Here is a 72,089-nt window from a genome sequence, read left to right as displayed (position 1 = left end):
GGGCCCTAAAACCCCTAATGGGCCCTACAGTGTCCACTAGCAATTTAAGCCCATTTAATTAAAGTTTTATGACCAGTTTACCGGTTTAAGAAGTTTCGATTTCACAGTCTAACAGAAGATACTTATTGCCTATTTTTTTATTATTTTACCCGTATGGGCCCGTAAGCCCATTAGGCCCAGTTTTAGCCTATCGAGGCCCAATTACCGAAGTGCACGAAATTTCACACACGACTAACTTACCGCTTTGCGATTTTAGATCTAATGATTTCTAAATGTCTTGTGAGCACTCGCACACTCACAAGCCCACGAAATGCCAGATTTTTGGCATTTCGGCTTTTACCGATTTGAACTATAGAAGGGTGTTCGGTACACACTTGTTTCGCGACGACTGCTACTAAGATCCCTTACGATGTCCTTTTTGCCGAAAACTGATGACTACATCTAAGTCTAGTTGTTCCAAAGATCCAAGCCTTCAATCAAACCTCTAGAAGACACTAATCACCAAAAGAAATCATCGGTTAAAGACCCTTAAAGCCTTATGCCCAAATTGACAGCCTTCCTAGATTTTAGGGACTTCAGCTTTTCTAAATTGTAAAATAAGACTAGATCTGAGGTGATGAGCACTTACCACTTATTCCTCTTTGATTTCTACGCATATCTGATGCAGATCTATCCTTTAAACGATAGTAGAACTCGAATCTAGGAGATCTAAAGTTTTAGCTATGAGTCCTTAAATCTATGGTATTTCGGCTTTTTAAGTGATGAAGAAGATGACGATTTGAGGCTATAACTTTGAAGTAATGTTGCCGACAGATACTAAGGGTTTAGAGAAGATGAAAGTTTATCAAAAGGAACAAAAATAACTGAATGATTTTGGCTTGGAGAAATCGGCACAAGAAGTGAGTTTTTGGGATTTTGGCTTTTATGGCGATCGGCTATGAAGGTTTTTTGGAGGATGGGATCGATAGAGGAGGTGAGTAAGGTGTTCAGAAGGTTTCGGCTAGAAGAAAAAGCAAAAAGGAAGAAAGAAAATGGAGGAAAAAGAGAGGAAGAAGAACTCGGCACCAAGGAGAAGAAATTTGCGTTTTCGGCTTTTGTGAGAACTCAAAAAGGATGAATGGCAGTGAAAGCTTTCAGGTGGCTAACCCTAATTCTCCAAGACAGAAAAAGAAAAGAACCTAACCCTAATATCAACTAAAACAATCAACCCAACCTCCCTAAGGCCCTTGCCGAAATTCACTTAAGTGATCACTAGCCCGGCACATGCCTAAAATTAAAAAGTAACAATATGCCTACCTTGCAACTTGAACCCTGGACCTTTAATTCCTTACCAGGTGCCATTTTTCTTTAGGAACTTAGTAGCGCCACCTTGCCACTTTACCAAGGCCTTATTTGTGTCATAATTTACGAAGTTCTTCTTAAAAGCCCACTTAACCAAGTCTCCTATTCACTTAAAATCCAACCTTGATATTTTACAGCATTTAACTTAGGATTGGGCCTTCTAAAGGCCCACTAACACATTTAAACACAATTCCAATATTCAGAACACCAAAATTTCAAAATTTACCAAAAATCACAGAAACCCGAAAAATCCCGAAAATCAGGGCGTTACAGATTTGAATAAATGTGAGATTGAATAAGTCAAATTTGAATGTGTTTAGATCAAGAACCAAAGAAAATAGAATTAGATTAGGGAAAGTCGAAAGTCATTGAATAGTCGTTCGTTTTTGTTCATTCCCATACAAGGTAAGTCTATATACAAATAAATGTGTTTGAGTTGATTTATTCATGTTTATATGATATTGAATTGTGATGAATGGTTATAGAAACTGAATATGTGATATTGACAAAGTTTAGATAATGTGATGACGTCCGAAAGCCCCGTACGAACCATAGGAGTAGTTAGGATACATATGTCATGACATAGGATTCCGATATGTGTTTTCATGTAAGACCACGTCTGGGACATTGGCATCGATTTGTAATTTACATATAAGACCATGTATGGGACATCAACATCATATTTGATTTCGTGTGAGACCCTGTCTAGGACAGTGGCATCGATATTTGATTACATGTAAGACCGCGTCTGGGACGTTGGCATTTTAAAAGCTTTTCGAGCTACCCGCGTATCTTATGTGATTCTGTACGGTTCAACGGGCATTCTGATAAATGAATGAATATATGAAATGTGTATCCGATTTATGTACGTTTGAAATGTATATAAAGCTGAGAATGAAAAGTGAGTATATGTTAATTGTGATTAAAAGATGATATGTGATGTTCAGAAAAGTGAAATATGCTATATATAAAAGTGAATTGAATTGGGATCATATGATTTGTATATGAACAAATGAGTATGATATGTTTCATACAATGCATATATGAAATAGTCATGAATTTTAAATGAATGAATTGAATTATATTTGATTCATGAGTTGAATTTATTTGTATATGGCTTACTAATCTTTCAAAAGCTTATTTTGTGTATGTTTTCAATTGTTTTTAGTTATTGAAGTTATTAGAAGCTCGGGGATCGTCGAGGATCATCACCACACTATCGATCTCTACTTTGGTACCTTTTGAAAGTGTAAATATTTAAGTATGGCATGTATAGTCTAGTTAAATTGATATATGTTTTTGAGTTGTAAATATATAGCCATGTGATATGGCTTGGTTTTGGTTGTGTTTATGAATGACTTTTGAGTATAAACTATGTGATACAAATTTGTCATTATAATGTGTTTATGGATGGCCAAGAGAATTGGTCAATCTGGTAAGATTTTGGTTTGTGTTTAATAGGGAATTTGGTAAGATTTTGGCATCAAATTGAATGAGTAAATGGAAGTTGTGAAACATATGTTTTGGTATGATTTGGTATGGATTTAAGCATGAAAATGGTTGATAATGGCATGAAATGTATGCTTTGGTTATGAAATGTTTAAAAATTTGGTATAAAATGATTTGGTTTTGATGCTTGTAGGGAAGACCCATAATGGGTGGCATATTGGCCATGTAAATGGCCTATTTTTGCCCACATGTGCGTGTGTCTCTGCATGTTGCTTGAGGGCCATTTCGAAATGAGCCTGGGCAAACCACAAAGTCGCACACACAAGCGTGTGCCAGGCCGTGTAGCCAAGTCAGTTTTGAGCACGAGCTAGACACACGGGTGTGTGACTGGCCGTATGACCCAAGTCAGTAGCCTCCCTATTTTTCACACGGCCTGGCACACTTGTGTGTCTTGAGGCCATGTGGACAAGTCAGAATGTATGCCCTGTTTTGCCATGGTTTAGACCAACGGGCGTGTTTAAAGCCGCGTGAGGCACCTGGCTTATTCACACGGGCGTGTGACCTTTGTAACTTAGAAAAATTATTAAGTTTTGAAAAAAATTTGTACGTGTTCGGTTTAGTCCCAACCTTTTCTTAATGCATGTTTAAGGTCTCGTTGACCTATGAAAGGGACGTCATGTTGATATTTAACTATGATATGACGATGTATGACTTTTGATTGTGAAATGATTGTGAAAAGTTACAATATGTCCGGTAATGCCTCATGACCCTAGTCCGACGATGGATACGGGTTAGGGGGTTACATTAATTAGGTCTATTTATGTTTGAATTTTAATTAATTTTAGTGCTCACCTCCCTTGGGTACAATCCTTGATTGTAACTATATTACAACTTGACCTGAATACTTGAAGATATTCTTTGCTCAGATCTTTTGTGCAGGATTTCTACTTTGGATGTTGGTACGACCTATAACAGCCCGATTTTAGCTAAATTAGAACAGTGGTTTCAAGAACACAAATCTGAGGTTAAAAAATTATTTTAATATTATTTTATCTGTTTACAGCATGTGATTACATGTGTGAAAATTTCGTGAGCTAATTTTATCGTTTACTAGCTCAATTTGAGAAAAACGACTAAATCGCGTAAAATGTAAAAGTGGCATTCTATATGTTCAAAGTGTTTATTGACTATGAAATTTAAATGTGGAAGTCCTTATGATGGAATTAGACCATTGATAGTGGAATCTGACATAAATGGGCTTAATAACATGAAATTTGGTGGCTTTTAATTAAGGTTAAATTAGTAAAAATGTAAATATAGATATAATAACTAAAACAAAAGCCATATCAACTTTATTTCTTCATCCCTAACCGAATAAAAAAAATAGAGCTTTGGAAGCCATTAGGGTTCGGCACACATTGATCTTCATTAAGGTATGTTCTTTGCTTGATTTTTGATGACTTTTACTTTTTTGTGATCGTTGCTTTGTGTTCTAGCTAGCCCGTGTCATAATTTTTGAGTTTGTTGGTGATTTTGTGAATTTCAATTGATGAATGCTTGAGCTTTTGAATGATTGATGATGAAATATGAAAGCTTGATGATAGATATTAAAGTTTTGTTAAGTGATTTTATCTAAAAATGCATTTTAAGGATTAAATTGTGAAAATTGTAAATTGAGGGGTTGAAATGTGAAATAAATAAATTTTTTGGGCTGCTAGGGGCCTATGTGAAATTCGGCTATCGTGAAATTGGATTAAATTGTGTGAATTTTGTGTATTTGTGAAATAGAGACTAAATTGTAAAAATGTGAAACTTTAGGGGCTAAAGTGTAAAAATGCACAAATATGTGTTTGTGGACTAAATTGAATGATGTGATGAATAAATGAGTTAATTTTGAATGTATATAGATCAAGAACGAAAGAAAGCAGATTTAGATCGGTGAAAATCAAAGATTATTGAATAATTGATCCAGTCCCTCTATTTCGACTACGAGGTAAGTTCATATGCAAATAAATGTCTTTAAATTGATTAATAAATGTTTATTTATCATTGAATTGCTATGAATGTTGAACGGGAAAATACGAGCAAGAATCAACAAAGTAATGATATTCGAAAGTCCCGTACGAACCTTAGGAATAGTATAGGATACAAATGTCATGACATTAGGATTACCGAGATGTAGATACATGTAAGACCATGTTTGAGACATTGGTATTGATATGTGATAACATGTAAGACCATATCTGGGATATGGCATTGTATTAGCTATGTGTGATTTCTGAGTGTCCTTAATGATTCTGAAAAGTTCAACAGGTAAAGTCAAGTCGAGTAAGAATGTGTGAATGAGTTAAGTGACTCAGGTACATACGAGATTCATACGAGTATTGAAAAGGGAAGTATTTGATTAATTCACATGTGATATTGAATATGTATAAATTGGGAAAGATTTTTGAACTTATATGTGCTTATTCAAAGTTTGCCTATTTGATGGAAATGGTGCTGAATCATGTGGTAAATTTATTTGTTTATAGCTTACTAAGTTTTTAAAGCTTACTTTGTGTGTTCTTTCCCTGCTTTATAGATTATTGAAGCTAGCTTGGACATCGGGGATCATCAGGACCCATCATCACACTATCGACTACATGTTGATTTTTTGGATGCTTTGTAAATATGGTATATGGCATGTATAGGCTAGTGATATGATGATATGTTTTGAGTTATGATTTTAGCCATGAGATTTGGCTTGTAAACGTTGGTGTGTATTTGGCCATATAAGTAGGCTTAATTCATAATTTTGATAAGTGATATATGATGCATACATTGCCTTATGTTTTGGTAAGTTTAATATGGTTCATGTGTTGGTTAGATGGATAATTGATTTGGCTAATTATCAATGATGTATCATGGTTGAGAAATGGCATGTTGTGGCTTAGTTTTAACATGATGAATTGGTATATTTTGTGGCATGAATTAGTTGATAAAATGATGAGAATAATGCATAAGTAAGATAGTTGAAATTGTTGATAATGACATATTATTGTGGTATATTTATGGTTATGATTTGAGTAGTGAAATGGTTGAAGATGAGATAGCATGAAATGTGCATGAAATAGTCATTTTTGGTTACATATTGTATGTGAAAATAATGCAAAATGAATGCTTTTAGGTACATGAATGATAGATGGGAATAATGGCTTAAATCAAGCCTATTTTTGTGCCATACGGATGAGCACACGGGCGTGTGACTCGACCGTGTGACCCCTAAATCCTAGTTAAAACAAGTCAGAGAGTTACATGGCTTAGACACACTGTAACACCCCTAACCCATGTCCGTCTTCGAAATCAGGTTCCAAGGTATTACCGTTCAACCACAATATAATTCATACATTTATGCAATCATAATTAAAAATTCATTTATCCCAATCATTTTGTCCCTTATAAGGTCCTATGAGACCTTAAAACATGCTTAATAGTGGTTTGGGACTAAACCGATAACATTTACAAATTTAATAAACGTATAAAATTTTTAAATATTTTAGGGACACACGCTCGTGTGAACAGGCCGTGTGCCTCACATGGTTACCAGACACGCCTATGACATAGGCCGTGTGAAAATAGGGTATACATACTGACTTGTGCCACATAGCCAAGGACACGCTCATGTGCCAGGCCGTGTGAAATCTAAGGGGATTACTGACTTGGGTCACGCGGCCGACCACACGCCCATGTGCCAGCCCGTGTGCCACACACAGCCAATAGATACACCCGTGTGTCTAGGCTGTGTCAAAACTGTAGGGTATATTGACTTTAATTCGAAGGGTACCCCAGGGGACACACGGCCATGTAACATGACCGTGTGTCGCACACAGCTGAGACACACGCCTATGTCTCTGCCCGTGTGGACAAACTAGGCCATTTACAAGGCCAATTTGCCACCCTTTTCTCATGCTCACCTAGCCATCAAAATGGTATCATTTCATCACAAAAATGGGCAGCCAAAACATGCCAATTGACAAACATTTCATGCCATTTCATAATCATCCATTTCACTACTTAAATTCTCAACCAAATTCATAACAAAACAATATACCAAAATCATTAAACTTGCATAACTTCTAAATGCAACTTCTAAATGCATTTCATCATCACCTTATCACCTATTTCATGCCACAAAACTTAACATTTCAACATCACATAATCAAGCCATAACATATCATCATTCCAATCTTAATATTCCAATTTACAACTAACCAAAATAGCAACCACATATCGTACCAAAATAGGCCAACACTTAAGGCATTATAATCATATCATGTATCACATTTTAAACCTATAATTCAAGCCAATTTAAATAGCCATATCCACACCAACAATTACAACATTTGTAAGCCAAAATTTAATGGCTACTTTCATAACTCAAAACATATCAAAATGACACTAGCCTATACATTCCATATACCATATATACAAAGCTTCAAAAGTACCAATAAGTAGTCGATAGTGTGATGATGGTTCCCGATGATCCATGATTTCTGAGCTAGCATCGAAAGTCTATAAAACAAAAAAAGAACACACAAAGTAAGCTTTAAAAGCTTAGTAAGCCATATACAAATAAAACCATCATATGAACATTTGCATATCAATTCAAATGTGTTAAGCATAATTAATCACATATATGATCACAAACCTTTCTCATGGTACGCATATTCAATTTCATAATTGAATTTATCATTTACTTATTTTTTCAATACTCGTATGAATCTCATACATACCTGAGTCACTTAGCACATTCACATATTCTTGCTTGACTTGACTTTGCCCGTTGAACCATTCAGAATCGTTAAGGATACTCAGAAATCACATAAGCTCATACAATGCCATATCCCAGATATGGTCTTACATGTTATCACATATCTATGCCTCTATCCCAAACAGGGTCTTATACAAAATTGATTAATGATGCCAATGTCCTAAGCATGGTCTTACATGTAATCACATCTCGATAACCTAATGTCATGGCATTTGTATCCTATACTATTCCTAAGATTCGTACGAGACTTTCGGATATTGTAACTTCGTCAATTCTTGCTCGTATTTGCTCATTCAACATTCATAGCATTTTAATGATAATAAAACATATATAATTCAATTTAAAGACATTTATTTGCATATGAACTTACCTCGTAGTTAGAATAAACGAACTGGATCGACTATTCGATAAATTTGGATTTCCCTTGATCTAAATCTGTTTTCTTTCGTTCTTGATCTATATACATTCAAAATTAACTCTTTTATTTATCAACACATTCAAATTAGTCCACAAACACATATTTGGGCATTTTTGCACTTTAGCCCCTAAAGTTACACATTTATTCAATTTAGACCCTATTTCATAAATACACAAAATTCACAAAATTCAATATGACCCATGCCTAGCCAAATTTTGTATAGGTCCTTAACAGCCCATATTTCACATTTATTTCACAATTTAACCCCTCAATTTACACTTTTTCTCAATTTAATCTTTAATTGACATTTTTGTCATAAATCACTTAACAAAACTTTAATATCTATCATCAAGCTTTCATAATTTATCAAAAATAATTTAAAAGCTCAAGAATTAATCAATGGAAACTCACAAATTCATCAAAAAATTTAGAAATTAGAGTACGGGCTAGCTAGTACTCAAAGCAACGATCACAAAAACATAGAAATCATTAAAAACCGAGCTCAAATCATGCCTTAATCAAGCCAATTACTTTTTTTAACCCTAAATACATTCAAGCTTCTTTTTTTTCTTCCAATTGGGCAAAGACGATGATATTAAAGCTAATTTTTAACTTTGTTTTACTTTATTAACATTAATAACCAATTTACAAATTTAACCTTAGTTAATAAACAAGAAAACTAATTAATACATGTCTATAATGGTCCAATCAAGCTATTACTGGTATAATAACATCATAAGGACCTTTGATTTAATAAACCATAGCAAATAGACACTTTTAACTTATTGCATGCTACTTTTGCATTTTACGCAATTAAGTCATTTTTCTCAAATTGAGCTATTAAACGATAAAATTAGTTCACGAAATTTTTACACATTCATATTTACATGCTGTAAACACCAAAAATAATATTAAAATAATTTTTTACCTCAAATTTGTGGTCTCAAAACTACTATTCTGATTTAGCTAAAACTGGGCTGTTACACACACGGGCACTTTTACCGACCGTGTGTCACACACGGGCTGGCACATGGGCGTATGGCTGGCCGTGTGTCCCAAGTCAGTATACCCTCCAGTTTTTTCATGGCCATGGCACACGGGCGTGTCTCCGGCCGTGTGATGGAAGTAAGTATGTATGCCCTGTTTTTACATGGCCTGTGACATGGGTGTGTCTAGTGGCCGTGTGAGGCACACGGCTTGTTCACACGGGCGTATGAACCCTGTATGCATGAAAATTTTATAAGTTTTCCAAAGTTTTCAAATGTTATCAGTTTTGTCCCAAACCTCTTCCAAGCATGTTTTAATGTCCCGTAGAGACTTATAAGGGACAATATGGTTATATTTGATTAATGTTTATGTGATAATGGATTCATGTATGAGAAACTTATGTTGTATGTTGTATTTGATCTGTAATGCCTCATAGCCCTATTCTGACAACGGATACGGGTTAAGGGTGTTACACTTATTGGTATAAAAGCCACGGTTTAGTCGATTCTAGGACTAACATAGTGTGAGAGTTTAGCTATACATGCCATATATATATACTGGGATAGTGTGATGATTCCTGACAGCTTAAAGTGTGTTTTCATATAGTAAATGCAGCCCGAATGAAACGATGTGGAAAGTAATGCACCCGCACCCACTCAAGGGGTTGCGCCGGCTGATTCTAGGCTGATTTCAAGTAGTCACGAAGGAAAGACTAAACAAGCCTTTTTCCATATGATGAGTGAGTGGTTCATGGAGTTCATTCGAATGAATTCGGTTGCTCAACAACCTCCATCCCGACCTATTCCTCAACAAAACCTTGCTATTCATCAAGTTATAGTTTCGACACAGTTGAACAAGCCGTCAGTGGATAAGATTCGAAAACATGGGGATGAGATGTTTTGGGCTACCGTTGATGATGATGCTGAAAGAGCTGAGTTCTAGCTCAAAAATACGATACAAGTATTCAATGAATTGTCTTGTACTCCTGATGAGTGTATCAAGTGTGTTGTATCCTTACTGAGAGACAATGCGTATCATTGGTGGAAAATGTTGATATCCGTGGTTCCAAGAGAACGGGTTACCTGGGAGTTCTTTCAATTTGAGTTTCTAAAAAAGTACTTGAGTCAATGCTTTCTCGATCAAAAGCATAAAGAGTTTCTAGAATTGAAACAAGGTCGAATGACTATCATTGAGTACAAAAAAGAATTCGTACATTTAAGCATGTATGCTCGAGAAAATGTGTTTACTGAGGAGATCCTGTGTAAACGGTTCCTTGATGGACTGAATGAAGATATAAAAATACTAGTCGAAATTCTAGAGTTGAAAAAATTTGTGGTACTCATTGAACAAGCCTGTAAAGCTAAAGATCTTAGTAAAGAAAAGAGAAAAACTAATTTTGAAGCAAGAGATTTGAGAAAGAGATCAACTAGTAAATCTTAACAGTCTGCATCAAAGAAATTTCAAGACTCGTTTAATCATTCGAATGAATCTGTGGGACATTCAAATAGAGATCGTAAAAGACAACATCCGAGGTTTAAATCTCCAACTATCTCTATAGCTAGTGTCGGGAGTGTGAAACTAAATTGACTTAAATGTAGACAATGTGGAAAACAACATATCGGTGATTGTAGATTGAATGATTGGGCCAGTTTTAAATGTGGATCATTAGATCATTTTATTCGTAACTATTACGAGTTGGCTGAGCAAGATACAGTACAAAACAAAGGTCGAGAAACACTGCAATTAGAGGTAGACCACCCAAAAACACGGGAAATGTGAGTGATAGCCAGAGAGCGACTAAAGATTCTGCTGCAAGGTCAGAGGCTAGAGCACCTGCACTAGCCTACGCTATTCGAGCTCGTGAAGAAGCATCATCTTTAGATGTTATCATCAGTATCTTTACTCTCTATGATACTAATGTGATTACATCGATAGATACAGGATCAACTTATTCGTATATATGTTTGAATTTAGTATCCAATAAGACTGTACCTGTAAGGTCTACTGAATTTGTGATTAGAGAATTGAGCCCCTTAGGAAAATGTGTTTTGGTTGATAACGTGTGCAAGAACTGTCCATTGATGATTTGGGATTTCTGTTTTTCAGCTGATTTGATGTTGTTGCCATTTGATGAGTTTGATATAATTTTGGGTATGTATTGGCTAACACTACATGATGCTATAGTAAACTGTAAATGAAAGACGATTGATGTGAGATGTCAGAATAATGAGATTATCCAGATTGAGTTAGATGATTTGAATGGTTAACCAGCAGTGATTTCATCGATGTTAGCTCAAAAATATGTGAGAAAGGGTTGCGAAGCTTATTTTACTTATGTGCTTGATACAAAAGTGATTGAAAAGAAGAGTGAAACAATGCCAATTGTGTGTGAGTATGCAGCTGGGTTTCCCAAAGAATTACAGGGTTTACCACTGATCCGAGAGGTTGAGTTTGGCATTGAGTTAGTGTCGGGAGCTATGCCGATATCGACAGCTCCGTACAAAATGGCTCCAACGGAGTTAAAAGAATTAAAGGCCCAGTTGTAAGAATTGACTGATAGAGGTTTTGCTAGATTGAGTTTTTCACCCTGGGGTGCTCCTGTATTGTTTGTGAAAAAGAAAGATGGCACGATGAGAATGTGTATAGACTACCAACAGCTCAACAAGTGACAATCAAGAATAAATACCCTCTACCATGGATTGATGTTTTGTTTGATCAATTGAAAGGGGCTACAATGTTTTCGAAAACTGATTTGGGATCAAGCTATTACCAGTTGTGAGTTAAAGACTCTAATGTACCAAAGACTACTTTTAGAACGAGGTACACACACTACGAATTTCTTGTTATGCCCTTCGGATTAACAAATGCACCTGTTGTCTTTATGGGCTTAATGAACTGAATTTTCATACCGTACCTGGATCGATTTGTCATTGTATTTATTGATGACATTTTAATTTACTCTCGTGATGAATCTAAACATGACGAGCATTTGAGAATTGTACTAAAAACTTTGAGAGATAAGCAGTTGTATGCACAATTCAACAAATGTGAGTTTTGGCTACTACAGGTTGGTTTTTTAGGACATATTATTTCAGCTGATTAGGACATATTATTTCAGCTGATGGTATCCGGGTTGATTCAAGCAAAATTTCTGTGATTATAGATTGGAAGCCTCCCAGAAATGTTTCTGAGGTCCATAGTTTTCTGGGACTAGCAGGATATTATAGACGATTTGTGAAAGGCTTTTCGATGATTGCGACTCCGATGACACGATTGCTTTAAAAAGATATTAAGTTTGAGTGGTCAAAATAAATGCCAAAAAAGTTTGGAGAAGTTAAAAGCTTTATTGACTGAAGCTCCAGTGTTAGTTCAACTTGAGTCGGGTAAAGAATTCATAATTTTCAGTGATGTATCTTTAAATGGCTTGGGTTGTGTTCTGATGCAGGAAGGCAAAGTTGTAGCTTATGCCTTGAGACAGTTGAAGCCACATGAAAAGAATTATCCGGCGCACGATCTTGAATTGGCAGCAATAGTGTTTACGTTGAAAATTTGGCGTCATTATTTTTTTGGTGAGAAATGCCATATTTATATCAATCACAAAAGCTTGAAATATTTGATGACTTAGAAAGATTTGAATTTGCGACAGTGGAGATGGGTAGAATTGTTAAAAGACTATGACTTGATAATTGACTATTATCCGTGAAAAGCGAACGTAGTTGCTGATGCTTTAAGTCGAAAGTGCTTATTTGCTTTACGTGCTTTGAATACACATTTGGCTTTGTCTAACGATGGTTCATTAGTGGTCGAGTTGAAAGCGAGACCATTGTTCATATAGCAGATTTATGAGGCTCAAAAGTTTGATAATGAACTGCAATCAAAACGGGTTCAGTGTGAGTTGAATCCCGATTCAGAGTTTCAAGTTGATTCCGATGATTGTTTGAGATTGAAGGATCAAATATGTGTTCCAAGAACTTCAAAGTTGATTCAAATGATTTTGAATGAAGCACATAGTAGTTGTTTATCAGTGCATCCGGGAAACACGAAAATGTATAATTATTTGAAACAGCATTATTGTTGGCATGGTATGAAACAGGATATCTCAGAATTTGTTTCAAAATGTTTGATTTGTCAGAAAGTCAAAGATGAGCATCAAGTGCCGTCAGGTTTATTACAGCCTAACATGATTCCCAAGTGGAAATGGGATAGAGTGACTATGGATTTTGTATTGGGTTTGCCCTTATCTATGAGAAAGAAAGATGTGATTTGGGTCGTTGTAGATAGATTGACGAAATTATCTCATTTTATTCCGGTACGTACAGATTTCTCACTTGATAAATTGGCTAAGTTGTATATCTCAGAAATTGTTTGATTACACCGTGTGCCATTATCTATTGTGTCAGATAGGGATCCGAGATTCACTTCGTGATTTTGAAAGAAACTACAAGAGGCATTAGGTACAAAGCTACATTTCAGTACTTCGTTTCACCCACAAACGGATGGTCAATTCGAACGAGTTATTTAAATACTCGAGGATATGTTACGTTGTTGCATTCTTGAGTTCGAAGGCACGTGGGAAAAGTATTTACCACTGGTTGAATTTTCTTATAACAATAGCTTTCAATTGAGTATTAAAATGGCACCATATGAGGCTCTATATGGACATAAATGTCGAACACCATTGCACTGGACTGAGCTCAGTGAGAGTAAGATTCACGAAGTTGATCTGATTAGAGAGACTGAAGAAAAAGTGAAAGTGATTTATGATAGTTTGAAAGCAGCGTCGGATCGACAAAAATCTTACGCAGATTTGAAACGAAAAGATATTGAGTTTTAGATTGGGAATAAGGTTTTTCTTAAAGTGTCGCCGTGGAAAAAGATATTATGATTTGGTCAGAAAGGAAAATTGGGCCCGAGGTTCATCAGATCGTATGAGATTATCGAGCGAGTCGGGCCAGTTGCTTATCGACTATCTTTACCGTCTACGCTAGAGAAAATACGTAATGTATTTCATGTATCGGTGCTTCGACGATACCGATCCGGCCTTTCACATTTCATTTCCCCGACAGAGGTTGAAATTCAGTCTGATATGTCATCTGATGAAGAACCGATTCGAATTTTAGCTCGTGATATCAAAGAGCTAAGAAATAAGATAATTGCATTAGTGAAAGTATTGTGGCATCGGCACGGGGTTGAAGAAGCTACCTGGGAACCCAAGGATGTTATCAGTAAGCAATATCCAAACCTATTCATTGGTAAGATTTTTTGGGACGAAAATCCCCAATGAGGGAGAGTTGTAATAGCCCGGTTTTAGCTAAAACAAAACAGTGGTTTTGGGACCACAAATCTGAGGTAAAAAAATTATTTTAATATTATTTTATCTGTTTACAACATGTGATTATATGTGTGAAAATTTCGTGAGCTAATTTTATCGTTTAATAGCTCAATTTGAGAAAAAGGACTAAATCGCGTAAAATGCCAAAGTGGCATTCTATATGTTAAAAGTGTTTATTGACTATGAAATTTAAATGTGGAAGTCCTTATGATGAAATTAGACCATTGATAGTGGAATCTGACATAAATGGGCTTAATAACATGAAATTTGGTGGCTTTTAATTAAGGTTAAATTAGTAAAAATGTAAATATAAATATAATAACTAAAACAAAAGCCATATCAACTTTATTTCTTCATCCCTAACAAAAAAAAATAGAGCTTTGGAAGCCATTAGGGTTTGGCACATATTGATCTTCATTAAGGTGTGTTCTTTGCTCGATTTTTGATGATTTTTACTTTTTTGTGATCGTTGCTTTGTGTTCTAGCTAGCCCGTGTCATATTTTTTGAGTTTGTTGGTGATTTTGTGAATTTATATTGATGAATGCTTAAGCTTTTGAATGATTGATGATGAAATATGAAAGCTTGATGATAGATATTAAAGTTTTGTTAAGTGATTTTAGCTAAAAATGCATTTTTAAGGATTAAATTGTGAAAATTATAAATTGAGGGGTTGAAATGTGAAATAAATAAAATTTTTGGGCTGCTAGGGGCCTATGTGAAATTCGGCTATCGTGAAATTGGATTAAATTATGTAACTTTTGTGTATTTGTGAAATAGAGACTAAATTGTAAAAATGAGAAACTTTAGGGGCTAAAGTGTAAAAATGCACAAATATGTGTTTGTGGACTAAATTGAATGATTTGATGAATAAATGAGTTAATTTTGAATGTATATAGATCAAGAGCGGAAGAAAGCAGATTTAGATCGGTGAAAATCAAAGATTATTGAATAATCGATCCAATCCCTCTGTTTCGACTACGAGGTAAGTTCATATGCAAATAAATGTATTTAAATTGATTAATAAATGTTTATTTATCATTGAATTGCTATGAATGTTGAATGGGCAAATACGAGCAAGAATCAATAAAGTAATGATATTCGAAAGACCTGTACGATGATGAGAATAATGTATAAGTAAGATAGTTGAAATTGTTGATATTGACATATTGTTGTGGTATGTTTATAGTTATGATTTGAGTAGTGAAATGGTTGAAGATGAGATAGCATCAACTGTGTATTAAATAGTCATTTTTGGTTGCTTATTGTATGTGAAAATGATGCCAAATGAATACTTTTAGGTACATGAATGATAGGTGGGAATAATGGCTTAAATCAAGCCTATTTTCGTGCCACACAGATGAGCACATGAGAGTGTGACTCGACTGTGTGACCCCTTAAAACAAGTCAAAGAGTTACACGGCATAAACACACGGCCGTGTCTATTGGTCGTGTATGGCACACGGGCTGGCACATCAGCGTATGGCCGGCCGTGTAACCCAAGTCAGTATACCCTCCAGTTTTCTCGCGGCCGACTGTATGGTGCAAGTCAGTATGTATGCCTTGTTTTCACACGACCTGTGACACGGGGGTGTCTGGTGGTCGTGTGCCACACGGGCATGTCTCTCACGGGCGTGTCTGGTGGCCGTGTGAGGCACACCCATCTATAGTAATGCATGCAAACCCATCTGGGAAGACTACTCAACCCACCAACCGCTACACTGCCCCCGTACCAGCCCTACACTCCATGTGGGGAATATCTCAACCCACCCAGCCCTACACTCCACAGTTGCAGCCACGCTGCTCAAATATCAATAAGTTGAGGCAAAGCCTCTAGTACGTGGATGAACCACTTTCAATACTTCCTCCATCAATACCCCAATCCCATGCAACAGATATTAATAAAAGCATATCATGTAAAATACAGTATTAATCAATCTTGCAGTTTAGCCAATTTAAACCCTAGGGGTATATCGATAATTTTACTCCTTAGGGGTAATTCTCGTAACTTAGCAACTACACAAGCTACTTCAGCAATTTTCAACAGTTTTCTGCAGTTTGGTTCCACCATCTAACTAACAGGCTAATTTGCCCATCTCTTACCCATATTGGTCCGCAAGCCCATTGGGCCCAGTTTTGGCCCATCGAGGCCCTCTTTGTCTGAAGTACGTTAAGACGTCACACAAACTTACTTACCACATTGTGGTGCGAGATCTAACATTTAATCTACGTCTTGAGAGCATTCGTATACTCACAAGCCCATGAAATGCCAGAATTTCGGCATTTCGGCTTTTGCCGAATTGAACTAAGAAAGGGTGTTCGGTACACACCTGATTCGCGACGACTGCTACTGAGATCTCTTCCGATGTCCTACAATTGATTAGCACAGTTCTTATTTACAAAACATAATCACTAAACCCCAAAACTTACTCATCCATGCTCAAACCATGTCCCTAAAAGCCTTTGAAACCTTACCTTTTTGCCAAAATCGATAGCTAGCTCCGAATCCGATTGCTCCAACAACCCACGCCTTCAATCCAACACTTAAGTAGACACTAATCATTGACAGAAATCGTCAGTTAAAAACCCTTAGAGCCACATGCCCAAATCGACAGCCTCCCTAGATTTTAGGGACTTCAGCTTTTCCTAACTTTGTAAAATAGGACCAGATCTGAGATGATGAACACTTACCCCTTACTCCTTTTTGATCTCTACGCAATCTGGTGTAGATTTCTCTATCAAACGACGGTAGAACTCGACTCCCGGAGTTTTGAAGTTTCGGCTATAAGCCCCCAAATCTATGGTTTTTCGACTTTTGGGTGATGAAGGAGATGACAATGTGGAACTATAACCTGGATGTAGAATTGCCGACAGGTCTCTAGAGTTTAGAAAGAATAATCGTTGATTAATGGAAACACAATGTTATAGTGTTTGGCTTTGAAGAAATCAGTACCAGTAATGTGTGTTCAAAGATTTCGGCTTTTATGGATTCGGCAAAAGTATTGATGAACAGCAGAATTGATGAATGGTTTTGAAGAAGAAAAATAGAAAAAGAAGAATAGGGAAAGTGGTAGTTTCGGCTAGAGAGGAAAAAGAGAGAAAAGAAAAACCTTGTGATGTCAGAGCAGAAGAGAACGGCACCACCCAATACCCTAGGTGCCGAAATACTAACCTCAAACCCCCTGCCGATTTTTCCCTCTTCAATTCCCTAAATTCGGCCAACTCCTAGCCTGTCTCCCAATCCCTTAAATCTCTCCCCTTATCCCTCCTTAATCCAAACATTTGAACTGATTCAAACTCTCCTCTAGCAGAATCCACCTGGGCTCCAACACTTACCCCTCCAGCACTTAAAAATAAATGCATCTATTTGTCAACACAGGGAATCGATCCCATGCCTTCCCCAATGCTCCACACGCCACCTTTTTAGGAGCCTAGTGGAGTCACCCTTGCCACTTTACTAAGGCTCTTTTTGTGATGCAATTGCCCATATCTCTATACAAGGGCCATCTAGCCAGAACCCCTAACTCCTAAGTCGAAAAATTCAAAAATTCAACCGGGTTTCGGCCAACACATGGGCCTTCTATAAGCCCATTTACCTACTCAAAATATTAATTTCACATCCAAATACAAAATTTTAAAATCTTTACAAAATATTGAGAACCGCGAATAAATCTGAAAATCAGGATGTTACAACTCTACCCTCCTTAAAGAAATTTCGACCTCGAAATTTTACCTTATTAGAACAGTTGAGGGTACTGTTGACGCATAGCCTCCTCAGTCTCTCAAGTAGCTTCTTCTTTGCCATGGTTCCTCCAAAGTACTTTCACTAGTGGAACTGATTTCCTTCTCAACACCTTGACGTCACGATCAAGTATTTGTACAGGTTCCTCTTCGAAAGTCAAATCTGACTGTACCTCGATTTCTGCAACTGGTATGATATGAGTTGGGTCAGATCGATACCGCCTTAGCATGGATACATGAAAAACGTCGTGGATACGATGCAGTTCTGGTGGTAACTCTAGCTGATAAGCCACTGGTCCAACCCGCTTAACAATTCGGTAAGGCCCAATAAACCGTGGGCTCAACTTACCCTTCTTACCAAATCTCAAAATTTTCTTCCAAGGGGAAACCTTCAAGAAAACCATATCCCCAACAGCGAACTCAATCTCTTTGCACTTCAGATCCGCATACGACTTCTGTCTATCGGATGCCTCCTTTAACCAATCCCTTATCAGCCTAACCTTGCTTTCAGTGTCTGCCACCAATTCCGGTCCAAGCACTCGTCGTTCACCCAACTCTGTCCAACACGTCGGCGTACGACACCTTTGCCCATAGAACGCTTCATATGGTGCCATCTGAATACTTGCTTGATAGCTGTTATTGTAAGCAAACTTCGCCAATGGCAAGTAGTCCTCCCAACTTCCACGAAAATCAATGATACAACCTCTCAACATATCCTCCAGAACCTGAATAACCCTTTCTGACTGTCCATCTGTCTGTGGGTGAAAAGCGGTGCTAAAATCCAATCGTGTACCCAACGCTTCCTGCAACTTCCACCAAAACCGAGATGTAAACCTAGGGACTCGATTAGAAATTATCGACACTGGCACCCCATGCAGTCGCACTACCTCCGCCACATATAACTTGGCTAACTTTTGCAGTGAGTAGTCGGTACGAACAGGTATGAAATGAGCAGATTTTGTTAACCTATCCACAACCACCCACACCGAATCTTTCTTGGTGGGTGTCAAAGGTAACCTACTCACAAAGTCCATTGTTACTCTTTCCCACTTCCATAGCGGAATTTTCACAGGTTGTAGTAATCCCGAAGGCAATTGCTGCTCAGCCTTAACCTGCTGGCACGTCAGACATTTCCCAACAAATTCAGTCACCTCTCGTTTTAATCCGGGCCACCAGTACACCTCTCGCAAGTCTCGATATAACTTATTCCCCCCAGGATGCATGGCACAGAGTCCACCATGAGTCTCTTTTAGAATTAACTGCCTCAATTCAGGGTCCTTTGGAAAACAAACCCTTCCACGAAAGCACTTAACTCCTTCAGTGTTCAACCCAAAATCCTCGTTCTCACCACTCTTAACTTGCTGGAACCGAAGAGCTAATGAATCATCCTTCAACTGTTTTTCCTTAATCTGCTCAGTCCAAGTAGGCCTTACTTGCAGTTCTGCCAACAAGCTTCCATCGTCGTACAGACTTAAACGTGCGAAAAAGGCCCTCAAATCAGTAACAACCCTTCAACTCAACACATCTGCCACCACATTAGCTTCTCCTGGGTGGTACTCTATCGATCAGTCGTAATCCTTAAGCAACTCCACCCGTCTACGTTGCCTAAGGTTCAACTCCTTCTGAGTCAACAGATACTTTAGGCTTTTATGATCTGTGTATATGATGCACTTTTCCCCATATAAGTAGTGTCTCCAAATTTTTAACGCAAAAATCACCGCTGCTAGCTCCAAATCATGCGTAGGGTAATTCACCTCATGAGCCTTAAGCTGTCGCGATGCATAAGCGACCACCTTGCCCTCTTGCATAAGTACGCAACCTAACCCCACATGCGATGCATCACTGTATACAGTAAAGTCCTTTCCAGACACCGGTTGAATCAACACTGGCACTTCGGTCAATACCTTTTTCAACCGATCAAAAGCTTTTTGCTGTTTCTCGGTCCAGACAAATGGTACTCCTTTCCTTATGAGTTTTGTCAAGGGTGCCGCCATCACCGAGAAACCCTCCACAAACCTTCTGTAGTAACCTGCCAACCCTAGGAAACTCTGAATTTCCGATACTGACCTAGGTGGCTTCCATTCCAGATTTGCTTCAATTTTACGAGGATCCACCTTAATCCCCTCGGCAGAGACCACATGCCTTACGAAGGTTACCTCCTTCAACCAGAATTCAAACTTGCTGAATTTTGCATAGAGCTCATTTTCCCTTAACACTTGCAGCACAATACGGAGATGCTCATCATGCTTCACCTCTGTTTCAGAGTATACCAGGATATCGTCGATAAAGATGACTACGAACCGATCCAAGTAAGGTTGGAATACTCGATTCATCAGATCCATAAAAGCTGCAGGTACGTTCGTCAGCCCAAACGGCATGACTACAACTCATAATGTCCATATCGAGTTCGGAATGCTGTCTTATGAATATCCCCTTCTTTCACCCTTAGCTGATGGTATCCAAAACGAAGATCGATTTTGGAGAATATCGAAGCTCCCCTCAGTTGATCGAACAGATCGTCAATCTTTGGTAGTGGATACCTATTCTTACTCGTCAGTTTGTTCAGCTGGCGATAATCAATGCACATGCGCATCGTTCCGTCCTTTTTCTTCACAAACAGGACCGGTGCTCCCCAAGGAGACACACTAGGCCTAATGAAGCCTCTATCTAACAACTCTTGAATTTGAGCCTTCAGTTCCACTAACTCCTTCGGTGCCATCCTATAGGGTGCAATAGATACTGGAGCTGTTCCAGGCAACAAATCGATTCCAAACTCAACTTCCCGATTCGAAGGTAATCCAGGAAGGTCTTCCAGAAAAACAGCCTTGAATTCCCTAACAGTTCTGATGGTCTCCACAGTTAGATCCTCAGTTTCAGCTTGGCTTACCAAAGCCAGATATGCCTCGCACCCCTTGCGCATCAGTTTCTCGGCCCTCAACGTCGATACTACATTGGATAAGTAATCCCTCCGTTCTCCAATAATCATTACCTCTTCATCATTGACAGTCCTTAATACCATCCTCTTAGCTGCACAATCCAAAGTTGCCTTATGCTTGGTCAACCAATCCATCCCTAGTATCAAATCTTATTCTTCAAGCGGTAACTCCATCAAATCCCCACAGAAAACCCCGCCTTGAATCTCCAGAGGCACCTCCTTGAAGAGTTTCTCTACCTTAACCGAATGACCTAAAGGACTTATCACAGACACCCCACATACAGTCTCCTCGAACTGCACACCCAGTGCCCCAGAAATGTTATATGCCACATGTGAATGGGTTGATCCCACATCAATCAGAGTAGTATAAGGTACACCATAGATAAAAATGTACCAGTTATGAAATCAGGTGTGTCACCCTCCTCGCGGCGACGAGCAGCATAGACCAAAGCTGGCTGACGAGCATCCGCGTTACCAATACCCCTACCGGGTGCCCCACGTCCACGGCCATTACCACCGCGACCTTGTCCACGACCTCTTGGCAGCGGCGGTCTATCCCTCACAGGTTGAGCCGGTCGCACCGCCCCTTGTTCGGCCACCTAAGCCTGAGTGGCCCTCCTAGGACAATCCTTAATCCAATGCTCCTTAGACCCACAACGAAGACAAGCCCCAGAACGCTTCCAGCACTCTCCTTATGCATTCTGCCACAATCCCACAAGCTTGCAGTCTACCTGTGTTCATCAGAACTTCTCGAACCGGTTCCTCCATCCTAGCTCTCTTAACATTTCGATTTGCAGCACCCGCTGGTCCAGCATCCCTCCTGAACCGATTCCGATCCCTATCACGATTCTTCCGTTCGGTTTGCTTTACCTCATCGGCTGTCTTAGCTTCTATACCAGTGCAGCGAAATCTCGCTCTCTCTGCGGAGCTATGAGCACCCTTAACTCATCTCTGAGGCCATCCTCAAAATGAATGCTGCGCTCGTATTCGGTGGAAACGATGCCATTAGCATACCGACTCAATTGTAGAAACTCCGCTTCATATTCAGCAATGGTCTTATTTCCCTGAGTCAGATTCAAGAACTCCTTTCTGCGTGCATCCACATAGCTAGCTCCAACATATTTTGCCTTAAAGGTCTGTTTGAACAGCTCCATGTTACCCTCTCAGCTGGGGTACCCTCTCTCACAGTAATCCACCACTGATACACTTCATCCTGCAGCAACGACACCGTCCCTTTCAACTTCTATTCTACTGAGCAGTCCAGGTCATCCATGATCCGCTCTGTGGCTTCCAACCAGTACTCAGCCACATTTGGGGCCACTCCAGATACACCCCTAAAAATCTCAGCTCCGTTGGCCCGAAATCGTTCAGAAATGGACCCCCTATTCACGGGCCCGATGTTAGCTCCGGCCACCCTTTCCAAAACCCTCAACATGGCCTGAGACAGTGCGTCATCCCCTGCGACCCGGTCATACGGCCCATTTTCATTAACCGGTGGTGGACGTACCTCGCCAGCTGGCATGTGTTCAGATGACGCAGATCCAGCTTGAGTGCTACCTCGGCCTCGACCATGGCCTCTTCCCCGAGTAACCCTTGTACTCATAATGATTTATTTGATTACGAATTTTATGACATTAGTTTACTGGTTTCACTATTTATTACAGAATGTCTTATGAACAGATAGAGTTTCAGAGTTATTCTCGCGCAATCACAATGTAGCTACGGTCCCAGTTTTGTAGCCCTAATACTACCTTATCAATAGCACTATCTCTAAGGCTCAGTACTATCTACAGTATTATTTCCAGTCCAGTTCCATATAAATATTTAAAGCAGAAAAAGAACACTTATAGACTTGGTGCCGGGGATTCAGTGTGCCACTTCCTTATCAGTCCTTTTAAATTTTTTTTTAAAACCATGTTTTTTTGTTTACCGAAAAAGATTTGTTTTGAGAACACTTTTATTTTAAAACTATTGATTTAACCCCGTTTAACAATAGAAAAACTTGAACATTCTTCGAAAAACTTACCATTTCCAAAAATACCCTTCTTAGGCCTAAGTTTTTGAAAAGATTTTCGGACCCGATCTACAGCCGAGTTGCTGCAACCAGGCTCTAATACAACTAAATGTAACACCCCAAACCCGGCCTAGACGTTATGACCGGATCTGATTTCCACATCGAAGCATTCAAAACATTCCGTATTACTTAATTTGGAAAACTTAGTTGGTGTTGTAAAAGACACTTTTAAAAGTAGGTTAAAGTGAATGGAAGCTGTGCACCAGGTAGGAAACCAGGAAGAAGAGGAGGTGAGTCCGTCGGACTGCTTAAGTACCAAGCTCCCTTCGGATCCAATCCTAGACATGCACACCACCATTGCCACACTCTAACAACTCGTATAATTTTGAGAAAACCGTTTGGTTATGTCCATCTTAAGAAAATGATTAAGGTTGAAAACGTTTGCTTAGCGGAAGTCTTACTTGTATTCGTGTTATTTTGAAATCACTTAGTGTTTTTGAAAACGCGTCCTAGAGCTAATCTATTTCGTTAGTTGTCAAAGTTTTATCATAACAGAATTAAATAATAAAGAAACAACCCAAACCATAAAAATAATTAAGCGGCCTTATTACAAAAAAACCCAAAACCATAAACGAAAATATGGAAAATCTAGTTCACCAGAAGAAAACGAATTTGCAGAAAACGTGTGGCCACTACGAATCTCGCCCAGCTCCAAGTCCACCAACTAGGGCTCACCTGCAAGGATGGAAGAAAAAGGGGTGAGTTTGGGAAAACTCAGTGTATACAGAAACCCATCCAAAGCCCAAATCAGCTCGAGCCCATTAGGCCTAAGCCCTATTCAGATCACAGTACACAGTGGACCGAAGCACTTTTCAGAATACAGTAGCAAGGCCTTAGCCCCTTTTTACATAACAGTGTGGCCCATAGGCCCAGTTCAGTAACATAAGTAACAACAGTAGTAATGCATGCAAACCCATCTGGGGAGACTACTCAACCGATCAACCGCTACACTGCCCCCGTACCAGCCCTACACTCCATGTGGGGAATATCTCAACCCACCCAGCCCTACACTCCACAGTTGCAGCAACGCTGCTCAAATATCAGTAAGTTGAGGCAAAGCCTCCAGTACGTGGATGAACCACTTTCAATACTTCCTCCATCAATACCCCAATCCCATGCAACAGATATTAATAAAAGCATATCATGTAAAATACAGTATTAATCAATCCTGCAATTTAGCCAATTTAAACCCTAGGGGTATATCGGTAATTTTACTCCTTAGGGGTAATTCTCGTAACTTAGCAACTACACAAGCTACTTCAGCAATTTTCAACAGTTTTATGTAGTTTGGTTCCACCATCTAACTAACAGGCTAATTTGCCCATTTCTTACCCATATTGGTCTGTAAGCCCATTGGGCCCAGTTTTGGCCCATCGAGGCCCTCTTTTTCTGAAGTACGTTAAGACGTCACACAAACTTACTTACCACCTTACGGTGCGAGATCTAACATTCACAAGCCCATGAAATGCCGGAATTTTGGCATTTCGGCTTTTGTCGAATTGAATTAAGAAAGGGTGTTCGGTACACACCTGATTCGCGACGACTGCTACTGAGATCTCTTCCGATGTCCTACAATTGATTAGCACAGTTCTTATTTACAAACCATAATCACTAAACCCCAAAACTTACTCATCCATGCTCAAACCATGTCCCTAAAAGCCTTTGAAATCTTACCTTTTTGCCAAAATCGATAGCTAGCTCCGAATCCGATTGCTCCAACAACCCACGCCTTCAATCCAACACTTAAGAAGACACTAATCATTGACAGAAAACGTCAGTTAAAAACCCTTAGAGCCACATGCCCAAATCGACAGCCTCCCTAGATTTTAGGGACTTCGGCTTTTCCTAACTTTGTAAAATAGGACTAGATCTGAGATGATGAACACTTACCCCTTACTCCTTTTTGATCTCCACGCAATCTGGTGTAGATTTCTCTATCAAACGACGGTAGAACTCGACTCCCGGAGTTTTGAAGTTTCGGCTATAAGCCCCCAAATCTATGGTTTTTCGGCTTTTGGGTGATGAAGGAGATGACAATGTGGAACTATAACCTGGATGTAGAATTACCGACAGGTCTCTAAAGTTTAGAAAGAATAATCGTTGATTAATGGAAACACAATGTTATAGGGTTTGGCTTTGAAGAAATCAGTACCAGTAATGTGTGTTCAAAGATTTCGGCTTTTATGGATTCGGCAAAAGTATTGATGAACAGCAGAATTGATGAATGGTTTTGAAGAAGAAAATAGAAAAAGAAGGAATGGTAGTCGCTAGAGAGGAAAAAGAGAAAAAAAACCTGTGATGTCAGAGCAGAAGAGAACGGCACCACCAATACCCTAGGTGTCGAAATACTAACCTCAAACCCCCTGCCGATTTTTCCCACTTCAATTCCCTAAATTCAGCCAACTCCTAGCCTCTCTCCCAATCCCTTAAATCTCTCCCCTTATCCCTCCTTAATCCAAGCATTTGAACTGATTCAAACTCTTCTCTAGCAGAATCCACCTAGACTCCAACACTTACCCCTCCAGCACTTAAAAATAAATGCATCTATTTGTCAACACAGGGAATCGATCCCATGCCTTCCCCAATGCTCCACACGCCACCTTTTTAGGATCCTAGTGGCGTCACCCTTGCCACTTTACTAAGGCTCTTTTTGTGATGCAATTGCCCATATCTCTATACAAGGGCCATCTAGCCAGAACCCCTAACTCCTAAGTCCAAAAATTCAAACATTCAACCGGGTTTTGGCCAACACATGGGCCTTCTATAAGCTCATTTACCTATTCAAAATATTAATTTCACATCCAAATACAAAATTTTAAAATCTTTACAAAATATTGAGAACCGCGAATAAATCTGAAAATCAGGATGTTACACGAACCTTCTCAAAATCATGTTTAAGGTCTCGTAGACTTATTTAAGGGACATTGTGAATATGATTGAATTTGATTTGATAATGTGTAAGCTATGTATGTGATATCTTTGTAATATGTTATGAATGGTTTGATAATGCCTCTTAACTCTAGTCCAGTGATGGATACGGGTTAGGGGTGTTACATACATGATCCTCCTATTACATGTCACATATCCCAAAATAAATGTTCTGAAAGTCCATGGAACGATAGATGGACAATGTGATCTTCAACTTGATGTAGTTGCCTATTTTCGCAAAATGATATCTACAAGGAAAATAAGAAAACAACACAAGTAAGCTTCAAATGAGCTTAGGAAGTTCATAGGTTAAACTGATATAATTTACCTTATTAACATAGATCAATATTTAACAAAATCATATACTAACATTAACCCTATCAACCATAACCATTAAATAGGTGAATTTTGTATATACAAGTCATTTAATCATTTCAGCTATATGATATCATTCTATACCAAGTCGCTATATAATATCAAAAATCATGAAAACAATATACAAGTCATCATCAAGGCATCATAACCAAATATCAAGTACATATCTTTGTCATTCATTTAACCATTAAAAATTTAGCCAGATGAACTATATAAACAGATACAGATACGCGATTATGCACCCAAAACACTCTAGAATGCTCAATCGAGCTAATCCAACAGAGAACACGCCTAGGAGCCAGATGCCTAGCCCGTAGGCTAACATCCCTCCAAAAACACGCTTGGGCACCAAGTGCCATGCTCGTAGGCTTACATTCGCCACTAGAAACATGTCAGGGTCACTATAAATATAACTCGGTAATCCGTAACAAATAGTATTTCAAATTAGTCCCTAGACTAGCTAGATTAAGCTACAACGATCTCAAAAACATAAAATTCATGAAAAAATTATTTAAATCACATACCATGCAAGGGTTTGATTTAAGCTTGAAGAAAAGAGCTATGGCTTCTTTTTGTTTTTAAAAATCAGTTGGAGAAGAAGAACAAAAAATTTAAGATGATGGCAATTGATGTTTTCTTTATGTTTTATTTTATTTTATTATTAATTCAACTTTTAACATATAAAATTTTGTTTTATATATTCCAACCATCCTATTATAATCTATTATGGCCAACTTTACATTTGATACCATCTAATAATACCTTTAGACCCATTTAATCCATAAAAGCTAATAGCGATTAACTTTTTCCAGCTTTTACGATTTAGTCTTTTTTAATTAATTAATCAAACACCAAAGTTACTAGACCAAATTCCAATGCCTCTATAAATATTTAATAAAAATATTTACAGACTCGATTTACAAAAATGAGGTCCCAATATCTTAATTTCCAAAACCACTTAACTTTAGGGATAAATCACTTATACTTAACTATTCATTCAATTAGCAAAAAATATTAGATCAAAATTCCATATAATAATATATTTAACTCGTAAATATTAAATAATAATATTTGTAAACTCACTTATCAGATTTGTGGTTTCAAAACCACTATTTTTGACACCATTAAAAATGGGTTGTTACATGGTGGATAGCGACAACTAAGGATGGGAAGGTGGTGACCGAATTACGACCCATATGACTTGTATTCCTTGTATTTTTGTCAGGATAGGGTGCGTATTGAGAAGAACCCAATGATGATCACTACCAAACAACTTGGAGTAGTGCATTTGAGGATGGAATATATGAATGCCAAGAAAACATGAAAGCAAATAAGAACCTATTGGGTCAAGTACTTAAAATCCTTCAATATCGAGCTAGGAGCAAGCTCCGGTGGACGAGTGTATCAAGTTGGACAATGTTGGAGTAAGGGAAGAGGACTCTTATGGAATCATTGAGTGATGAGACTTGAAGGTCGATGTTCAACAAGAGATAAAGGTTTGAGACTTGAGTGAAGTATTGGAAGTTAAAGAGGAAATTTCCGACTCTAATGAGGTGTGCGTGTAGAAGCCGCCACTCTTCTAAGACATTTTAGAAAAAACCCCATGACAAGAACTAGATGAAGTGCTCTAATAGAGGTATGTTCAAATGGAGGTGAACTCAGAACATGTTGAGTTTGTTTTCCTGAGATTGATGGTCCTTCAAAAGTTGAAATGGAATGGAATTAGTTTCCATAAGAATTGGTTTGAAATGTACAGAAAGAGAAGACCTAAGTCAAGGTGGGTTCAATTTGTTCATTTGCTGAAGGAGGCCTAGATCAACTCAATGATGAACAAGAGAAGCGCCAAAGTCTCCAGGACTTCGTGGAAGTTTCACTTTGGAGGCATGACGTATTGTCGGAGAGCCACTTTAAATTCAATCTTTTTTAAATAATTAAAACTAATTTGAGCATAGACTTCATTTATTTTTCTCACTTAGATTAGGTTTAAATTCGTGCAATTTTCATTTTTAGACTTGGTAGACTTAATTTTACATGTTAGGGGTAAAGGATGAAGTTTTTGAAAAAATTTGGGGCTTCATTTAGTGGTATTGTGATATCCAAGGGGGGATATCACAATATCCTTAACAATTTCAATAGAAAAGCCAAAAACCTTGTGGATATCGCAATACCCAACCTTAGTATCACGATATTCCTAAAATTTTAGAAAATTAAAATTTTGTGGGCAATATAATGGTATTGCGATATCACTAAAAGATTCAAAATGGGGGTCTAAAATTTCTAGAATATTGCGATATCCAAGTCTAGTCACGTAAAAAATAGGTACGAATTTCGTGATCCACTTGTTTTTCAGCGTTTGTAACCTTCAAAACACCCCAAAATCCCAAAAATCACTCATTCTAAGCCATAACATCCCTTTATCTTTCCCATATTCATCTTTTCTCTCAAATTTTCTTTCAACCTCCTTTCTATCTCTTTCTATTTTCTTTCTTTTGTTTTGTTTCCCTAATCTTTGTTTTTCAAGTTTGCTACTCCTTGCTTTGGAATGACGCTCTATTGATTAGTTCCACAGTGTCGACAACAATTTCATATGGTTTATACTTTATTTCCTTTTATTTTATTTTCACTTTTTTCATTTTTTTGTTGTTAGCTTTAATTTTTGTTGCTTGTGTTTTATTGTTGTTAACTGTGGGTTAGTTTGTTAGTATTGCTTTGTTGTGATTGCAAGAGAAGGAATTCTATTAAAATGCTACCAAGAATTCTGAAACAAACTGTAAACTCAAAATTATATAGGGTTTTTCTATATATTTTTACAACCTTTTTACGTAATAATTATGTTGTTCTTTAGTAATTGTTACTAAAATAAGTGAATTCTACTTAATTAGTAATATTGGGCATGAATTTATAAAGAATGTGAAATTGTGCTTAATTACGCGATTTTTGTACATATTTTATATTATTTCATGTTAATTTATTAATATGTGATTTTTCACTATGTAGGAAGACCATTAAAGATGTAATTAATGTAAATTAAACATGGGCATGCACAAATTAATTCATGTAGACGGCAAGACCATGTAATTTGGGTCATGAGGTTGATTGTTTGACCTAGCAAAAGATGGACATGTCTGCTACATTATTAGACTTGGAAACCGTTTAACAAGGGGGAACTAAAGCCTGGTTTGGCACAAGTAAATGGCTGCCCAAAAGCAAGGTTTGGGGTATTTAATTGAAGGTCATTGTAGTTGGAAAATAATCGGAAATCAGCCTAACAACATTTTGTTGAAACCATCCACCCTACGACTATTAATAGCTTTGATTTGAACTCAAAATGAGGAGACTTAGTCACCCCCTTTTTCTTGCAATATGGTCGACCATGTATGGTAGAAAAAGAAGGAATTCAAATGCTATATATAGCTAACTCTACCCCTTACCTTCACCTATAAATACCATGCACCTATCACTTCTCAAATCATCCTCATTCATAAATCATCCCTCACATCTCATTTCCCTTCTCTCATTAGCATATTCTCTACATTCTATTTCCCTTTTCTTTCCCTTGCATAGCTACCGATCTCTTTCTCATCCTTTAGCAACAAAAGCTTTCTCAAAAGAATTCTTTGGCAGGCCACCTAGGAACTCCTTAGCAAAAGAAGCACCGAGTAGAGCAGAGGAGTCCATCAGTCAGAATATATCTGAAAGGCTGCTGAACTAAATAGAGTTTACTCTTTCCTCTTGTTAGTTATTTCATTGTGTTTGATTTGAGTTTATTATTTTTGACATCAACAATGATATTTTAAATCATATTTTCTAGGATTATTATGTTAATTCAATAAGATCTATTTTATTCATGTTTAACATGCTTAGGCCTCAGTCAATCATATTTTCAATTAATATCATGATGCATTTTATTCATACGTGATTGGGAGCACTCAGATTAGTTGAGTGGTCCTAACCAGATGACGGCTAGTAGGCACATAATTAATACGTGCAATGTTCAATTTAGATCCTTAAACCCGACTAAGTTGAGGTTCTTAATATCTTTAGTTAGCTCTATTATCTTGCATAGTTTGTAGGTTTATGTGATTAAACTATTGCAAATGAAAATGTCCCAGTGACCTTGCATAAATGCTAAGAAACCCTTAGTTAAAATGATCAAGAAAATACATATTTAGCTAAGTAAAAGACTCTGAAAGGACTTAATCTGTAATACCCTAAACCCAACCTAGACGTCTAGACCAAGTCTAGAAGTTATATCATCGATATTAAGAATACCACATTTATTATGCAGTCAAGATGAACCATTCATCATATAATATCAATTGCAACCATTAACTATGTATATAATCTTCCCAAACATCATAATATCATAGAATACTAGAATTCCTAATACTAGTATTTAAAGGAAAGATAAAAGCTTGACTGAGCTCTCGCAGCGCCGACCCGTTCAAGTCTATGAACCACCTAAAATCCAATTAGTAACAAAATGATTTGTGAACTAAGTGCATAAACGACGTTCATCCAATTAGAACACATTTATGAAATAATTCTTGAATCCCAAGATTCGATTCAATAATAGAAGCAATTTTTGTTCAGATATAGAACAAACTAGATACATATGTAGAAGAAATTTCAATTTCATAGGAAGAACATATTAGATTCATATGCAGTTTTTCCTACCCCCCTCTGCTACACACCATCTTTGGCCATCCCAACACACTGTTAAGGGCATTCAATGCCCAAGCAACCCTACACACCATAAAGTGTCTATCTGACACGTTTATAGAAACACAACTTAGCTGTTAAATCAAAAATGCGACAAAGCGCCAGATTCATATTTATACGCATCATGGCTTAGCCACTAATTTAGAACAGATTACTTCCCTCTTCACAATACCCCAACCTATGTAAATGCAGAGTACAAATATCCACAACATGTGTTCAGTCATTCTAATTCATTTCACAAATAGGTAATGCGGTTCAGTCTCAGAAATAACCATCACAATACACATATAATTATGTTATCCATATTCCAGTCATAGAGCATCAGAGAGTCCTCATACAATCAAATTCAGATCATTCATAATTAAGGATGTTAGTGTTAATGTTGGACAACACTAATGGCCTCGAAAACAAGATTCAGACCCTATTTATATGCCACACGGCCTGGACACATACCCATGTCCTTGCCCATGTAACTTACACGACCTGGGCACACACCCATGTCCCTGGTCATGTGGTCGTAAATCACAAACAATGAGTTACCCGGCCTAGACACACGCCTGTGTGCCTTGCCTGTGTGGCTCCAATTTGATGAATAGTGAGTTAAACGGCCAACCACACGGCCTGGGCACACGCCCATGTCCCTTGCCGTGTGGCATCGATAGGCACATTTTTCGGTGTTTGAAATTCGTAGAATTAAGAGTTTTTGGTATGCACCTGAAGGCATTTTGAAGCCATAAGAGCATGAAGAGTCTCTGAAGCCTAAAATAGCCATCCAATCTTTCAATCAACCTAATTCATGATAATGAAGTATAATTACACACAGAACTGTAACAACTCGATTTTGGGCCTAGTCAAAACAGTGGTTTTGAGACCACGAATTCGACGTAGTAAAACTTTTTTATTACATTTTTATGGTTTACAATTTTATGGAATGAGTTTTTGAAAATTTCATTCGAAAATTTTGACATTTGAGCACTCAATTTAGCAAAAAGGACTAAATTGTAAAAAGTGCAAAAGTTGAGTTCTACATGCTAGAGGTGTCTAATTTCTATGAAATTTCAAATTAAAAGTCCTTAGATGGTAATTAGACCATTTTAGTTTAATTTGGACAAAAATAGACATGAGGTAAGAGAATTTTATTGTTTTAAGAAAAGGACATTTTGGTCATTTAGTTAATAAAAGAATTAATAATCAAATTAAAAGCCAAAATTTTGCTCATCTTCTACCCTTGGCCAGAAATTTCAAAGGGGAACCATAGCTAGGGTTTGTTCATCTTTTAAGCTCGACTGTAAGTCCGTTCTTGTCCTGTTTTTAATGCTCTTTACATTTTTAAAGTCGTTATCACTCGATCTACCTATTTCTACCATTTATTTGAGAAATGATTAAGGTCTAGGGTTTGACCCATGTTAGACATGTGTGTATTTTGATGTTTAATGGTAGATTATGCAAGTTTGATGTTTGATAAACAACTTGCTAAGTGACTTTCGATGAAAATGCCTAAAAGGACCTATTTGTAAAAAGTTATAAAATGAGTAGTAAAAATGTGAAAGAATGGAAAATGTGGACTATTATAAGCATGAAAGATGTTCGGGTAGGCTTAGGAATCGAAGAAATTGAATCTATTTCAATTTACAAGCCTAGGGACCAAAGTGTAAAAATGTTAAAGTTTAGGGGCAAAAATGTAATTTTCCATAATGTGATTTTTGAACTGAAATGAGTAATGTGATTTCTACTATTTTTGTACCGAGGTAAGTTCTTATGTAAATAATGCATTATTTTAATTATGTTTTAAATGCTTTACTATTGTATAAATTGTGGTTGACTTATGGACATTATTCGACAAGTTACGACAAGGGTGAAATCCCAGTTGAATCTTAGGAATAGATAGGATACAAATGTCATGACATTAGGGTTATTGAGACTATGTGTAAGACCATACCTGGCATCGATGTGATATTTCGTGTAAAACCATATCTAGGATATAGCATAGATGTGAGATTTCGTGTAAGACCATAGCTGGGCTATTGGCATCGATACAAGATTACATGTAAGACCATATCTGGGATATGGCATTGGTATGGTACCATGTGTACGGAACTCCCAAAATTTCTAGGATTGATGCAATTGATTGGTACTATGTTTTGTTGTGTAGGGGAGTGCATTAAAGGGTGACAAAATGGTTTGGTAAATAGCCTTATTTTTGTCTACATGGGTAGACACATGGGCTTGTGTCTAGGCCGTGTGTGACACACAGCTTGCCCCATGGGCGTGTGCTCCGGTCGTGTGTCCCCTACACCTTAATTGTTGCAAAACAGAATGCTCAGAATTGAGCACGTGGGCAGAGAAACGAGCATGTGTTTCAGCCGTTGGATGACACGGCCTCAGGCACGGGTGTGTGAAATCTGTACCTATTTTATGAAAAATCATAATTTTTAAATTGACCACACGGCCTAGTACACGGGCGTGTGACTTGGCCATGTGTCTTCCATTTGTTTAGGGACCACAAATCTGAGGTCAAAATATTTATTTTCTTATTTTATTAAAATTTATAGCATGATAGAATTATTGTGTGAAAATTTTGTAAAGAAATTTTACTGCTTGAAGGCTTAATTCGATTAGAAAGACTAAATTGCGTAAAGCATAAAACTTGTGTTCTATTAGCTAAAGTGTCAAATAGTTATAGAACATTAAATTAAAGGTCCTTAAGTGGTAAATAGACCATTTATGGGTTAGTGGATGATGATAGCATCGCAATTGGTGTAATTTATAATATTTTTAAAGGTTATAAAGGTAAATTAGTAATTAATGTTAATATTAATAAAACAAAACCAAATTTCTTTCTTCATTCATCTTTCTAGCTGAATATTAAGGAAGAAGAAAGTTATTGCTTGTATTTTAGGGTTCGGTCACTTGGATCTTCCATTGTAAGTTCATTTTAGCTCGATTTTTAATGATTTTTACGTTTTTGAGATTGTTGCTTCGTATTCTAGCTAGCTTATACCCTAGATTTCAAAATTGTTAAAGGTTTATCATGTTGCCATTGTTGAATGCTTGAGTAAATTGATGTGTTATGATAAATTATGAAGGTTTATGGATAGATTTACTAGTTTTGTAAAGTGACTTTTGACAAAAATGTCAAAAAGGGTTTAAATTGAGAAAATGTAAAATTAGGTGGGTAAAAGTGTGAATAAATTGAAAATATGGGCTGCTAGTAACATGTGGTAAATTCGGCTAAGCATGCAATTGTACTAAATTGCATGAATTTGTATTTTTATGTGAAAAGGACTAAATTGTAAAAATGTAAAAGTTTAGGGGGCTAGTGTGTATAATAGCTCTAATATGTGTTTTGGACTAAATTGCATAAATAGTTAATTGAATAAGCTGAATTTGATATTATATAGATCAAGATAAGTTGAGATCGAGTTTAGATCGGGGAAAAGGAAAAGTTGACGATTAGCCGATAATTGCTATCCGAGCAACTCGAGGTAAGTTCATATAATTAGAATCAAACTTTTAAATACTTGTAATTATTTGAAATATATGTATATAATTGATTAATTGATATACTTGGAATAAGAATGCCTTATTGATATAGACTAATAGTTACTGAGCCCCGTTTGAACCATATGAATCCGTAGGATACGAGTGACATGTCACTAGGGTTACCATTTTGGTGGAGATCCTACATGTGTTGCGGACTCACCACAGCTCGAATGAGCTTACTGATATATCAGCTTGTAAGAGCTTACTGTTTTCAGCTTGTTGGAGCTTACTGTTCTCAGCTCGTATGAGCTTACTGATTCAGCTCGTCAAAGCTTACCCTTTCAGCTCAATAGAGCTTACTATCTATCAGCTCAGGAGGAGCTTACTGTTCATAGCTCAAAAGAGCAGAAAATAATAAGGAATTGACAGATTACTAAATTATATGTACTGTATATCACCTAAGTATCCCTCGAGATTCTAATAGGTTCAACGGGCAAAAATTTTGTGATATGGTAAAGTACTGTTTATACGAACGAATTATTGTTATTTGATTGAAAATAAAATGTTACAAATGATGTACATGATGCATGTGAAGTTGATATGATACAATGTATTGAGTATCTATATTGAGTTAATGGATGTTTTCATGTATTTAGGTGACTAATTTGTGATGAATGTTTGTGTTTAGGCATTTGGTAATTGAATTGAATACACCTTAATTATTGCTTTGATTATGTATAAATGGTAAGTTTAATTCTGAATTATACGGGCTTACTAAGCTATAAAGCTTACTCTATTTCTTTTTCCATGTTTTATAGAGGTTCGATAGCTCGATCGTTTCAGACAAGTTAGAGTTACGCATCACACTATCTACTTGCCGATTGGTACTTTTGAATCCGTGGATATATGTAAATATGGCATGTATAGGCTAGTATTAAAGATGATAAGTGTGATTACTTGAGATAATGAATTTTTGGTACATTTTGTGTTATAAGTCTAAGCCATGTGATTTGGCTAAATTTGGTATAATGTTTTGGTTGTATATAAGTGTTCAATTATAGTATGTTTGATAAGTAGTAGATGGAATGGAATTATGCAAATGTTATCTTGATATGTGGTTGACACATGATTGGAAAATGCATGATGTTAATTAAGTATTTGAATACTATGTTGAATTGGTATTACATATGTATAAAATGTGTTGAAATGTTGCCTATTCAGTTATGAATTAATGAAATTTTATGCTTGTGCATGTATGTGAAAATAGGGTTGCAAAATGGCTTTGCAAATAGCCTATTTTTGTCCACAAGGGAAGAGACATGAGCATGTGTCTCAACCGTGTGTGACGCACAGTCATGTTACATGGCCGTGTGTTCCCTGAAGTTGATTTTAAATGAAGTCAGTATGCTCTACACAGTCTCAAACACGGGCGTGTGACTGGCCGTGTGGTATAGGTCAGTATGCCCCCCTAATTGGCACACGACTTAGCACACGGTCGTGTGACTTGGCCTTGTTGCATAAGTCAGTATACCCTACAGTTTTGGCATAGCGTGGGACAATGGTATGTGTGGCCACTTAGAAGGTCACACAGGCTAGAAACACGGGTGTGTGGTCGGCCATGTGACCCAAGTCAGTATGCATGCTCTGTTTTTACATGGCCTGAAACATTGGTGTGTCTGGAGCTGTGTGAGTTACACGACTTGTTCACACGGGCGTGTGTCCCCTGTATGTTTTAAATTTTCCTAAGTTTCTAAAATTTTTATATGCTATCAGTTTAGTCCCGAACCACTTCTAAAGCATGTTTAAGGACTCATAAATCCTTATAAGGGACAATATGATCGTGTTGAATGGTATTTGATTATGAATGCATAAATGTATGAGTTATGTATGTTGAGTAATGTGTATTGACCGGTAATACCCCGTAACCCTACTCCACCGATGAATACGGGTTAGGGGTGTTACAGGGCGTGTGTAACCACATCGACGTGTGGCTCTTAAAACATGAAAAATTTTCTAAGTGTTGTGAGATTTTCTAAAGTTCTCAGTTTAGTCCCGAACCGCTTCCAATGCATGTTTTGGGCCTTGTGGGCTCATTTTAGGGACGATACGAATGTATGTGAAAAGTTCTAAATTTGGATGGAAATTTACTCTTGATTTTGTATGATTGCTTGTGTGTAAGTTCAGTAATGCCTCGTACCTTATTCCGACGTCGAATACTAGTAAGGGGTGTACAGAAACTTATGTCAAAAACTTTGACATAAAACCTTCAACAAAAATAGCACTCACCAAAAGATTAACCACAATTACTCGAATTATCCTATTGAGACTCGTTACTTCCAACACCTATTCCTAAAATTTGGAACCAACATCGCTTAATAACAAGAATTCATCCCTTAGTGTAAACTATCATCGATACAACACCTCCGCTTCTTAGAACTTTTAACAAATCATCACAATTGACATCATAGAAGATGTACCTAGTTGACTCATACAAAAAATCAGAATGAGAAGTCCAACTATCGACAACAATGCTCAAAGGATATATAAAAAAAATAAACGCAAAAGAAGAGGAAAAAAGAAAAGAGAATAGAAAGAAGAAGAAACGTAAAGAGGGAAAAAAAGAAACGTTTAAAATATTTTGTCTTAACCACTAGCAAGTGTTAGGGGTTGTTTTAAATTAATAAAACCTTTAATGATGCAACTCGAACTCTAAACTTAAACACAATACCAGAACATAGAACCACAGATACAAAGATTTAATTATTGTAGAATCTCACAATTAAATTCTCAAACTTTGGGGCGTTACAACTCTCTCCTTCTAAAAGATATTTTTACCTCGAAATTTACCTGACTCAAATAGATACGGGAATTGCTACCAAGTGACATCCTTAGTGCCATGATTCCGCCACAAAACCTTAACTAGATGAACAGTTTTCTTCCTTAATACCTTAACATCATGATCTATAATCTGAATAGGTTCCTCCTCAAATGTGTTGTGACAGCCCTAATGTGACCCTAGTCGGAAAGTGGTTTCGGGACCACAACACCGAGTCGTAAAAAAATAATTAATTGATATATTCTGTGCTTATTATGTGTGAACATGAGTATGTGGAAGTTTCATTCCCTAATTTTACCAATTGCATGAGAAAATTGTTAATCGGGATCGATTTGAGACATGGAGAAAATATGATAGTCCAATTTAAAATGGTCTATTAGTGCATGTACCAAAAAGAGTGGACTTGCATGTCAAATAGACCCTTTTTGAATTTGAATGGCCGGCCAACACAAGCATGCATTATGGTGTTCCCTTGTCTCCATTTTTTTTATATTTGGTGGGAATTATGTATAATAAATTTATATTAGTAAGTGGTGATAAAAACAAAGTTCCTTCATCTTTTCTATCATCTTGCCGAAACCATAAGGAAAAGAAAAGAAAAAAAAATGGAAGCTAGGACATTCGACCATGTGAGTTTGTAGATTAAGGTATGATATCATGTGGTTCTTTTGGCATTTTTTTTGTGAAGTTGAGTTGTTTTGATGCTCATAACATGACCCATGTGTTGATTTTTGAGTTGTGTTGCAAGAAACCTTTGGTTATGTTCTTATATGCCAAAGTGATGATGTTTTGTAGTATGTGATTTGAAATGGTTATAGATGAATATGAACTAAGAAACATGTATTATTGAGTAAGTAGAAGATAGAAAGGGGTTTAAATGGGAGGTTCAATTGATTTATTTTGTCCTTGTATGAAAAGTGGTTCTTGGTTATGGCCGAATGAGTCATCCTAGATTAGTTGAAAGGAATGTTCATGTTATGAGGTAATTTGAATAATTGACCGAAACATGAAAGGAATAATGAAAGTTGTATTAAGTTTAATGTGCATACTTTAGTCTAAGTATTGAGGAGTATTCGGCTAAGATAGTTGAATGTGGGTGTTGCCGATTTTTAAATGTAGATTATGGGAGTGGCTATAATGGGCATTAAGATGTGGAACTTAAGAAATGTAGTTATATGTGGACTTACATGATGTTACAAATAGATGTGAAAATATGCTAGATTAGGGAAACTTGATTAAGTGTTCATGAGATGAATTAGGTGTTTAAATGATGTTATAGTTGACATTGTACATGTATACATGCATTTCGGCCATGGTTTTTGTTTGAATTTGAGATTTGCAATGTGATTTTCCTAAATTGTCTATGAATTTTTGGTTGTTGATTTCATGGTAATGGTATATTGAATCCATGAAAATTTAGTAAGGTTGCATTCGGCAACTTGCTTGAAATTAAAAATTGATGTCTAAGCTTAGGTGATTTCGATGATGATATATGTGTATATACATAAGTATATTTAGTTGATTCGGCTTTGGTAGTTGCATGAGGTTATTAGCCGAATATACTAACATACATATACATGTGAAATTGGATTGTAAATGTTTAGCAAGGTGGTTAAACTAGTTAAATTATTGATTTAGCTCAAGGAGCTAAAGGAGGTGAATCGAGCAAAGGCAAAGAAAAGGTTATCGAGTAGCCGAGTTGGAACCGTCTTACCCAACACGAGGTAAGTCATTAAGCATGTAGTTGGTATTATTTCAAATGGTCATAATGTGTATGTATTGATGCTGAATGGACTGAATAAATATACATATATATATATATATGCATGTATGTATGTGATGATGAAATTGTTGAATGAAAGAAAAGAGGTAAGATGTACCGAGTTGTTGATCTCGGCACTAAACGTGCGGGATAACCATTTATGACCATGAGATTGGCGCTAAGTGCGCGGGATTAAATTGTACAGCACTAAGTGTGCGATTCGTCTATGTTGCACTAAGTGTGCGAAATGAATATGATGCACTAAGTGTGCGAATTGACCATGCGGCACTAAGTGTGCGAGTCTGACTATGTAGCACTAAGTGTGCGATTTGATTACGTGGCACTAAGTGTGCGAGTTGAATATATAGCACTGAGTGTGCGGGCTCAATATACATTCGTGAATCATTATGGACACTATGTGTGCGACACTATTGAGTCGATTGCGGACAGCGAATCGGGTAAGTGTCTTGAGTACATGGCTAATATGTGCTATGCTTATACTTGGTGTTGAGCTCGGTAAGTTGAACCTATGTGACAACTATACTTGAAGTCACGTACATAAAAATTTATCGTAGGATGGGTGAAAGGCCGTTTTGTTGTTTGATTGTAACGAAAATAAATTGATTTATGAAAATGCTTCAATGTCCTATTGATGAGTATATGGATTGTGAATGCATGAATTGATATGAAATTGAATCGATAGGTTGGAGGAACTATGGCATGGTTCGGTATGGATGGAGTAAATTGTCTCATTCCATTTTGTTTCCTCTTGTGATAATGTTATTGATATATAGTAGTGCATTGCTTATGACTTACTGAGTTATAAACTCACCCGGTGTTTCCTTGTCACCCACTATAGGTTGCTTGGACTCATCTACTTTTGCGGGGTCGGGCCGTCATCGAAGTCATCACACCGGATAGCAAGTTTTGGTACTTTCTTCTTAGTGTGCTTAGAAGATCATTTTGGCATGTATAAGCTAGTACGTTGTGTTTGAATTATGGCATGTAAACTTTAAGCCATGCGAAAATGGCACGAATGTTCGATTCAGTTGGATCAAGGGTAGGCATGAAATGGACCTAGTTACTTTCGTAACAGATGCTGGCAGCAGCAGTGTCATGAGATTGAAAAATCACTAAAAATAGTAGGAGTGGAATTAATTGATGAATAAATTATGTAATCGAAGCTCGATGAGTCTGCTTTCATGAGGAAGTAACGAAAAGATCATATGGGCAGTATATTAAGAGATAATCAGATTTTTGTGGGACAGGGCCAGAACGGTTTCTGGATTCCCTTCTCCGACTTTGGAAATTCATTATAAATTAACCAGAGATAATTAGGGGTCATACCATATATGTACAGATTCCTCTCTGAGTCTAGTTTTCATAGAAACAAACGGCATCAGTATTGAAGCCCCGTGCAGGGAGATATCCAAGTCGTAATGGGCAAATGTCAGTGTAGTCGACCCCTGCAACTTGGGGGACTTTGACTAATAAACTGTACTAATTGGCCCAACCAAAAATTCTAAAAAGAAATATATAGATGGGCACATGAGTCTAGTTTCTGGGAAAAATTACGAAACTGATTTTCGAGTTACGAAACTCAAGATATGATTTTTAAAACGACTAGTACACAGATTGGGCAGTGTCTGGAAAATAAATTTTGTAAGGGGTTAAAGCCAGTTAACACCTCGTGTTCGACTCCGGTGTCGGTTTCGGGTTCGGGGTGTTACATTTTATTGGTATCAGAGCTATGGTTTAGTCGGTTCTAGGACTACCATAGCACGTATGAGTCTAGCTATACATGCCATAATGTTAATGTTTAAAAGGGTGATGACTTCTGACGGTTGAAATGTTTTTGTCTTGATTAGTAAATGGATCCCGGTGAAGAAAGAACCCTAGCGGATGACGTTGAGAGCGTAGCGGCTGCTCCTGCACAAGGGACGCCGCCTGTTGAACCTCAGTCATCTGCGAATAATCAAGGTGAGGGGGCTAAACAAGCCTTCTTTACCATGATGAATGAGTGGGTCGCGCAATATGCCCGAGCCAACCCGGCTGTCCAACAATTCCCAAATTTGAATAATCCACCCCAAGAGCCTGTAAGGCCATCAGTCGCTGATCCTGTGAGGCTGAGTAAGCCACCTGTAGACTTGATTAGGAAGCGTGGGGCCGAGGAGTTCAAGGCCATAGTAACTGATGATGCCGAAAGGGCCGAGTTCTGGCTTGATAACACCATTCGGGTGTTCGATGAATTGTCATGCACACCCGATGAATGTCTAAAATGTGCTGTATCTTTGTTGCGAGACTCAGCCTACTATTGGTGGAGGACCTTGATTTCCATAGTCCCGAACGAGCGAGTAACTTGGGACTTCTTTCAAACGGAATTCCGGAAGAAATTTATTAGCCAACGGTTCATTGACCAGAAGCGTAAGGAGTTCTTGGAACTCAAGCAAGGCCGTATGACTGTATCTGAATACGAACATGAATTCGTAAGACTTAGTAGGTATGCCCGGGAGTGTGTAGCTGATGAGGTTGCTATGTGCAAAAGATTTGTGGAAGGATTGAATGAAGATTTAAAGCTACTAATGGGTATTTTGGAAATAAAGGAATTCGTAACACTAGTCGAACGAGCCTGCAAGGCGGAGGAACTTGGAAAGGAGAAGAGGAAGGCTGAATTTGAAGCTAGAGATTATCGTAAAAGATCGACGGGTAAAGCTCCGTTCTCAGCTGTAAAGAAGTTCAGGGAGGACATTAATAAGTCGAGGGCGACTGCAGGAATTTCCATCAGGGCAAGACCATCGATGGGCTCCCGAGCTACTTCGGTAGCTAGTGTGGGCAATAATCGTCACGAGAAACCTGAATGTCCCCAATGTGGAAGACGACACCTAGGTGAATGTTGGGGCAAGTCTACTAGCAGGGCCTGTTACGGGTGCGGTTCGAAGGACCATCTCATTAGAGATTGCACGGAGCTGGATGAGAAGAATAAGATTCAAGGTGCAAGACCTAGTGGAGTGACATCTAGAGGTAGACCACCGAGAATTTTTGGAGGCAGGGGTGGTAGTCAGAGGGGGGCTTCTGATACGGCCGATCGCGCCGAGAACCGTGCTCCTGCTAGAGCATATGCCATTCGCGCACGAGAGGAGGCATCCTCCCCCGACGTCATCACTGGTACCTTCACTCTCTTTGATACTAATGTGATTGTATTGATTGACCCTGGTTCTACTCATTCATATGTATGCGAAACCTTAGCAACCAGTAAGACTCTACCTGTTGAGTCTACTGAGCTCGTAATTCGAGTATCAAACCCTTTGGGCCAATGCATACTTGTTGATAAAGTGTGTAAGAGATGCCCTCTAATAATCCGAGAATCCTGTTTTCCGGCCGATTTGATGCTTTTGCCGTTCGACGAGTTTGATGTTATTCTTGGTTTGGATTGGTTAACCGCGCATGATGCGGTTGTGAATTGCAAAAGCAAGACTATCGATTTGAGGTGTGCAAATAACGAAATAATCCGAGTTGAGTCTGCGGACTTAAGGGGGTTGCCAGCTGTAATATCAGTAATGTTGGCCCAGAAATATGTAAGGAAAGGGTGCGAAGCATACCTCGCGTATGTACTTGATGACAAGGAGTTAGAAAAGAAACCCGAATCGGTGCTGGTGGTCTGTGAATACCCGGATGTTTTTCCTGAAGAGTTACCGGGTTTGCCACCTGTTCGGGAGGTAGAGTTTGGTATTGAGCTTGTACTTGGAACTACGCCTATTTCGATCGCTCCGTATCGTATGGCACTAACCGAGTTAAAAGAGTTGAAAGCTCAGTTGCAAGAATTGACGGATAGAGGTTTCGCTCGACCGAGTTTCTCACCTTGGGGTGCACCAGTATTGTTCGTGAAAAAGAAGGACGGAACCATGAGGTTGTGCATTGATTATCGTCAACTGAATAAAGTGACGATAAAGAATAAATATCCGTTGCCGCGTATTGATGATCTGTTCGATCAATTAAAGGGGCATCGGTGTTTTCAAAGATAGATTTGAGATCGGGTTATTATCAGTTGCGGATTCGAGATTCGGACGTACCCAAAATTGCTTTCAGAACGAGGTACGGTCACTACGAGTTCTTAGTGATGCCGTTTGGGCTCACTAATGCCCCTGCGGTGTTTATGGATTTGATGAATCGGATCTTTAGGCCGTATTTGGATCGGTTCGTAGTTGTGTTTATTGATGACATCTTGGTCTATTCAAGAGATGAGGCCGAACATGCTGAGCATCTGAGGCTAGTGTTGCAAATTTTGCGGGATAAGCAGTTATATGCTAAGTTCAGTAAGTGTGAGTTCTGGCTAAGAGAGGTTAGCTTCTTGGGTCATGTGGTATCCGCATCGGGTATTCGGGTTGACCCGAGCAAAATTTCAGCCATACTTAACTGGAAGCCTCCGAGAAATGTTACTGAAGTCCAGAGCTTTCTAGGGTTCGCCGGTTATTACCGACGATTTGTCAAAGGTTTCTCGATGATAGCCACACCAATGACGAAGCTACTTCAGAAGGATGTTAAGTTCGAATGGACGGAGAAATGCCAGAAAAGCTTCGATCAACTGAAAACTCATCTGACTGAAGCTCCAATTTTGGTGCAACCCGAATCGGGTAAAGAGTTTGTCGTTTATAGTGACGCATCCCTACTTGGGTTGGGTTGCGTATTGATGCAAGAAGGTCGAGTTGTGGCCTATGCGTCAAGACAATTGAAGCCACACGAGAGAAATTATCCGACCCATGATCTCGAACTAGCCGCCATTGTGTTTGCATTAAAAATATGGCGACATTATTTGTTTGGCGAGAAGTGCCATGTGTTTTCGGATCACAAAAGTCTCAAATATTTGATGACTCAACGAGACTTGAATCTGCGACAAAGACGTTGGCTTGAGTTGTTGAAAGATTACGAGCTTGTCATTGATTACCACCCGGGAAAGGCTAATGTGGTTGCGGACGCCTTAAGCCGGAAATCACTGTTTGCTTTGCGAGCGATGAATGTACACTTGTCTGTTCTACCTGACAATGTGTTAGTAGCTGAATTAAAAGCCAAACCATTATTGACTCATCAAATTCGTGAAGCTCAGAAAGTTGATGATGAATTGGTTGCAAAACGAGCTGAGTGTGTTCCGAACAAGGAATCAGAGTTTCAGATTGATGATGATGGTTGTTTGAGGTTTAGAAGTCGTTTGTGCGTTCCAAGGAATTCGGAACTCATTCCGATGATACTGAACGAAGCCCATTGTAGCCGAATGTCAATTTACCCGGGGAGCACGAAAATGTACAACGACTTGAAACGTCGGTTTTGGTGGCATGGTATGAAGCGAGACATCTCCGACTTTGTTTCGAGATGTTTAATATGTCAACAAGTGAAAGCGGAACATCAAGTGCCTTCAGGATTACTTCAGCCGATCATGATACCCGAGTGGAAATGGGACCGAGTCACAATGGACTTTGTGTCCGGACTGCCATTGTCCGCAAGTAAGAAGGATGCGATTTGGGTTGTTGTTGATAGGCTGACTAAGTCGGCTCACTTTATCCCCGTACGTACGGATTTTTCATTGGATAAACTAGCCGAATTGTATGTTACTCAGATTGTGAGATTACATGGAGTACCTATTTCTATCGTGTCGGATAGAGATCCGAGATTCACCTCGCGATTTTGGAAGAAATTGCAAGAAGCTTTGGGTACCAAGCTGCATTTTAGCACCGCTTTTCATCCCCAAACCGATGGTCAATCAGAGCGGATAATTCAGATACTCGAGGATATGCTGAGATGCTGCATCCTTGAGTTTAGTGGTTCATGGGAACGGTATGTACCTTTGATTGAATTCGCTTACAACAATAGTTTTCAATCAAGTATTAAGATGGCACCTTACGAGGCTTTGTACGGTCGTAAATGCCGTACACCATTGTTTTGGACCGAGCTCGGTGAAAGTAAAATTTTCGGAGTTGATTTGATTAAAGATGCCGAACAGAAAGTAAAAGTAATCCGTGAAAGTTTGAAGGCAGCCACAGATTGTCAGAAATCGTATGCGGATCTGAAACGGAAGGACATTGAATATCAGGTGGGAGATAAAGTGTTCCTTAAAGTTTCGCCTTGGAAAAAGGTACTTAGGTTTGGCCGTAAGGGCAAGTTGAGCCCGAGATTCATTGGGCCGTACGAAATCTCCGAACGAGTGGGGCCAGTTGCGTATAGATTGATTTTGCCCCCTGAGCTTGAAAAGATTCACGATGTCCTTCATGTTTCGATGATTCGACGCTATCGATCTGATCCGTCGCATATAATTAGCCCATCAGAGGTTGAAATTCAAGCCGATATGAGTTATGAAGAAGAACCGATACGTATCCTAGCTCGTGAGGTGAAGGAGTTGCGAAACAAAAGGGTTCCGTTAGTAAAGGTGTTATGGCTCAAACATGGGATTGAGGAAGCTACTTGGGAAACTGAGAGCTCGATGAAAGAACGATACCCAAACCTATTTACCGGTAAGATTTTCGGGGACGAAAATTTCTTAAGTGAGGGAGAGTTGTGACAGCCCTAATGTGACCCTAGTCGGAAAGTGGTTTCGGGACCACAACACCGAGTCGTAAAAAAATAATTAATTGCTATATTCTGTGCTTATTATGTGTGAACATGAGTATGTGGAAGTTTCATTCCCTAATTTTACCAATTGCATGAGAAAATTGTTAATAGGGATCGATTTGAGACATGGAGAAAATATGATAGTCCAATTTAAAATGGTCTATTAGTGCATGTACCAAAAAGAGTGGACTTGCATGTCAAATAGACCCTTTTTGAATGTGAATGGCCGGCCAACACAAGCATGCATTATGGTGTTCCCTTGTCTCCATTTTTTTTATATTTGGTGGGAATTATGTATAATAAATTTATATTAGTAAGTGGTGATAAAAACAAAGTTCCTTCATCTTTTCTATCATCTTGCCGAAACCATAAGGAAAAGAAAAGAAAAAAAATGGAAGCTAGGACATTCGGCCATGTGAGTTTGTAGATTAAGGTATGATATCATGTGGTTCTTTTGGCATTTTTTTTGTGAAGTTGAGTTGTTTTGATGCTCATAACATGACCCATGTGTTGATTTTTGAGTTGTGTTGCAAGAAACCTTTGGTTATGTTCTTATATGCCAAAGTGATGATGTTTTGTAGTATGTGATTTGAAATGGTTATAGATGAATATGAACTAAGAAACATGTATTATTGAGTAATTAGAAGATAGAAAGGGGTTTAAATGGGAGGTTCAATTGATTTATTTTGTCCTTGTATGAAAAGTGGTTCTTGGTTATGGCCGAATGAGTCATCCTAGATTAGTTGAAAGGAATGTTCATGTTATGAGGTAATTTGAATAATTGACCGAAACATGAAAGGAATAATGAAAGTTGTATTAAGTTTAATGTGCATACTTTAGTCTAAGTATTGAGGAGTATTCGGCTAAGATAGTTGAATGTGGGTGTTGCCGATTTTTAAATGTAGATTATGGGAGTGGCTATAATGGGCATTAAGATGTGGAACTTAAGAAATGTAGTTATATGTGGACTTACATGATGTTACAAATAGATGTGAAAATATGCTAGATTAGGGAAACTTGATTAAGTGTTCATGAGATGAATTAGGTGTTTAAATGATGTTATAGTTGACATTGTACATGTATACATGCATTTCGGCCATGGTTTTTGTTTGAATTTGAGATTTGCAATGTGATTTTCCTAAATTGTCTATGAATTTTTGGTTGTTGATTTCATGGTAATGGTATATTGAATCCATGAAAATTTAGTAAGGTTGCATTCGGCAACTTGCTTGAAATTAAAAATTGATGTCTAAGCTTAGGTGATTTCGATGATGATATATGTGTATATACATAAGTATATTTAGTTGATTCGGCTTTGGTAGTTGCATGAGGTTATTAGCCGAATATACTAACATACATATACATGTGAAATTGGATTGTAAATGTTTAGCAAGGTGGTTAAACTAGTTAAATTATTGATTTAGCTCAAGGAGCTAAAGGAGGTGAATCGAGCAAAGGCAAAGAAAAGGTTATCGAGTAGCCGAGTTGGAACCGTCTTACCCAACACGAGGTAAGTCATTAAGCATGTAGTTGGTATTATTTCAAATGGTCATAATGTGTATGTATTGATGCTGAATGGAATGAATAAATATACATATATATATATGCATGTATGTATGTGATGATGAAATTGTTGAATGAAAGAAAAGAGGTAAGATGTACCGAGTTGTTGATCTCGGCACTAAACGTGCGGGATAACCATTTATGACCATGAGATTGGCGCTAAGTGCGCGGGATTAAATTGTACAGCACTAAGTGTGCGATTCGACTATGTTGCACTAAGTGTGCGAAATGAATATGATGCACTAAGTGTGCGAATTGACCATGCGGCACTAAGTGTGCGAGTCTGACTATGTAGCACTAAGTGTGCGATTTGATTACGTGGCACTAAGTGTGCGAGTTGAATATATAGCACTGAGTGTGCGGGCTCAATATACATTCGTGAATCATTATGGACACTATGTGTGCGACACTATTGAGTCGATTGCGGACAGCGAATCGGGTAAGTGTCTTGAGTACATGGCTAATATGTGCTATGCTTATACTTGGTGTTGAGCTCGGTAAGTTGAACCTATGTGACAACTATACTTGAAGTCACGTACATAAAAATTTATCGTAGGATGGGTGAAAGGCCGTTTTGTTGTTTGATTGTAACGAAAATAAATTGATTTATGAAAATGCTTCAATGTCCTATTGATGAGTATATGGATTGTGAATGCATGAATTGATATGAAATTGAATCGATAGGTTGGAGGAACTATGGCATGGTTCGGTATGGATGGAGTAAATTGTCTCATTCCATTTTGTTTCCTCTTGTGATAATGTTATTGATATATAGTAGTGCATTGCTTATGACTTACTGAGTTATAAACTCACCCGGTGTTTCCTTGTCACCCACTATAGGTTGCTTGGACTCATCTACTTTTGCGGGGTCGGGCCGTCATCGAAGTCATCACACCGGATAGCAAGTTTTGGTACTTTCTTCTTAGTGTGCTTAGAAGATCATTTTGGCATGTATAAGCTAGTACGTTGTGTTTGAATTATGGCATGTAAACTTTAAGCCATGCGAAAATGGCACGAATGTTCGATTCAGTTGGATCAAGGGTAGGCATGAAATGGACCTAGTTACTTTCGTAACAGATGCTGGCAGCAGCAGTGTCATGAGATTGAAAAATCACTAAAATAGTAGGAGTGGAATTAATTGATGAATAAATTATGTAATCGAAGCTCGATGAGTCTGCTTTCATGAGGAAGTAACGAAAAGATCATATGGGCAGTATATTAAGAGATAATCAGATTTTTGTGGGACAGGGCCAGAACGGTTTCTGGATTCCCTGCTCCGACTTTGGAAATTCATTATAAATTAACCAGAGATAATTAGGGGTCTTACCATATATGTACAGATTCCTCTCTGAGTCTAGTTTTCATAGAAACAAACGGCATCAGTATTGAAGCCCCGTGCAGGGAGATATCCAAGTCGTAATGGGCAAAGGTCAGTGTAGTCGACCCCTGCAACTTGGGGGACTTTGACTAATAAACTGTACTAATTGGCCCAACCAAAAATTCTAGAAAAAATACATAGATGGGCACATGAGTCTAGTTTCTGGAAAAAATTACGAAACTGATTTTTGAGTTACGAAACTCAAGATATGATTTTTAAAACGACTAGTACACAGATTGGGCAGTGTCTGGAAAATAAATTTTGTAAGGGGCTAAAGCCAGTTAACACCTCGTGTTCGACTCCGGTGTCGGTTTCGGGTTCGGGGTGTTACATGTTAAATCTGTTCACAACTAAATTTCATCAACCAGAACGATGTACGACACACTTGCCAAATCAGAGAACCTTTTTCCACTGTGAAACTCAATGTCCTTTTTAAATTAGCATAAGACTTCTATCGATTGGAGGCGGTTGCTAGACGATCTCAAATCAATTTTACAGTATTTTCAGTTTCAAACATTAGCTCGGGACCCAAAACTCGAAGTTCACATAACTTAGTCCAATATTAGGAAGTACGACATCTACGCACATACAAAGCCTCGTAGGGTGCCATTTGGATACTATACTGGAAGTTGTTATTATACACAAACTCAGCCAACGGTTGACAATCTTCGTAACTACCTCAGAAATCCATTACACAACCCTGAAACATATCTTCCAGAACCAAGATGTGAATTGCAGATCTCTATCAAAAATAATTGAGTCTGGAATCTCGTGCAGTCTCACAATTTTAGCAATATACAACTTAGCTAACTTCTGTAGGGAATAATCTATTCTGATAGGAATGAAGTGAGCAGATTTTGTCCACTGATCAATGATGACCTAATCTGCATCTTTCTTAGTGGGGTTTAAGGCAACCCACTAAAAAATCCATCGTTACACGTTCCCACTTCCACTGAGGAATCTTAACTTGCTGAAGCAAACCAGAGGGCAATTCATGTTCAGCCTTAACCTTTTAGCACATTAGATAGTGGGACACAAAAGCAACCACTTCCCACTGTAGTCCAGGCCACCAATAGAGTTCTCGAAGGTCTCGATACATTTTATTTCCACCAGGATGCATAGCATAGGAATATATGGGCCTCCTGTAAGATTAATTGCCTATTGCAGTCGCTAAACTAAAGACTCATCACTCAATTGCTTAGCACGAATCTATTTGACTAAAGTCAGTTTAACCTGTAATTCAGCTAATAGTCCTCCATCCTCAACTAAACTCAGATGAGGTAACATCACTCTTAGATCAGTCAACGCTTTATGGCTAAGAGCATCGGCTACCACATTAGGCTTACCTAGATGATATTCTATTGTGCGGCCATAATCCTTAAGTAATTCAACTCACCTACGCTGTCGAAGATTTAACTTCTTTTGAGTTAACATGTATTTAAGACTCTTGCAATCGGAATAAATGATACACCATTCACCATACAGATAGTGCCTCGAAATCTTTAGAGCAAACACGACCTCAACTAGCTCAAGATCATGTGTAGGGTAGTTACCCTTGTGTGTCTTAAGCAACCACTTTACCATCTTGCAGCAAAACACACCCTATCCCGATGTGTGACGCATCATTATATACCACAAACTCTCAACTTTATTTAGGTTGAACTAGAATAGGAGCTTGTGTCAAAATAGACTTGAGCTTATCGAAACTAAACTGTTGTGCCTCAAACCACACAAACAGAGCATTCTTACATAGCATCTTCGTCAGAGGTGATGCAATAAGAGAAAATCCCTCGATGAACCTTTTATAGTAACCAGCTAAGCCCAGGAAACTACATAACTCAGATACATTTTTCATTTGCTTCCACTCAACTATAGCTTCTATTTTCTTGGGATCGACATGGATTCCTTCCACGGTAACCACATGGCCAAGAAAAAAAACTTCTTGTAACCAAAACTTGCACTTGTTGAACTTAGTATATAACTATTTTTCTCGGAGTGTTTGAACTACAATACAGAGGTGTGTATCATGCTCAAACTCAATCCTGGAATAAATCAGAATATCATTGATAAAAACTACCACAAACTGGTCTACATATAGTTGGAATAATCGGTTCATTAAATCCATGAATGCCATTGGGGCATTCGTCAACCCGAAAGGCATCACCAAGAACTCGTAGTGTCCATAGCGAGTTCTGCAGGTAGTTTTGTATGCATCAATCTCTTTGACCTTGATTTGTTGGTAACCAGAGCGCAGATCAATTTTGGAGAAAACAGATGCCCCTTAAAATTGGTCAAACAAGTCGTTAATCCTTAGTAATGGATACTTATTCTTGATTGTCAGTTTGTTCAACTACCTATAATCTATGCACATTCTCATCAATTTGTCTTTCTTCTTAACAAACAACACTGGTGCCCTCCACAGAGACACACTCGGTCAAAAGAACCCCCTATCAAGAAGTTCCTGAAGTTGTTCTTTTAGCTCGGCTTGCTTCTTCGATGCCATGCTGTAACCCCTAACCCGTATCCGTCGCTAGAATAGGGTTACGGAGCATTACCAAAACTTTCAAAACATTTTCAGATAATTCAAACATTTACTATTCATTCCTCGATATTTATTCATAATGTCCCTTAAATAGACCCTCGAGGCCCAAAACGAGCATTAGAATCTAGTCGGGACTTAACCGAAAACTCTAAGAATTTTTCGTTAAATTTCAAAATTTTTCCAAGGTGCAGGGCTCACATGTGCATGTGGTCCAAAGGACACGCCCGTGTGACCCTGGGACATGCCCATGCTACAGGTCGTGTTTGACCCCGCGTAACTCTCTGACTTGTGCACACGACCATGCCACATGCCGGTGTGCTAGGCCGAACAGCACACATGGTCGAGACACACGCCTGTGTCTCTGCCTGTGTGCTCAATTATGAGTATTCTATTTTCTCGAGTTTAAGGTACAGGGGACGGCCTAACGACACGCCCATGTACCAGGCCGCGTGTCACACACGGTCTAGACAGACGCCCGTGTTTTTTCCCATGTGGACAAAATAAAGCCATTTCTAGCTTTATTTCTCACCCAAAATTTTTAGTATGTTCCTGCACCAAACTTACATCCAAACACCAACCAATTCAAGCATTGAATTCAAGCAATTTATAACATCTAATATGATCTATTGTTACATGCATTCATGCTTTTAATCTTACCTTTTATAAGCATACTCATTTAACCTTTCTCAATCAATCAATAATAAACACTTATGTTATCTCCATAGAATAAACTTAATACATATATACATATACCAAAACATAATCATCACTAGCCATTCCAATGGCTAGATTACAATAATAATTTACATTACTTGCCAATATGGCCAATTTAACCTATACATGCTATTATAGCCATAATTGATTTACTGTATATACTGAAATAGGCCAATGGATAGTGTGAGTGATCTCCGTCAAGCTTCCAATCCAATGAGCTTCTGATTTACTATAAAACAGGAAAATAAAACTAAGTAAGCATAAAATGCTTAGTAAGTTCGTATAACATGGTACTTAACTTACCATTCATTTTATTTTTAGGTAACTACGTAAGGCATATTCAATCAATTTGACCCCAAGCCCTACACATATCCTCATTGCCCTTGTTAGTCATATATTCCAAAATAACATCAAAACATATATGGGCTCAACAACGATCAAGTTTCCAGGCACATATGCTTTCCACAATATGTATTCATTTAACATGTATAAATCATCTCTTTATATTACAAGTATAACTTCATAATAGTTCATCTTGAGTTCAGATTATTTCATGTCAGAACTTTACTCATATCATTCGAAATATCAAGGTCATGAATAGTACACTCAAGAGGTACAAATCTATAATCAAGGATGAACATACTCATCAAATAAATTTCATGTACAAATATCATCATCCCATATTACCATATCTCAATCATCTCATGTTTTCATATATCAATTTTCATGTATCCACAATTTAATGTATTTTAGACAAATACGTGTGATAACTCATTTCTTATTCATATCTACTCATGTCAAAATTTTTACTCGTTGAATTGATTCGAAATATCGACGGATTCATAGGTAGTACACCTGAGGTGTACAAATCAGAATCCATCAATTCATGTCCAATGGTACCCATAAGGTACTATTTCAAATAGTATACTCTCGAGCCACACATGTATACAGCAGGATTACCGGTCTAGGCTAAATCCTTTTTATGACATATGCTCTAAGGAACTTGATCTAGATTACCCATCCGGGCTAAATCCAATATATAACATATGCTCAAGAGGACTTATATCAAGATTACCCATCTGGGTTAAATCCTTTCTGTAATGAGGTCAATAGGATTACTCGTCTAAGCTAAATCCCATCAGCAACAAATGCAGGACCTCATTCATTTCAGGAAATCACATATCCATCGATTTTACATTTATTCAACCAGGATTTAAACATTTTTCTAGCATTATCGGGCATGCGATTATTTCATATATCCATAAAATTTATAGAAATTCAAATAAACACATTCCACATTCATTTCAAGCATAAAAGTAACATTTTTATCATTTATCATTTTTCGGGCATTATCGTTGATCAGGCTTTGTCAAATACAATTCCAACATCACATATATATATGATATATATACAATTCACTATGAAAAATTTAATTCAAGCATATCAACATTCACAAATTAGTTACACGAAGTTACCTCGACAAATGTTCGTATATGTAAAATCTACTAATCTGACATTTTCCTCTTTTCTTCATTCTAGCTCCGAATTTGGTCTATCCTGGTCTATACGAGTAAATTTAACATCAATTTAATGTAATTCATACTCAGTTTAGTCCAATTTACCCTTTAGGAAAAATTACCATTTTGCCCCTAAATTTTTAATTAATGACGATTTCGTCCCTAGGCTCGGAAAATGAAATTTATGCAATTTACTCCCTATTCCAAGCCTAACCAAAATTTCACCATAAAACTTACAGCACATATATTCTATAAAATTTAGAATTTTTCTTCAACTTTACATTTTAGTCCCTAAATCATGTCTTCATCAAAAATCACTTTGTAAAATTTGTTTATCTATCAACAACCTTTCATTTTCTACCATAAATTTCAAATTTTCAGCATATTCGTTCATATCCTAATTTTCATACTTTGATAACTTTTCAAACTGGTCCCCTAAATAGATAGATTAAGCTATCCCAATTTCAAAAATATCAAAATTACTAAAAACTAGACAAGAAAACTTACCCAATTTGGCCAAGAAAGCTTGCTTTCTCTTTCCTAGGGTTTCCATGGAATATTTGGGGAAGAAGATGGTATAAAATGTTTTTTATTTCTATTTAATAATTTATTGTCTTTGAATTATTTTGATTTCCAATTTAGTCTTTAGCCTTTTTCTAATTTTCCATGGATGAATCATCTAAAAATATCTACTAACTTTTCATTAATGGTCTAATTACCATATAAGGACCTCAAGTTTTGAATTCCATAGCTATTTAATCCTTCTAGCTACTAGAATTCAACTTTTGCATTTTATGCGCTTTGGTCCTTCACGTAATTAAGCACATAATTGATAAAATTTTCTTATCAGAACTTTCACACGACATTTCTAACATAATACGGACCATATAATAAAATTAAAATAAATTTTATTTTTGGCTCAGATTTGTGGTCCCGAAACCACAGTTCCGATTTCACCGAAATTGGGCTGTTACAACTCTCCCCCTTAAAAAATTTTCGTCCACAAAAATTTTACCAGTAAAGAGATTCAGACATTACTTTCTCGTATTTTCCTCTGGCTCCTATGTAGCTCCCTCTATATCATGTCATTGTTAGAAAACTTTTACTAAAGCTACCTTTTTATTTCTCAGTTTTTCTCTTCAAGTGTCAGCATTTCAATCAATCTCTCACTGTAAATCGTGCCAGACTGAATTTAACATTTATCAAAGTAATAACAGATGATGGGTCTGACCGATATTGTCATAACACATATACACATAAAAACATTGTGAATTTTGTAGAACTCTAATAATAATACCAATCAATATGCAACAGGTATAATTCTTTTCAATAATCTTGTATGACCCAATAAACCACAGAATTAATTTGCCTTTATTTCCAAACCGGAGAACTTTCTTCCATGGCGAAACTTTCAAAAATATTTTGTCACCAATCTGAAACTCTATTTCTTTTCACTTTATATTCACATTGGATTTTTGACGATCAAATACTGTTTTCATACTATCTCAGATCACTTTCACCTTTCTTTGGTTTCAATGAATCAAACTAACTACATGTATCTTTTCTCACTGAGCTCAGTCCAAAACACCGGAGTTCTCGTGACTATATAAAACCTCATAAGGTACAATTTTTATACTTGACTGTAAACTGTTACTATATACGAATTCAACTAACAACAAATATTTCTTTTTCAATTGCCTTTGAATTTTATAATACAGCACCGAAACATATCTTCAAAATTCTGAATCATATGTTCAGATTGATCATCCAACTGAAAATGAAATACAATACTAAAATGTAACTGTATACCTAGAGCTTCTTGTAACTTGTTTTAGAATCGGTATATAAACTGTAGATCTTTATCATAAATAACAAAAACTAGCACATTATATAATCTGACAATCTCAAAAATAGATAATTCAAGCAATCTATCAAGTGAGAAATCCTTTCATACTAGGATAAAATGTGTTGGCTTTGTCAAACAATCAACAATTACTTAAATAGTATCTTTCTGTTTCATAGGCAGGGAGAATCCTGATATAAAATTCATAGTAACTTTGTCCCATTTCTGTTTTGGTATCGTCACTAGCCATAACCATCCTGAAAGTATCATCTTTATCTTGCTGGTACATCCAACATTTAAACACAGATTTAGAAATACCAAATTTCATTTCGGGCTACTAATACATCTTTCTCATATCATTATGCATTTTATCATTCCCCAGAGAAACAGACATAGTTCTGCTGTGATCATTCATGTAAAATTTTCTATACAAGCTCCAAACTCTTCAGTATACAGATTCTACCTAACTCATTATCACTTTTCTGAGTTTCACTTATCATCAGATTAGTTCTACACTCAGCTAAAATTAAGTTATTATCAGACAATTACAATCGGTATCCATGGCTTGCAAAGCAAATAGAAATTTTCTACTCAAAATATCTACAACCACATTCACTCTTTTTGAAAAAATATTCAATTATCAAATCATAATATTTCAACAAATCAAGTCATATACTGTAACACCCCTCACCTGTATTCAATGGAGGAATAGGGTTACAGAGCATTACTAGACTTACTAAATAATTAAACAACCATTCAGCATACATAACATCATTTCATACATTTATCATTCAAACTCAATCAATTTGGAAATGATTTGGGACTAAACCGATAACTCAAGAAACTTTCATGAAACCTTGAAAATTGTTCTCAAAAATAGAGGACACACGACCACCAGACACGCCCGTGTCGTGTGAAAATAAGGGGTACATACTGACTTGGGTCACATGGCGAACCACACGCCCGTGTGTCTAGCCAGTGTGCCCTTCGAAGTGGCCACATACACCGATGTGCCAGGCCATGTACTAGGCTGTGCCAAACCTGTAGGGTATACTGACTTATATGATGTAGCCAAGTCACACGCCCGTGTGCTAAGCCTTGTGCAAATTAGGGCGTATACTAACTTTTACCACACGGCCGATCACACACCCGTATGTGAGACCGTGTGGAGCATATTGACTTCATTTTAATTTCAACACCAAGGGACACACTGTAACAGCCAGTTTTTAGGGTTAATCAGAATAGTGGTTTTGGGACCACAAATCTGATGTTAAAAAATTTATTTTATTATTATTTTGAGGTCTACAGCATGTTATAATTATAGTATAAAAATTTCGTTAAGAAATTTTACCATTTGTGTACTCAATTTGAGGAAAAGGACTAAATCGCGTAAAGTGTGAAAGTTGGGTTCTATTAGCTAAATGTGTTAAATAAGTATAGAACTTTAAATTGGAGGTCCTTATGTGGTAATTAGACCGTTAAATGAGTTAGCAGATGTGCATGGTTTGGCATTTATGAAATTATTAAAGAGGTAAGGGTATTTTGGTAAAAAGGCAAATAAAGATAAAATAAACAAAAGAAATAAATATATCATCTTTATTTCATCTTCCCCAACCGTTTATACTAGCAAAAAATAGTGATGAAAGCTTGAAAATTTTGATCCTTTGCATGGTAAGTGATTTTTGTCCCGTTTTTGTTAATTTTTATGTTTTCGGAATTGTTGTTGCTTAATCTATTTAATGAGGAGGCTAATTTGCAAAACCATTGAATAGTTTAATATTTTCCATTGATGAGTATAATAGGTATTTTAAGTTTAATGGAAGAATATGAGTCCTTGTTGATAGTTAAACACTTTTTGTTAAGTGAATTTTTGTGAAATTGACAATTAATGGCTAAATTGATAAATGTGAAAACTTTATGGTTAAAATGTGAAAAAAATGAAATGTGTGGGCACTGGGGAATCTAGTGATATTTGAATATAGTGGGATGGTACTAAATTGCATGAATTTTCATTTTATGATATAGGGACTAAATTGTAAAGAAGTTGAAATATTAAGGGTAAAAATGTAATTTTTCCATAAAGAGAATTATGGGCTATTTTGATACCATGAACATTTTGCTAAGCTCAATTTTGGTTAAAAATGGTTAATTTGCATGTTTTGAGCTAAGGGACTAAATTGAATAAAAGTAAAACTTTAGGGGTAATTTTGTAAAAATGTCAAAAATGACCAAATTGTATGAAAGAAAGTGTTTTACTATCTAAATTAATATATTGAATGAAATTATTAATTTAGATCAAGATCGGGTGGAAAATTAAGGAAAATAAAAAATTACAAAAATGCCCCTGAACTTTGGTATCTCTACAATTTAGCCAGGTAAGTTCGCATGATCAAAATATGCTTATACAAGTACTTGGAATGTGAATGTACTAAGTAGTGTGTACTTATACTATGTTGTTTTGAGATGGTTAGCTAATTTATGTGATAATTAAAAATTGAGACGTTAATGTTGTTTAGGCTAAGGCCAATATATGTAGGTTGAATTGACTATCGTGGGTTATGCTTATAAATTTAAGTTATAACCTTTATTTCTTTTAAATTATGAACTTAGTAAGCATTTTATGCTTACTTACTATTAATTTCTTTGTGTGCTTAGATATCGAAAGCTCGTTCGAGTTGGAAATTAGCGGAGATCTCATCACACTATCTATCGGCTATTTTGGTACCAATGGTTTTATAATTTTGGTTATAATGCATGTATAGGTCATTTTGGCTAATGATAGCCTATATGTTTTGATTATTTGTATAGCCATGTGATTTGGCTTATTTTGGTATACTTGGTTATATATATTTGTAAATGGCCTTTTGTGATATGGTGTTGTATATATATGTGTTAATGCTCCTTGGTGATGTGGTTTATAATTGCTTGTGAATGGCTTGTGGAAGTTTAGCATCTAGGCTAGATAATGGTTTGAAATTTATATGGTATGCTTGTGGTGTAGGTAAGGTAAAATGGTTGGTTGAAGTAATGGTTATAAATGTTTTGGAAAGTGAAATTGGCATGAATTGAATAGGCCAAACATGATAAAATAAGCATGTTAACTGTTGGTTTTAAAATGGCGATTTATGCTTGGTTAGAGTTGATGTTAAATGCTTATTTATGCCTTTGATGTGTGTTAATTGGGTTGGTGTTGATATATGCAAATTCGGGTGGCAAGATGGCTTGTAAATAGCCTAGTTTTGTTCACACAGCCTAGCATACGGACGTGTGGCTTGGCCGTGTGGCTCCTAGTTTTTACATGGCCTGGACACGGGCTTGTGTGGCCATTTTGAAGGATACACAGGCTAGACACATAGGCATGTGGTCTGGCCGTGTAACCCATGTCAGAGAGTTACACGGGGTTAGACACAGGCTTGGACACGGCCATGTGATCCCAGTTTGAATGCCCACATGGCCTGAGACACGGTCGTGTCCCTTGGCCGTATGAGTGGCACGGCCGAGGCACATGGTCGTATGACCCCTGCAGTTTGTAAAATTTTTGGAGTTTTTGAGAAATTTCCTAAGTTATCGATTTAGTCTCGAACCACTCCCAAAGCATGTTTAGGGCCTCGTTGCCTCGTGTTAGGGACATTATCATTGAATGCAATTGGTTTTAATTTGGTTGAGGATTTATGATTCGAATTGTCTGATTGATTGCATTGTAAGTTTGGTAACTTCTCGTAACCCTATTCTGGCTTTGGATACAAGTTAGGGGTGTTACATTTATTGGTATCAGAGTTACGGTTTAGTCGATTCTAGGACTAACGTAGTTTATGTGAGTCTTGTAACACCCCTTACCCGTATCCGAGGCCGGGCTAAGGTACGAGACGTTACCAGACAAACATACAAACATTAAACTAAAATACGAGCCATAAAATTTTATTCATATTTCAAAATGTTCATTCTCTTACACATAGTCCCTTATTTGAGTCTACGGAGCCCAAAACATACTTTAGAAAGGGTTTGGGACTAAACCAAGAACTTACAAAAATCTTGGAAATTTCATGCTTTAAGGCTCCACACGCCCGTGTCCCAAAGTCATGTTCCATACACGGCTGAGACACATGGTCGTGTCTCTGCCTGTGTGGAATATACCTAGGCTATTTTCCAAGCTTTGGTCAACCTTGATCTCTTACACACTTATACAAAATCAAAAGCTTATAACATGGTATTCATTTAATGATTAAACATCCTCAATTAAACCACAAACATAGCATTTGTATGTCATCATACATGTGTCTCTCATACTCATTTTACCTTGTTTATTATAGTACCACTTATACATTTATACCAAGATTATCATCTTACCAAATATCTTCAGCTTAATCATCAAGCATTCATATTTAAAGATAGATCATATCTTTATAGAATACCACGATTCAGATGCGCAGAATAACATGTTTGCCTGAAACATTTCAATTCAATTCCATACCCAACAAGCATTACATTGAGACTAGTCATATATATATACATGTCATGATACATAACATTCTCTTTTTGTTTTCTTATAAACACATATCATTTATTTCATTATAGCAATATTTCATATACCATAGTTTCCATGTATTCCACATATATTTATTTTCCTCCTCCTCCTCTCCATTCCACATCCTTAATGTGTATAGCATTCTTGTAAGTACGATTTCACAATTTACTAATAAATGTTCACATCAAACTGTCCACACGAGTCATAGTCACTTAATTATTTATAATTCGAGCTACAGAGCTCCAAATTAAGATCCGTAAATTTCCCCTAAAACTAGACTCACATATCTTTCCACCATAAAAGTTTCATAATTTTTGGTTTATCCAATTAGTACATTTTATTCATTAAAATTTCCCCTATTTCACTTTCTGACAGTTCTGACCTCTCTTCACTAAAAAATAATTCTCTCACAGTACAGAACTCAGATAATGTTCTTGTTGATTTATCTTGAAAATAGACTCATTATGGATTTTAAAAATATAATTTTGAGCCTCTAATTATTTTTCTCCAAATTTTTATGATTTTCCAAAGTCAGAACAGGGGATCACGTAATCATTCTGAATCAGTCTCACAAAAACATAAATATCTCAAAATATAGAACTCCTTTGCTTGTATGTTTCTTTTATATGAAAATAGACTCATTAAGATTTAATTTGATATCTCATTCAGTCTCTGATTCAATTTATACTATTTTTGGTGATTTTTCAAAATCACGTCACTGCTACTGTCCAAAACAGTTTTATTGCTAATTCACTCTTTCACACTTTCTTTGTATTAACCTCATTTTAACATACATATCACAAATCATTTTCACCACATTTCATACATCACAAGTATAGGCCCATGATCACAAGGTCACCATAAAATCATCCTCATGTATAACTTACTTGTTTATAACCTTACCACATCCTGGTCACTTAATGAATACATCATTCACATAACCAAGTTCCTGCACTTATTAATCACAAAACTCACAAAGTAATACATAGAGAGTCTCCCGTTGAACACTTCGGATCAATCCTCGATACTTGGTGGTTTCATCACTAACTCCACCCATCATATAGTTCGACTCTCTTGTACACATGGTGAACACTTAGTACCACCCATGTGACCTAGCCAGTTTATCTCGTAGCTCTCTTGTCTACATGGTGTCCTTCACTTGGAACCACGCATGCGACCTAGCTACATATATCCCGTAGCTCTCTTGTCTACATGGTGTACACATAGTATCACCCATGCGACCTAGCTACATCATAATGTCTTCTAGCTCTCTTGTACATATGATGTACACTCAGCACTATACATGTGACCTAGTTACATACCATCTGTATCATCCAATCTTTCCGAAGGTTCAACCGGGATTTCTCTCTCTTTTCCAACAATTTCACCAATCAAGTAATTATCCACAAACATATTTCCAATATTTTTATAAAATATCATAATACAAGTAATAGTGATGTATTACTTACATATAAACTTACATCTCATTTAATATCAACGCAATAACATTAAATTACACATTGTCTTATTAAAAATCATATGAACTTACAATTTCCCATAATATCCATAATCATAGAAATCACATTTATGTATGATAATTCAATGCACTTCATGTACCATAGACATGTTTTTAAATCAATTCATAAACTTGGCACCATAATCATTTAATTTAACATAATTCAATTTATTCACTAAATTTAACTTTCAAATATAAATTACAGCATTATTGTTGTATTATTATCATACCAACTTACATACTTTCAACACCTCGGAGATCATAGTAAATATATCAATTTTACATTGAAACATGCATAAATTAATGCTTATTATACATATGAACTTACCTTGATATTAAAACGGCCATTTTACCAACTTTCCCAATTTTCAATTTTTCTCTCATCCTAGGTTCAAATCTCGTTTTTCGGGATCTAAAACATACTATTTTACTTATTTAATTAATGTACTATTCAAAACAGTCCTTAACTCAAACTTTGGAAAAATTACAATTTTTCCCCTAAACTTTTGCATATTTACACTTTTGCCCCTAGGCTCGGGAATTAAACTTCATCCCTTATTCTTATGTTTTATGACATGATGATCACTTTTCCCTTCTATGGCAACATCAAATTCTGACTCTAACATATACTTATGACTATTAGGTATTTTTACCGATTAAGCCCTTTTGCTCGTTCTCACTTAAAACCGAGTAGCACAAATTGTCTAACATAACTTAAAACCTCATATTGTATCATAAAACACCAGAATACACAAATTTTACCTATGGGTATTTTTCCAAATATGAACCCTAGGTTGAATTATTACTAGCATAAGCTAAATCAAGTTACCGGGACTCCAAAAACGTAAAGAACTTGAAAAACGGGGTTAGAACGGACTTACAATTGAGCTTGGGAAGCTTGAAAACCCTATCCATGGAGTCTCCCTTGGTATACACGTCCATGGTGAAGAAGATGAGCAAAATTGGCTTTTAATTTTGTATTTTAATTCATTTTACCCCTAAATGACCAAAATACCCTTACTACTAAACTTTCCAAAAATTCCATCCCTGTCCAATTTTTGTCCATAACTTAGAAATTGGTCAAATTGCTATTTAAGACCTCCTAATTAATATTTCAAATCAATTTCATACTAGAAACTTCTAGAATGCAAGTTTTACAACTTATTCAATTTAGTCCCTAACTTCGAATTAAGAACTTTATGCATAGAATTTCTTCACGAAATTTTCACAAAATCATGAAATCATATCATAGACCTCAAAATAATCATAAAATAATTATATATATCTCAGATTTTGTGGTCCCGAAACCTCTGTTCCAACTAGACCCAATTTTGGGCTATTACAAGTCTAGCTATACATGCCAATATATAACCTGTGATAGTGTGATATCTCCCGACTTTGACAAAAATTATTTTAATTAGACAGATATGCTTTCCAACCGAGCTAATTCTAATAGTGCAGAAAGTGGTACTCAAATATTTGAGCCAAAATGTGTTTATGATGAGTTGAAATTCATAAAGATATGAATAAAAGTTCATAATATTATGTTATTGATGAATGTTATGTTATGTGCATGTATATTTGAGAGTTAAATTTGAGTCTTTACGACCCTCACCCCCTTATTAGTAGAGTATTACAATGAAATCTGTAATATTAGACTGAATAAGCTCACAAGTGTGGAATTACAGAGTTCTCTAATTGAAGGATTAATACTATGATCAGGTAAGAGAATGAGTCAACAAGTAGAGGCTGTACTAGAAGAGATATTGGATCTTTCTGAAGGCCATTTGGATTATGCAATGTCATTATTAAAGAAGAAGTTGACTTTGATGAAACAACATATTTAGGTATGATATCTAAAAAATGTATTGACTGGAAATTCTTCTGAATTGATTTTTGTCAGTGATGAGATAATGCGAAACCAGTGATGACAGAATTAGATAGTAGAATAATGTTTGAATTGAAATGATAGCTGAGTGCAGTGGTTACAGTCAAGCAGTTACTATGGTTTCTTCTGGACATTCTATGTGTACATTTATTCTCAAAAGTATATGTGACTGTTTAATTTCATAAGGAATTCTTATCGTATGAGAACGTTAGCTAAACATACTGATAGACGAAAGTATTGTTGGTCTGTTTGAGTTATGATCGACATTGCTCTATCTTTCTCTAGTATTATATTTTCTTATGTTGATAGAAAAGTCAACGGTAAATCCATATAATGCTAGTATTCTGTTTCTACTGGTTATTACTCTGTTGAATTTACATGAAGATTATATTGCTTCAGTCACCATTGATTTCAGTGTTTATGATTGTTGGTCTTCTTTCTAGAAATTTTCTAGGATATCATTGGGATGTTTATCATTCTATATGGGTTGTAATTTCCAGAAATTCTGTATAGCTCAACATTTTAAGATTTCTCTACCCTGACTTTATTATGATTCTATGTGATTTTCTGGAAGAGATATTCTTTTGACGAAGATGACTATATCTAAAATGACTAAAATTTCTAGTTTGATCATGGGAGTACAGTGGTATAGTTATCAGATTCATAGAGGTTGTGTTTCTGCACTGGTTGCTATTGAATCACATTCAAATTTCTCTTGTGTTTAAAATGCATTATTAATAGCTGGGACATTACCTATCTATACGGTTGAGATGTCGGCCTTATTATGGCACTATGATTTTAATCTATTTGATGATTGTGGCTTCAATATAGTTTGAAGCTTCGTTGAAATTGAAAAGTTATTGTTTGGCAGTCGAGACCAATTTAGTAGTTTAGTCTAGTTTGAGTTATTTGCTTGAAAGTGTAAAGGAGATATATGTGTTTGAGTTTATCCTCAAATCCGTAAATAACTTTTTATATGTTCATGGGTTAATTGATAAATGGTCCGAATGAAGAATTCATATTCCAGAAGATGTGATACTAAATTATATTTATCAGAAAAGTTTTATTGAAAAATGTTTTTGTAAACTAAAGTTGTTTTGATTAAGAAAATCATCTTGCTTGTGAAGTTTGCATGATATGATAATTATTAATAAAGTGGTAATTAGTTGAAAACATGTCAATTAAAGCATCAGTTCTGGTTCAACCTGAGTCGGGTAAAGAGTTTATGGTTTTCAGTCATACGTCATTGAATGGTTTGGAATGTCTTTTAGTACAAGAATGTACAGTGACGGCTTATGTTTCCATCAGTTAAAGTTACATGAAAAGAGTTATACGACATGTAAATTAGAGATGATTGATAATATACTCGCGTTAAATAATCAGTGACATTGATTATTTGGTGGGTAATGTGACAACTTTAATGATTACTTGAGTTAAAAGTATTTAATGACTTAGAAAGATCTGAATTTACAACAGCAAAGATGGCTTGAATTGCTGAAAGACTACAAGTTAGAAATTGATTATCACTCAGGGAAAACTGTAACGCCCCAAATTTTAAGCCTAGAAGAAATGGGCTTCGTGTATCGGAGGAATTGGAATTTAGTTGTGCAAGTGAATGACACAAGTAAATGCCTGCTTCAGTGGTTAAGAGTCCTAGGAAGTGCCTGAGAAGTCTTGAGTTCAAGCCTTGGCTCTTACAAAATTTTGGTTTTTAAGGGATGAACCATGGCTCTAGCATGTAGGCTTTATAAATAATAGTGGATGATTTTTGACACAGAAAGAGCCTGCAGTGGAGTGGCAAGGTGGCGTATGGTGTAACTGTGAGGTATGAGGATCAAGTCTTGGGATGCACAATGGAATATTTATTTTGCTATTTGAGCTATCTAGGAGGTGGAGTTAGACATGAACTCTGTAGTTGAATTGGTCATAAGAATTTGAATTGAATTTGAATGGGGAGTTGGAGTAAATCAAGGAGAAAATTCGGTGGAGGAGATAAAGGAGGATTTTTAGGAGGAGATTGTAGAGGAAATCAAGGGGTTTGGAAAGAGATGGAAAAGCTAGTGCAATTTGTGATCACTAATTCGGCTTTGAGGGAGCAGTTTCCCAGTTTTCGGGATTATGAGCATTTTAGGAGTTCTCTGTTGCACTTATTAGCCGATTCTTGCTAGGGTTCTTTCGGTTTTCCTGTATTTTTTTTAATTTTATTTGTGGAGTAGCCAAACTATTACCATTCAGATATTTTGTTCATGTTGGCTTGTCATCTTTTCTTCCCTCTCTCAAGAGCTTCCTTGTGGACGGAATACCCAATTTTCTCCTCCTCAATCCCTTCACATTTTTGATTGGCAGATTATCTGCTCTCCTCTCCTTTTCTCAACCTTGCCTAATACTCCTTCTCTATTTCCTTTTTGGTTTTCCTTTCCTAATCAACTTTCTCTTCTTTATTCTCTCCATTTCCTTTCGGCTTTTAGTTCTTAGTCCTTGTGACAGATTTCTGGATTCTTCTCCCCTCTTTGTTCTATTTACGGTTTGGTAGTGGTTCTTTAGCAATTGGTGAGTTACTTGATTACTACTTTTTTTCTCTATTCTTGCAATATGTTTAAGCCTATCCCTTCTTAAACTTTTCTAAAGCCGACTGCCCTTTCTCCTTGTGTTCTCTTATAGCCGAACCTCTCTCTCCATTTCTATTCTTGATTTGGAAAGTAATCTCTATTAATCGAACTCACAAAGAGAAACGGGGGTTCTAGCAATAAAGTGATGATAATGGTGCCAATTAGGAGTGGACGCGTAGCCTCTACACCCAAGTTTAAGTGACGTAGGGTATCGGCAGTTTGGGATTTTTCGCCAGGTTACGAAAGGGTGACTACACCAAACTTTAGATTAAGTAGGCAAATCAAAGTCGACCGATCTTCTCAAGGCAAGTGGTAGTTGATCTTTCAGTTAGTTCTGCAACCCGTGCTAATATTGTAAGTGTAGGGATGGTGTGGGTGAATTATTCCCCACAAGTAGTGCAGGGTTGGACGGAAGCAAGTGAAGGGTTGGATGGGACAGCATGCATCCATGCATTCACACATTATGTTTTGTTACTGAGATGGGCTACGCCCAATTGATTCTATTATAGGATGTGACCCAAATGATAATGTAATGGACTTTGGCCCACTTATGCTCTGAACTGGACTGAACTGTTACGGTTAAAGGGCTCTGGCGCAGACTGTTTCTATTTCTGTATACTGACTGTTACTCTAGTAACGGGATTACACACTGAGTTTTCATAAACTCACCCTGTCTTTAACTGTACAGGTAGTCCCTAGCGTTAGGCGGGTCAGTGCTGCGAGGGACTCAGAGATGGCCACACGACTTCTCCTACTACTACATTAAATTGCTTACTCATATTTTTTTATTTTGGATTTCTGGGTTGTAATAAGACCATTTGTAGGATTTACTTTTAACTGGGCTTTTGATTACTCACTTTAAACTGGTAGTCTAGGAAAAGACGAGTTTTCAAACGAATTACTGTTTCCAAAAACATATGTTTTAAACTTCTTTAATTTAAATTAGCTTCCGCAACTGTAAAAGATTTTCAACAAAATTAATAACGTTTTTTAAAAGTGATTAACTTTCTAATGAATCACGTTTTGAAATTAAACGAACAGAAACTGTGATTTTACACAAGTTTTATATAGTAAGAAGGGTTTTTCGATGAAATCACGGTTTCAAAAAACACTTCAATGTGACACCACCACATTTGGCCATAACGTCTAGGCTAGGTTTGGGGTGTTACATTTAGTGGTATTAGAGTCAAGTTGCAAAACTTGGCTAGGAAATGGGCCTTAGTTTTTGGATTTTAAAGTTATTTACAAACAATTCTGAAGCATTTTGATGGATTTTTATTGTGTGGTGAATCCGTAAGTTTTTGAAGCTATTGTTTGTCTTATTGAAAAGCAGTAGATAGAAATACTAAGATTTCTTTAGATATTAGACTATATTGCTACACTTGAAATTAGAGTTTTTATTTATTTTATGTGTGTTCTGGAAATGGTATGCATGTGATATCTATCCAATCCGATGGATAGATGGTTTGGTGTATGCCTGTATTATTAGGATCAGAGTGTGTAGCGAGAGCGCAGCGTGGTAGGCTAGGATATGCGACTGTTCTGATAGTTGGAAATTTCGAGGACAAAATTTCTTTAAGGGGGTAGAGTTGTAACGCCTTGAATTTTGGGCCTAGAAGAAATGGGCTTCGTGTATCGGAGGAATTGTAATTTAGTTGTGCAAGTGAATGACACAAATAAATGCCTGCTTCAGTGGTTAAGTGTCTTGTGAAGTGCCTGAGAAGTCTTGGGTTCAAGCCTTGGCTCTTGTAAAATTTTGGTTTTTAAGGGATGAACCATGGCTCTGGCATGTAGGCTTTATAAATAATTGTGGATGATTTATGACATAGAAAGAGCCTGTGGTAGAGTGGCAAGGTGGCGCATGGTGTAACTGTGAGGTCTGAGGTTCAAGTATTGGGATACGCAATGGAGTATTTATTTTGCTGTTTGAGCTGTCTAGGAGGTGGAGTTGGACGAGAACTCTGCGGTTGAATTGGTCATAAGAATTTGAATTGAATTTGAATAGGGAGTTGGAGTAAATCAAGGAGAAAATTCGGTGGAGGAGATAAAGGAGGATTTTTAGGAGGAGATAAAGGAGGATTTTTAGGAGGAGATTGTGGAGGAAATCAAGGGGTTTGGAAAGAAGGGGAAAAACTAATGCTGTTTGTAATCACTAATTGGCCTTTGAGGGAGCAATTTCCCATTTTTTGGGATTATGAGCATTTTGGGAGTTCTCTGTTGCACTTATTAGTCGATTCTTGCTAGGGGTCTTTCGGGTTTCCTGTATTTTTTTTAATTTTATTTGTGGAGTAGCTGAATTATTACCATTTAGGTATTTTGTTCGTGTTGCCTTGTCACCTTTTCTTCCCTCTCTCAAGAGCTTCCTTGTGGACAGAATACCCTTTTTTCTCCTCCTTAATCCTTTCAAATTTTTGATTGGTCGATTCTCTGCTCTCCTCTCCTTTTCTCAACCTTGCCTAATACTTCTTCTCCATTTCCTTTTTGGTTTTCCTTGCCTAGTCGACTTTCTCTTCTTTATTCTCTCCATTTCTTTTTGGCTTTTAGTTCTTAATCCTTGTGACAGATTTCTGGATTCTTCTCCCCTCTTTGTTCTATTTACGGTTCGGTAGTGGTTCTTTAGCAATTGGTGAGTTACTTGATTACTACTTTTTTTCTCTATTCTTGCAACATGTTTAAGCCTATCCCTTCTTACACTTTTCTAAAGCCGACTGCCTTTCTCCTTGTGTTCTCTTATAGTCGAACCTCTCTCTCCATTTCTATTCTCGATTTGGAAAGTAATCTCTGTTAATCGAACTCGCAATGAGCAAAAGGGGTTTTAGCAATAAAGTGATGATAGTGGTGCCGACTAGGAGTGGACGCGTAGCCTCTGCACCCAAGTTTAAGTGAAAGGGTGACTGCACCAAACTTTGGATTAAGTAGGCAAATAACAGTTGACCGATCCTCTCAAGGCAAGTGGTATTTGATCTTTCGGTTAGTTCTGCAACCCGTGCTAATATTGTAAGTGTAGGGATGGTGTGGGTGAATTATTCCCCACAAATAGTGCAGGGTTGGACGGAGGCAAGTGCAAGGTTGGATGGAATAGCATGCATCCATGCATTCACACATTATGTTTTGTTACTGAGATGGGCTAGGCCCAATTGATTCTGTTATGGGCTGTGACCCAAATGATAATGTAATGGGCTTTGGCCCACTTATGCTCTGAACTGGACTGAACTGTTACGATTAAAGGGCTCTAGCCCAGATTGTTTCTATTTCTGTATACTGACTGTTACTCTAGTAAGGGGATTACACACTGAGTTTTCATAAACTCACCCTGTCTTTAACTGTACAGGTAGTCCCCAGTGTTAGGCGGGTCGATGCTACGAGGGACTCGGAGATGGCCACACGACTTCTCCTACTATTACGTTAAATTACTTACTCATATTTTTTATTTTGGATTTTTGGGTTGTAATAAGACCATTTGTGGGATTTACTTTTAACTGGGCTTTTGATTACTCACTTTAAACTGGTAGTCTAGGAAAATACGAGTTTTCAAACCAATTACTGTTTCCAAAAACATATGTTTTAAACTTCTTTAATTTAAATGAGCTTCCGCAACTGTAAAAGATTTTCAACGAAATTAATAACGTTTTTTAAAAGTGATTAACTTTCCAATGAATCACGTTTTGAAATTAAACGAACATAAACTGTGATTTTACACAAGTTTTATATAGTAAGAAGTGTTTTTGGATTTTAAAGTTATTTACAAACGATTCTGAAGCATTTTGAAGGATTTTTATTGTGTGGTTCACCGAGTCTCCGACGTCGAATCCATAAGTTTTTGAAACTATTTTTTGTTTTGCCATATGTTTAAGTCTATTCCTTCTTACACTTTTCTAAAGCCAACTACCCATTGTCCTTGTGTTCTCTTATAGCAGAACCTCTTTCTCCATTTCTATTCTCGATTTGGCAAGTAATCTCTGTTAATCGAACTCACGATGAGCAAGGGGGTTCTAGCAATAAAATGATAACAGTGGTGCCGACTGGGAGTGGACGCCTAGCCTCTGCACCCAAGTTTAAGCAACGTAGGGTATCGACGGTTCGGGACTTTCCGCCAGGTTGCGGAAGGGTGACTGTACCAAACTTTGGATTAAGTAGGGAAATCACAGTCGACCAATTTTCTCAAGGCAAGTGGTAGTCGATCTTTCGGTTAGGTGGTTGTTCAGGGTTTTTCTAATACTATTTGATTAATGATTAATTGAATGTTATGTTTGAATATAGTTTCTGGCGATCGTGAATTCTTAGCACTATACATGACCAGGTGTGTAACCGTAAGCTATGTTTGATGATCGATTGAAAAGTTAAAAATGTGTGTGTTGTTTACTCTGCTATTACTGTAGAACGGAAAAATGCTTACAAGCCAGAAATATGGCGTATGATGCCACACGAGAGTTCGATTGCGCGTGTTGTGAACTGAGCTCATGGAACGTGGGCATACGACGATGAAGGCCACCATGAGTGAATTCGTGGGCTTAGGCCGTAGTGGACCACTTGGGCAACGAAATGGGCCGAATAAGCCCAATAGGCCTACGGGCCTGCTTGTGTCAAATCAACTGCTAGGTAGAATATGGTTGGGCTTGTCATGTCGCGTACATGGCATAGGCCGTTCTGGGCCACATTGGGCCGGACTGGGCCTTGTGGGCCCAATGGGTTTATGGGCCCACACAAATAAAATGTATGTTATGTGCCAAGTTTTGGACTGGGCTACGTCGTTCGTACAGCTGTGAATAGTTCTCGGTGAAATGGGCCGTATGGGACCAAAGGGCCCGTGGGCCTGCGTGGGTAAATTTCGTTGTTAAGCGGGAAGTAAATAGACTTGTCATGTCGCGTACATGACTTAGGTTATTTTGGGCATCGATTGGCTGAAAAAGGCCGTGTGCGCCCAATGAGCTTGTGGGCCCACAAGGATAAAATCTACGGTAAGTGACTATTAATGAACCGGGCTATGGCGTACACATAGCCGTATCTAAATTTGGGCTAAATGGGCCACACGAGGAGTAATAGGCTTTAGGCCCACTTGCACTGTTATGTCTATTTAGGTTACTTAGGCCGCTCGAGGCGACAATGGACCCTCAGTTGGGTCGTTAAAACCCTGAATTTGTAAATTACTGATATACCCCCAGGTTGTAAAATTACTGAAATACCTCTGATTTGGGAAATTACTGAAATACCCTCGATTTGTGAAATTATAGAAATACCAACTTGTAAAATTATTGAAATACCCGCGATTTGTAAAATCACCAAAATACTTTCGAATTGTAAAATTATCGAAATATCCCCAGTTTGTAAAATTACTGAAATACCCTTTATTTTTAAAATTACCGAAATACCCTCAGATTGTAAAATTACCGAAATACTCTCGATTTGTAAAATCACTGAAATACCCTCGGATTATAAAATTATCGAAATACCTCAGTTTGTAAAATTACCGATGTAATAGGCCCATTTCTCCCAGGCCCATTCCAAAACCAAGATAAAAACAAAAAAAAAGCAAAAACAAAATAACAAAATAAAAATCCAATAAATGTCCATAGTCTAGATTTACCTTTAAGCTACATACAATTGAAGCCCAAATTTTAAACTCATTTTACAATAAGGCCCAATCTTAAAACGGCCCAAATGGCCGGGGCAAATTGAAACTTCTGGAACCCTAGGATTCCCTTACACCGCAGCCTTCACGAGCGGCCTCACCACATCGCACTTGCTCCTCCGTTCCTCTGTACACCCTCACGAACGGCCTTGCTGTGTCAGCAGCACCACGACCTTTATACCTGCAACAGACTAACAACATACAGCAGATATCCAGCAATTGACAGCAAATGTATAATAGAAAACCTAGGGCCATTGTAGTTTATTTATTTATTTATTTTTTCGACTATAAAGACCGGGGCAAATCAAATGTAAAAAGGGGGGATCTCTTTTCACAGAAATACACACGCATATTGAAAGAAAGAAAAATCAATTCGAAATCAGTTTTTAAGGGGATTTTTTCTTTGATACAGATACAAAATACACATCAATAAGAAAAGAAAGGTGATATGAGATTTCAATCTCATCTTCTTTTTTAGATCTCATTTCTTGTCTAGAATTTTTTTTTTAGTTTTCTTTCTTCTCTTTGGCATCAAAAAAGATAAAGAGAGGGTGTTGCTTACCTCTGGCCTTTCATC

The sequence above is a fragment of the Gossypium hirsutum genome, chromosome A08 (assembly GCF_007990345.1).
Source record: "Gossypium hirsutum isolate 1008001.06 chromosome A08, Gossypium_hirsutum_v2.1, whole genome shotgun sequence".
NCBI lineage: Eukaryota > Viridiplantae > Streptophyta > Magnoliopsida > Malvales > Malvaceae > Gossypium > Gossypium hirsutum.
This window is presented reverse-complemented; position numbering follows the sequence as displayed.